The 72089-nt window shown below is 39.0% G+C and overlaps 3 protein-coding genes and 1 long non-coding RNA gene across 16 annotated transcripts in view; 1 reads left to right on the top strand and 3 right to left on the bottom strand.

Moving 5' to 3' along the window:
• The window catches only part of LOC116321859 (sensor for unfolded proteins in the ER ire1-like), a 12903-nt gene extending 6604 nt beyond the window's left edge, over nt 1–6299 (bottom strand). For 2 of the 6 annotated variants that reach the window (XM_031741800.2, XM_039609480.1), the window contains exon 1: nt 6054–6299. The gene's annotated coding sequence lies outside the window, so the exon portion shown is untranslated. Of the gene's footprint in view, nt 1–767; nt 857–2788; nt 2898–4368; nt 6032–6053 lie in introns of those variants that run through there. The other 4 variants (XM_039609475.1, XM_039609479.1, XM_039609478.1 and 1 more) reach the window with 4 other exon arrangements.
• A 12978-nt stretch (nt 6300–19277) lies between these two features.
• Nucleotides 19278–37826, bottom strand: LOC116321860 (sensor for unfolded proteins in the ER ire1-like). Of its 3 annotated transcripts, XR_005612523.1 has the most exons (9): nt 37757–37826; nt 34840–36805; nt 34564–34736; nt 34264–34484; nt 33809–33935; nt 33633–33733; nt 30733–30808; nt 19393–20020; nt 19278–19347 (listed from the first exon to the last, which is right to left on the bottom strand). XR_005612523.1 is itself a non-coding variant. In XM_039610101.1 (8 exons), exons 2-8 carry the CDS (start codon nt 36785–36787, stop codon nt 19982–19984), a joined length of 2685 nt encoding a protein of 894 aa, XP_039466035.1. In that variant the 5' UTR covers nt 36788–36805; nt 37757–37826; the 3' UTR covers nt 19361–19981. The 3 variants fall into 3 exon arrangements, 2 of the variants coding, with proteins under 2 accessions (XP_039466035.1, XP_031597661.2); XM_039610101.1 differs by lacking the exon at nt 19278–19347 and having other exon boundaries at nt 19361–20020; XM_031741801.2 differs by lacking the exons at nt 19278–19347; nt 19393–20020 and having other exon boundaries at nt 29795–30808.
• A 14918-nt stretch (nt 37827–52744) lies between these two features.
• Nucleotides 52745–58195, bottom strand: LOC120439293 (serine/threonine-protein kinase/endoribonuclease IRE1-like). Of its 6 annotated transcripts, none has more exons than XM_039610122.1 (7): nt 58036–58195; nt 55015–57566; nt 54737–54909; nt 54437–54657; nt 53822–53948; nt 53649–53746; nt 52745–53512 (listed from the first exon to the last, which is right to left on the bottom strand). In XM_039610122.1, the coding sequence occupies exons 2-7, from the start codon at nt 56948–56950 to the stop codon at nt 53299–53301; spliced, it is 2769 nt and encodes a 922-aa protein (XP_039466056.1). In that variant the 5' UTR covers nt 56951–57566; nt 58036–58195; the 3' UTR covers nt 52745–53298. The 6 variants fall into 6 exon arrangements, 5 of the variants coding, with proteins under 5 accessions (XP_039466056.1, XP_039466058.1, XP_039466057.1 ...); XM_039610124.1 differs by having other exon boundaries at nt 55015–57381; XM_039610123.1 differs by having other exon boundaries at nt 55015–56968.
• A 4432-nt stretch (nt 58196–62627) lies between these two features.
• LOC120439119 lies at nt 62628–64555 on the top strand. The gene is made up of 3 exons (XR_005612385.1): nt 62628–62747; nt 62913–63025; nt 63418–64555. It is a non-coding gene; the product is annotated as an uncharacterized LOC120439119 (long non-coding RNA).
• The last annotated feature ends 7534 nt before the right edge of the window (nt 64556–72089 follow it).

Below are 72089 nucleotides of genomic sequence, written 5' to 3'. Positions count from 1 at the left end.
TCATACCAGTCGACTGATGTACTGTGGTGTTATACGCATATGTGACTTGGGAGAGATGCGGGGCCACCGGCGCTTTTGTTCAGGAGGCAGGGCACGCAGCAAGTCATGAAGTGTACGATTAAATCGTTCACATTGACCATTACCTTGCGGATGATGATAGGGAGTCGTCCGACTCTTCTCTATCTTATAAATCTTACACAGCTGTTGCACCAAAGCACTTTCAAAATTTCGCCCCTGATCAGAATGTATGCGACTTGGAGGCCCAAATAAATGAAACCAATGCTTCACTAAAGCTTCTGCCACTGTGCTGGCTCGCTGATCTTTCGTAGGGACAGTCTGAGTATATTTAGAAAAGATGTCAGTCATTACCAAAATATTCTCTTTACCATCAGTTGAGGGTTCAAGTACTGTAAAATCAATTGCCAAAATTTCATGAGGCCGAGATGCAGAAATACTGCCCATAAAGGTTTTAATCTTTGGCACAACAGCCTTAGAAAGAACACACCTTTCACAATCTCTGCACCATCTCTCAATATCTACATACATATGTGGCCAATAATATCGTGAGCGCACCAACTGCAGTGTACGCTCAACTCCTTGATGGCCATGCTCATCGTGGAGTAAACGAAGGACGCGGCTCTGTAAACACTGTGGCAACACAAGCTGGTCAACCTCCCTCCCTCCATCAGGAGTATGAGTGCAGCGATATAACACAGACTCCTTTGTTTCATCCACCCCATTGACGGACCAATTCCTCGAACCCTTACCAAGACCATCTCTTTCCTTTGAATCGGGCAACCTGGCCACCTCCCAATACTTTAAGAAAGGGCCAATCACCGGGTCTTGCTTCTGTAACCTACAGAGATCAGAAAAAGAACAACCAGGTAAAACACTTATCTCTGCCTGAACACTGGGAATCATCTCACACTGCACTCCAATATCATTAGATAACGGACCATCCAATTCCATTACAGTACTATGTAGGCGGGACAGTGCGTCTGCATTAGCATTCTGAGCCCCAGGCCGGTATTTTATGGTCAAATCAAAAGCAGCCAGCTCTGATGCCCACCTCTGTTCTGTGGCACCTAGCTTTGCCGTGGACAAATGGCTTAGAGAGTTATTATCTGTAAATACAGTGCAACGATGACCCAAAAGATACTCCCTAAACTTTTCAATGACTGCCCACTTAAGAGCTACAAGCTCAAGCTTCATGGAACTATAATTTTTCATATTCCGCTCTGTAGGCTTCAAGCTCCGACTAGCAAAAGCTATTGGCCGCAACTTACCCTCATACTCCTGGGAGAGCACCGCCCCTAGACCGCCATAACTTGCATCTACTTCCAACGTAAATGGCTTCTGAAAATCAGCAAAAGCAAGCACTGGTGCAGAAACTAGGGCAGCCTTGAGCTGATGAAAACTTCGTTCACACTCTAAATCCCAGGAATCCAATAACGGTTTTGGGGGGGTCCTACCTTTTCTACCTGGAGGGAGGAGTGTCGAGACCAGTCTATGCAAGGGAGCAGCCATGCGTGAAAAACCCGCTATGAACCTCCTATAATAACTAGCAAATCCTAAAAAGGAACGCAGTTCTGCTAGATTGCTGGGCGTTTTCCAATCCCGCACTGCAGCTATTTTATCTGGATCAGTAGAAACTCCTTCGGCAGACACCACATGCCCCAAATACTTCACTTGCCTCTGGAAAAACTGGCACTTTGAGAGTTTCACTTTAAGCCCCTCTTTATCCAGACGAGAGAATATTTCTTCCAACCGCTCCAAATGCTGTTGCACAGAGGATGAAAAGACAATGACATCATCCAAATACAAAAGCACCGACTGATGTCTGCAATCTCCAAACAAACGCTCCATCAGTCGCTGAAATGTACTGGGTGCATTACACAAAACCAAAAGGCATGCGGTTGAACTCAAACAAACCAAATGGGGTACAAAATGCAGTTTTAATCTTATCCTTCTCAGCCATTTCCACCTGATTATAACCACTAGCCAGGTCCAAAGTGGAAAACCACTGAGCACCCGTCAAAGCATCCAAGGATTCTTCAATCCTTGGCAGAGGAAATGCATCCTTTCTGGTCTTGGCGTTTAACTGTCTATAATCGACACACATGCGTAAACTTCCATCCTTCTTTTGAACAAGAACTATTGGGGATGAATACGGACTACTACTTTCTCTGATGATGCGAGCTTGCAGCAGCTGTTTGATATGATCCTTGCCAGTTCATACTGAGACGGGGGATTCGCCTGTAAGGTTGTCGCACTGGTGTTTCATCTGTCAAAGGAATTTCATGAGTGATCAATTTACAACAACCAACATCCAACTCATTCTTGGCAAACATGCCGCTATACTTCTGCAATAAAACTTTAGCTTGCCGTTTCTCGCCCTCCTCAAGATTTTCAAATTCAGGTAGATCCAGTTCTGCTGAATTGTCTGCCATTGTATGACTGGAAATATAAGCTGTACAACACTGTGAATTTACAGAGACCTGTATTTCAGAATGACCCTCTGCTAGCACACTGGCCAGTTGAACTGTAGCAATCACCCGACGAGGTGTCAACCAGACATCAGCTTTACCCACATTAGTAACTGGAACAAAAGCCTCCCCCCGTTCTCCCTTTACTAGTGAGGGAGACACCAATAAGCCTTCCGGGAGAAAACCATCATCAGGCCCTAGGGGTTCAATCAAAAGGTCAATGGGTGTATTCACAGGCATCTTTGGACAGGTAACAGGAACATAACTTTGCGTTCCAGCTGGAACACAGAAAGACTTCTTACCCTGTACTCTAACACGATGGGGTTCGGGAGAATTTGCCATAGCCTCCATCATTTGGCAGTATCTCAGCGCTCTTCTCCACCCACGGGGCGCAGTCTTCAAAACTGGAGCCTCCCAGAGGTCAGAACCATATTGTTTACACAATTCAGAGTACAGAGGGTTTAATACATTCATTCCTAACACACCAGGTACAGATGTCTTTTTCTGTGCCATGTGGCTATCTGTTGGATCTCCCATAATCAACACCCCTCGACGAGGTAGGTGAATTCCCAGGATTGTAACATCCAACTCAATATACCCAGAATAAGGAATTTGTAACCCATTTGCTGCTTTAAGCCCCAACCAACCACAGTCTTTAAGCTTTTCGTCACTGAGATGAGAAAAGTTATTTCTAAAAGAGCTTTCTGTGATTGTTGTGACCATGGACCCTGTGTCCAGCAAACATGAAATAATAACCCCACCCAAATCAACCTCCCCTTCCAAGCATTCACCAACTAGATGACTGAGTTCTACGTTATTGGAGCCTTGCAACCCTCCCACCAGTGTGTGGCTCTGTGCACTGGTGGGTACTAGTTTTCCGCCGCCCTAGTAGTTTGGCCCTCAGCCCTAGCTGCTCTTTCATGCTGATTTCCGTCAGAATTGGGTAATGTCGGACAAAAACGGGCAATATGTCCAACTTGCTCACACCTAAAACAAATGGGTTTACCATTCACCGTTCTTCTACGTCGAGAAGTGTGATTGCTAGAAGCAGCCACCTCCTGTGGGTTTAATGCCTTAATGACCAACTCTAATTGTGTCTGTTGGGCTTTAAAAAGGGACACCAACTCAGCATATTCTGATGTTCTAGAATCTACACTTTCACAGGAAGCTTGCATATCTGAAGAGACTGAAATAGACTGATTATATCTAGACCTAAAAGGCTGATTCTCATACTGTGCCATCCACCTGGTCGCTTCAGCTCTCGCCTCACGAATCGTCCACTGTGGATTGGCATTAATTAAATCTCTCAGCCTAATCCTCAATGTCTGATCTCTAACACCATCACAAAATTGATCACGCAGATCTTTTGAAGCTTTTCTTGCGGCTTCCTCATCCGTTTTAATAATCTGGTCCATTAAGGCCATCAAAGAATGAGAAAAGTCAATTAGAGACTCACCTTCTAATTGTTTACGATTGAAAAATCTGCGTTGCAAAGAAATGTGGGAATCTAAGCAGCTGTAAGTTTCTTTCAGTGTATCAAAAATTTTCTCAACATTTTCTTTCTGTTCAGATATGCAAGCTTCCTGTGAAAGTGTAGATTCTAGAACATCAGAATATGCTGAGTTGGTGTCCCTTTTTAAAGCCCAACAGACACAATAACAAGTGTCACCTGGCAGTTTGTTGCAAATAATTTTTAACCATTTAGAGGGTACTGCACGCACTGAGATAAAGTTTTTATCAAAAGAACGAAAAAAAAGGACAGCAGAGACAGCGCCGCTGAAAAACAAACAACATTATCAATTAAAATATTACCCAATAAAATACCAATTTTATGAAACCATTTAAAATCATGAAGCTAAAAGCAAACACTCAATATACCTACAATATTGATCAGTTTCCCTGCGCGCAGTCGATCTAGGGCTTGATCAATTCTTCTGTTAAAATTGGTGGTCACACTAAAAAAGTCCGACACATTAAAAATAGGCACATACAACCAGCAAATGATCCAAACAAAACGGCAAAAGTCTCTTATCGACAATATACCCACTCGCACCCGAGTGAATTAATTGCCTCTGGTTTCTTCCACAGAAGTGCGCTGATTTCACCCCACACACCCACTACCTTTTCACAGCTCTTTCAGCCAATCACCTGGCAGAGAGCAACAAACTGCCAGGTGACACTTGTTACACACGGATTCTACATAAAGACGTAAACACAAAGCGCGGATCTTCACCCGACAGCATGTCCGGCTGCTGCTGAAAGCCGACATCCCGCAAATTCTAAAGCTGCAGTTTTGGACCTGCGACCAAAATTCACCAAATCAGCAGCAAAAGAAGATCAAAGCTACGCTTCACGTTTGAAAAACATCGTCATGATTTCCCTCTTACTTTGGCTGCTTTGCTCAGACCACAATAAATCAGACTTCCTGCACAGCTCTTTATCTCAGTGAACTTCAAGAACACTCCCCAATCTCACATCTCTTTTTTTCTGCATAATTCACTTGCATATTAGGCACCAGCCTGCCGTTGTGTACAGCGCTGTCTGTCGTCGTTTTTTTTAATTTTTAATTTTTACAAAAATGTCCTCTGAAGAGAAAGCCTCATTGTATTGAAAAGTAGAGTTCAATACCGAAAAATTAACTAAAAACTGCAAAATGCTTAGCTGTGTGTCTAATATAACCTCTGTAACTTTGCTCTGCTTCACTTCAGCAGCATCAGGTAATGTTCATATGTTTTCTTCAGTGTTTGATCTACTGCAGAATATTTTAAGGCAGGTATCTGCTGAGAAAACCCAGGCTGGGAAAATCTCCTTCATGTTTTTCTGTATTTTATCCTCAATTACTTTGACACAAAGGTATCTACTGTGATGCTCACCTCTGATGAAATCTCAGAGTGTCAGCTCTGTTTTTGTACATAGATATGAGGATAGGTACTGAGAAATGATCAGAATTAAATTTGCAAATTCATGATGATTCACCTCATTAACTATTTGCCACTTTCCCACAGCTAATTTTGAATAAATCACAAATGAACTGGAGATATAATAATGTAGGCCTGTGTAGATCTTAACATGCCATAAGTATACTATTTCTTTATGACTTTAGTTGGGTGGTTTGGTAATTAAACTCATTCTACCAGCCAGACAAAGCTTGCATCATAGCTTGCAAGAAAAGTAAAAAAAGAAAAAAAAAGAGAGAAAACTTTGGCGTAGACATATAGATTATGGTTACTACACAGCCTATGTATGTTCCGCATACAGGAACTCTAACAATTGTAAATAGATTTGCACATACATGCACTGTGGAGAAGGAAAGGCAGCAGTAAAGCTCTTTTCCTGAGTAACTCTGATCAGCTGATATTATGGCTGACATGAAGACATTTATCTCCGCAACAAAACGCAGCCCTCAACACCCATGATCATTGGGTGTGACCACAGAGTTGAAAATATTCCGAAGAGGGCTCAAAGCGCACGCTTTTACATGGGTGATTTTATAAAGAAAGGAAAAAAGATTATTTTACGATGAAGTTTTAAGATAACTGATGGCGGATTGTCAGAAAATTTACTTACAGTTTCCAAGATGTGTGCCTGTTGTTCTGATTAGGCCTTCAGTCTACTTCAGAGGAAACTGAATTCTGTGGCGTCTCATGACAGTTATCCCCTGCGTCGGGAGCGCGCACTGGGCGCGTTTGTCCAAATAATGAACAAACAGTATCCCTCGTTGTAGATTTTTAGTTCAGAAACACTTCTTATGGTGACTTAATACTGAAATTTCGAGAAGTAGTTTTGCCAGCCTCCACCACGTCGAAACCTGATTTCAAAATAAAAGCCTTCGAAATCTGATTTCAAAATAAAAGCCAACATCAAGTGAATTTAGCTTTAAAGTTAACAGACACGTTAAGTCCATAATAACAAATATCATTAAGTGTTGTTTTCACACTCTAACATTAGATCCAGTTGACACACCCTCGTACTCTAGTAGTGCCCTGTCATTATCAAGGGGGGCTTCTTTTGGATTTCAAAGTAAAAGCCCTCTGAATTTTCGTTTTGAACTACTCTTTCAGTGACTTCAGAACGCTCTTAAAAGGAAATTTTCTGTTTCCACAGTGAAATAGTCTATATCGACAGTATACACCGTCACAGGGATACCATCTCTCAATGTCAAGTCAGTTTGATTTTGCCTTTCATAGTAATAGCCCTTTGAAATTGCCATATATAACCTACTCTTTCAATGACGTCAGAATGCTCTTAAAAGGAAAATTCTGTTTCCACAGGGCAATTGTAGTCTATATCAACAGCATACACCCTTATACAAAAGAGTACATCTTCATAGTTAAGGACGTAAACTTCATACATGATTGAGTTTAAAAGCACAGGACACACTTCCATACTTCTTCCTTTGTTTTTATAAAGTCATTATTGTTCATGTCAAGGCTCTGTTCGTGGTACCACCTTTTACATGTGTCACATTGTATCTATTAAAAAACAAACAAAGGACAAACCCAAAACAACAGTTATACTCAAACACTGATGCACAATTTTCCAAACTTCAAGTAGTGTTCAACTCACCTGATTTGTCATTGAAAGTCCTGATCCTGGTGGCTCTGGAAACAAACACATGGCACAGTTGCTGTTCATAAATAATATTGTTCCAAATTGTAGATATTGTAGATAAATATCTGATAATGTCTGATAGGGCTCATCATTTTTTGAAACTGGTGTAACTATGTTGCCATTATCTATTGAGTTTCATTCTGTTAATACAAGACCCCTTGAAGTAAAATTTATCATTCACTTCTGTAGAACTTCATTTTTGGTTTGCAGGATGAAACTCGACCCACCAACACCTTTTCCAAATTGCTATTGTGTACTGCCATTTAACCCTGTCAGTCACTCAGATAATTTAATCATTGTAACTAACAATACTTTCAACTGAATATTCTCCTTTTGGATATAAAGTAATACCTTAGTTTTCTGGAGCAGTACAGTTTATTCTTCAATCAGTCTCATTAATGATGGATGTTATCTCACTGTTAAAACAATGCACTGTGCAGTGCTGTATTTTTGTACACCTTTGTCTTATGTCAGTTCATCTGCCTGTTTAAGGATTTTGTCTCTCATTCATCTGCATAACAACCTGATGCTTGCAGTATCTCCACAGCCATTGATTTTTTTCATCTGCCATTTCTTTTTTTGAATTTCATCATAGGAATAGCTGAAAATGCTTCCAATACTGCCCTTGCGATCTACAGACAAATACTCAAGATTAAAATTGTGAAATTATGGAATCTCTCATCAAAGAACAAAGACCAAGAAATTGATTGTGCACTTTAGGAGCAGTAGGAAACCTGTGACCCCTGTTTCAATACAGGACTATAAATACCTCGGAGTACACATAGACAATAAACTGGACTGGGTTAAACACTGCACTCTACAGAAAGGGTTAGAGGAGGTAGAGGTTGTTCAAGACAATACCTCCCACCCACTCCATGTCGTGCTGGCCAGTCACGGGAGCACGTTCAGTGAGAGACTCAGATTATCCAAATGCATGAACAGCACAGGAAATCATTCCTTCCTGTGACTTGCTTGCTTTACTTTCAGCATAAGTGTACTCTGCAATAGTTGTTAATATTTGCAAATCCTCTAAAGAGGAAAAAAAATCTGTATCTGTATGATAAAAGGGCACACCAGTGTTAACCATATATATTTATTTTTGTGTAATATATTGGGATACTTATGTTTTGAATTATATGTATTCATTAGAACTTTTTTGTTTTATATCTATCTATCTATCTATCTATCTATCTATCTATCTATCTATCTATCTATCTATCTATCTATCTATCTATCTATCTATCTATCTATCTATCTATCTATCTATCTATCTATCTATCTATCATTCTAAAGACTGCAACAAGCTGAATACTGGATGATCTTCTGACCCCCTGTGACATGCGATTAAAATTGCGACAATGACTTCTGTATCTGTAAATATGTAAACTCAAAGCTGGAATGACAACACTTGCAAAGTTACTTTGTTCCAATACTCTGACAATGCTCCTGAATACTTGTTCCAGTTCGGTTTCTAGTGAGGACAGCATAGCTGCATTTGTTGTTTTTGTTTCTTTGGTTTTCCAAACTTTGTTATGTAATCACTGCATTCATTTTAAAATTGGGGGCCTCCTGCTTTACTTAAGGCTAGAGCCAGTCCTGTTATTACTCAGCAACTGCATGGAAAATACTAAGATTTGCCCTTCATACACATGTCCATCATGACCGATGACAGGGTCATGGAAAGGATCTTTTCTTCATGAGAACTCTGAGCCATTGAGGAATCAACCTGTTAAAATACTGGGTACAAGCAAAGCACAAATGTTTTGTAAAATGTCTTTAAACATGAACTATCAATTTGCAATACATTTTATACCTTCTTGGACAATCTCCTGAAAGGGGATGGCTTGTGGAGTGCCGTTACATATCTCGCCTTCTTTTTTTGGCAATGTTCCTTCCATTTTTCTTCCTTCAATCTGAATTTCTGCATAAAATATAGGACGCATTGAATATTACTGAGGAATCAATACAGTGGTGCCATCCCAATATTTTCCTTCATTAACAATTTGTGGATGAGCTGTCTGCACAATAAGCAAAACACTAATCCCAATATGGAACTTTATTTGATTCCACTTTGGGCTAAGCTGAATATTTTACAGCTATTTATAAAGTATTAAGTATAGCTTAAAACTTTAAAAAGAACAAACAGAATACAATACTATTCTATACATTTTAATACAATAGCCCTTTATTGTCATTTGACTTGTACAACAAAATTGTGGGTGCTCCACACTGACTGTGCATGAATAAAATATAAGTCCGTGAGTGACCATGGCTTAGTTTGGTGAAGTGGGTGGGCAGGGCTGGGCTAAGGAGGGGGAATAGTGTTTGTTAATAGTCTGAATGACCCAGGGGAAGAAGCTTTTAGTGTGTTTGGAAGTGTGGGACCTGGTTGACCTGAGTGATTGGCCAGAGTGTAGCAGATTATTAAATCTGGTTCTTTTGATTCTTTACGGCCAAAAAAGGACACGGCTCAAAAGTGGTCTTATTACTTTAAAATGATCTTTATTTTACATATCCGGATATGGAGACCTAGATATGACACACACAAGCCCAGGTCTAAAACACAAACAGGAAGCCTAGTTATATTTATATACTCCATCTTGACGTCACAGATGTCACACACAGTTTCATTACAAACAAACTCCTTCTACTCAGTTCCTCTTTTCTGTGTCTGATTCATTAATATGCACTAAAACTTCCTGTGCAGCTTGCAATAACTTTCCCTTTCTAAGGTCTGTTGCCAGGGCAACCTGTCTGAACTTTGTTTCACTCTGTCTGTTGCCCATACTTCTGCAAAAACCTGCAGTTTCCTGTCAGCCTGTGACCTTGTCTCAACGCTGGCCTTCTTTTATACCTAAAACAATATAATCAGCAAAATAAGCCTTAAAATATATATTAATTTCATGACAAGATCAAACAGATGGTGCGTGGTGCGCAAGAGGTCACCTGTGAGGGCCCTGGTTTTCCTGACACAATGACACAAGAGAACCTGGCGATGGCCTCCAGGGTTGGCACGGGGCAGCCAATGACTTTTTTGGGCGGTGTTAATTACTCTTTGCGCAGCCTTCCTGTTCTTAGTAGTGGCCCCTGATAGGTTTGTAGCTTGAACCTATCCGCTGGAACGTTGAAGGCAAAGTAATTACACAGCAAAGCAAGACACGAGTAGGCAACATTCTTTATGTTTCACGTGCACGGGAGAGAACTGGACAGGCGCCGTTCCTTCGCTTGACCCCAGTTGCTCTCGTCCGCTCCCCCGTAACACTGCTCTTTTATTGAGGTTACATGAATATGCATAGGTTCATTAACATATGACCTCTTATATAGGTATGCATGTGAACAAAGAATACCCTGTGTGTGTGTGTTTGTGTATGTGTGTGTGTGTGTGTGACTCCCCAAAGCTGAAGAGGAGTGAACACACTCCCCTCTTCATGCTACACAGAGTTGTTACAGACTATTAAGGATCAACCCTCCTATCACTACACAATCGATTATAAAACTCTAAGCATATATAAGTAGATATTTCTAAGCATAAATGGCAATAAACAATACAAATCTAACAGCTCCTGCATAACCTTTGACTGTACACCTCCACTCACCATCAAAGGTGTGCAGGGTGTACAGTAGGTTTCTGAGAACACAGCCACGCAAGGCTGGGTTATGCCCCACCTAGTCAAATGATCTGACCTGTTTTTGTAGTTTTGTTCTGTGAGGTTTTCACTCAGTGTTATGTGACAATGGGGGGGATGATACAATCCATTGCCATGTGGTTGGTTTGCTGGAGCAGACAGGGGTTGAAGGCCAGATTTCTGAAAGATAAGAGAAGAAAGCAGAAGAATTTGGGGAGGGGCACAAAAAGAGAAAAGAATGGGTGAAAAAGTAGAGAATGACGTAAACAGAAGAGAAGACTTTGTGATGAATTTTCCACTTTGAAACTACACAAACTTGATGGACATCAGTCATTCATTTGGCAAACCTTTCTTTCAAGGGTTCTTTTACAGTCTTCATGCTCTTTCAGCAGAGCAGTGTGAGTGATCTCATACTGGACAACAAAGTCATCCAGTCTGGTGACCTTTCCAGAATTTACAGGGATGTGTTTCATATCCCACTGGCTCTTCTCCATTATTCTCTGGGTGTTATTATTCTCAGTAATATTTTGAAAAACAAAGTATGAAATACTTTGATGTGGATGTTTAATAAACCCTTATGTAAACTTACTAAGAAAAAAAGTGTTTTACTTGTCTTTTGATAATTTTTAAGACATTGTATTTGTTTTGGTACTGACAATACGGTTTCCCGGTGCCATGTCGTCCAAGGTCATCTTTAGATTTGAAAGATTAGCATAATACGGACATGTGCAAGAACATTTCATTAAAAAATACTGTCTACTTAAAAATGATTACCTAGCTTTATTGCAGACCACAATCCAGAATATGGAAGTAGAAATTTGGTGATGTGCTTGCTATCATGTTTGTTTATCCACCTTGAGGAATCACCAGTTGAAACTCTTCGTTTATTATTATAATTTATTAAAGGATTGATCAAAATGATCAAAAATAATGTTTAAAACTTAGCATGTACATGTATCCCCATTTATTCAGGAAACTGCAGTCTGCGAGCAATCAGTTGCGGCCAACTTCAAGACAGGCGTCCTCTCTTAGCTGTTCATAGTTTTATATGAGAATATGCATCTATCCGACTGGTTAAAACTGGTGGGGAGAAACTGCTTGTTTTGCAGGTTACTGATCTGAGATGTGGCCATGAACTTGTAGAAAAGAGTTTAGTGTGGAAGAAGTGGCAAAAATGTGGAGAAAAAGAAATTATAAATAAATCAATGTGTCAAATTAACCGTAACGTTAGCTGTCAGGGCTCCTGCTGCATTATATATATATATATATGTGTGTATGTATGTATGTATGTATCTATATGTCATGTCTTTTTAATAATAAATAATCAAAACCTTTATTTATCCTCACTGTATGAACATTCTTGGGGTCCTTGAAGTCTCGTCATGTTGAAGTTTCTCATGTGATGCGATGTTATTATAATGGTCCAGCTGGTGTGCAGCGTCTTCTCTTTTTCAGATTTAATAAACTTTTTCTGTGATGGTGTCACATTTACAGCAACATTTTCACCTAAAGGACCCCGAAAAACTGGTGCACATTATTGTGGAGGTTTCAAATAAACTGCAAACACCTGGTGAGCGTTTTTGTGGTGAAGTTTATTAACACTGCAGTCCAGAGAGCACTCAGGTTATGCACCAAAATGGTCTCTGAAAACAACCGCAGTCCGCTCATGTCTTATAAATGCCTCGACCCAACTCACAGACAAAGAGAATTCATCAATACAGGATGTGAGTCTATATTTTCAGTTCAGCTCATCTTTAAACCCCCTCACCCAGAGACAAAGTTATCCTCTATTTAACTGTCACTCGTGATGATCACATTCCCAATTCTCCAAGAGAGGCCTCTTCTTTCTTCTAGGGATCAGAGAGAGGTCTCGCTGTCTGCCTAGCCCTGCATGAGTCCGTCTAACTTACAATGCCTCACTATGTGAAAAATAACAAATGACACACGTGATGCTATCCCATGATATCCCAGTTATGCACCACAGAGGTAATATTGTTAAGACATGTGATCAGTACATAAAATAAAGAAATTTGTCACCACAGCAGCATCTCTAGTATCAACTGAGGTTTGCTGGAGCCACGGCTGTAAAAGCTGCTGGTCATGATATCCATGTGGATATTTGGTGAGAGGGAAACATGAAGATGAAACCAGGAGATGTCCTTACTGAATCATCAGAGCTGAACAGGTGATGGAGAAACAGGTTTACCTTTTAGGTGACATGAATGAGTTGAAGGGAAGTTATGAACTGTTTCTGAGAGTCAAATAACACCAAGAACCTTTTCTAGGTAGCTGATGGCTGGTTACTGTGCAGGGGGGGGGTCTAGCAAAGTGTTGTGGGCGGCCAGGTAGGACATTAACAGGGAAAGGGGGGCACAAAGAAATATTTTTCTTTATGTCATTTAAAAACTTTGAATAAATAATTATCTGAATCTTACAACAAAAGTGGTCATCTGATTAAATGTATAGAAATCCATTATTGTATATAGTAACTAATAAGTCTAATATACAACCTACTAAGCTATAGTACTTTTTCCTTTGGGAAGGTACCATCTGTGCAGTCTGCAATTCTGTTGAAGAAAGATGTTGAATCTATTTAATTATTGTAGAAAAATAATTGATTTCTGTGCATTTGTTTTACACCTGCATTAAATTAAAGTTGATTACATCGATTAAGGGCGGGGGGTGGTTCCCTAATATTTTTGCTGGGAGTTGGCAACCCTATTAGTTAGGTAGGTAAGTACTCTTTAAAATACCAGAATAGGGAGGATGGTGTAGGTTTAAATTTATTAGATTGATCAGTGTTGCTGAACTATAAAATGTTTTGGGTGGAATGTATTTTTTGCATACAGGTATAACAGAATAGCTACAGTCTCTTGTTTTTTAAAACTTGAGTATGAACTTATACAAAATGCAGCAAGATATTTATAAAAAAAACAGTTTTATTGATTTACGGGGTGGCTGTAGCTCAGGTGGCAGAGCAGGTCAGCCACTAATCAGAAGGTCGGTGGTTCGATCCCAGGCTGCCTCCTGGCTGCATGCCAAATATCCTTGGGCAACATACTAACCCCATGTTTACCTACTGGTGGTGGTCAGAAGGCCCGGTGGCGCCAGTGTCTGTCAGTGCGCCCAAGGGCAGCTGTGGCTACAATGTAGCTTGCCATTGCCTGTGTGTGAATGGGTGAATGACTGAATGTAGTGTAAAGCGCTTTGGGGTCCTTAGGAACTGAGTAAAGCGCTATACAAATGCAGGCCATTTACCATTACAAAATGCGCTATATCGGATTCATATCGGTATCGGCAGATATCCAATTTTATGATATCGGTATCGGACATTAAAAAGTGGTATTGTGCCATCTCTATCTACAATCAGCCATTCCTTAAACGAAATCCTAACTTTGTCATCAAGAAGATTAAAAGAACAAATACAGGTTTGTAGTGTTTATTCACTTGAAGCTCCACAATTAAAAAAAGCATCAAGACTTTGGCTGTTTCTTATGAACAAGTGACGTGTGTAATAATTTTATTATGATAATAATAATAATAATAATAATAATATAACTATTACTAATACTACTAATAATAATGATATTAACAATAATAATAAAAACCAAACCATTACTACTACTACTAATAATAAAACAATAAAAGTGTTGCTGCAGATCTGAGTCCAGACTCTGCAGCCTTTTTTAGTGCTGCAAAGAAAATACAAATAAACTGAGTGTGAGTGTTTTTCTACAAGTTACACTGAGTATTTGCACAGACATGCTGACTGTTTGCTGGGAGACGTCACCTGTTTCTCATAGAATAGCAGGTAAGCTGTTCTCTGCCGGTGCTCACACACAGACTCACACGTGGTCTGGCAGACGAACTCATCATCGTACATGAGCCAGCTGTCTGTTACGCCGTATCTTTGATCTGGTGAACGCCATCGCAAACGTAATGTCCTGAGAGGAGAGCACATGTGTAATAAACTAATTTATTAAAATTAGTTTATTGATTTAAATGTTGAAATTTTAAAAACATTGAAATTCATGTTTAAATCTGAAATAATAACAGTTACAATATTTAGGAAAAAATTAAGTCAATTTAAAAGGATAGCAATGTGTTTTATAAGTTTAAAAGAGCAGAGTTTAAAAAAGAAGTGAATGTGGCTGTAATCAGTAGCAGGATTGACAGAAGTTGAGACGAAAAGTAAGAAAAGTTTTTACAAGTGTGTATGTATGAACTGGACCATCTGCTTGGTGGTCTTTGGCGATGCGCAGACAAACTGACTGTGAGAAGCTGGGGACACGTCAGCTCGAAATCCACCATACAGCTGCTCACTTTTGTTTTATCTCACCAGCTCACCATTTTGGAGATGTTGGCTGATCACTCTGCATTCCTTCACGCATAACTGTTTCTGTGCAGAAAACATACCCTCTACCCTCTGGAAACATGTGACTATAGAGCCTTTACATGTAGAATCACTATAAAAACAATGTCCAAAATGAGTCTAAGTTTGGCATTGAAAACACGTCCACAACATCATTTAGAATATAAATAACGCATACACCGAGGTCCTACGGACGTTAGCTCTAGGAGTTCAATAGAAGTTAGAAGCAGTGGGAATCAGAATCAGCATCTGCAAATCTTTTACCTCGTGACAGCTGACATAGTCTTCAGCCCCCTCTCCAGCAACCCTAAAATGCTTAAGACGAAGGAAGAAGGAAAGGAAGAAAGGATAACTACAGTTTATGATGTCACCTATGATAATGAAAGGTTTGTGCTTTCTAGACATTTCCTGTAATCGAAAGAGCAGAGGGGTGTGATACCTCATCACAACCAGAGGGAGGCACTGTGGAACCATCAAACAAAAGACCCCAGTGCTGACAAGGTAACATGCTGTCCATTACCACCAGGTATGTGGACACAAGGTAGGTGGCAAACTCATCTGATCCATCCTCAGTCGCCCCAAATAAGAGTACATTTTTTTACTTTCCCATTGTAATTATCAAGGAAGTCAAGAAGTGGAAAGAAAATCCTGAGCGAAATAAACGGATGAAAAAGAAGAAGTAATTTCAATGGAGGTAACATAAAAACACTGACACTAGATTTAAAAGAAAAAAGAAAAAGGAAAAACAAAGATCAGTAGATAGAGTACAATATAAAAGAATAGAATAATCCCCTTAAAATGAGAGAAATATCATGCATAATGCATAAGTTTGAGAATTAAATCTAACATGTTAAATGTTAGAATTAATTTTGAAACAAATACTGGAGCTAGTGGAACTTGCAAAAAATCCTCCTTTACAATAACGGAAGAAAGTGTGTCACTAAATATACTAGTGACCTTTATACTGCAAAAAACAAAGAAACAAAAAAGCCCCAAAGAAACTAAAATACAAAAAAGATAAATATGCTTCACGAGTTCAAAAAGTAAAAATTAGACATAAGAAAAGAAGCATTCATTTATCATTTAAATTAATTGTTTAGAAACATTAGATAAAAAATGTAAGAAAAGATTTTGGTATTAGCAGCAAACGTTAGCATGAATGTTGAACTCGGTTGGATGATCAAGTGTGAACATCTCTATCCCTGTTTTACAGTGAGCTAAAGTGAAACCAGGGAACATAAATGTTGTTCTGGTAGTGAGAAAACCAGTTCATCATCAATCAGCATGACTTTCTTATTCTTTCAAACTCCAGAAGAAGGGATGATTTAAGCATTTTTCTACTTTGGGTCTGTCCTTTGGCTCTTTGTTGATCATCCACTCAATGAGAGCTTTTCCAGCACATCTCGAACATGATTCAAACTGTACTTCCCATTATAATTATCGGACTCACATTTAAAAGATATGTCACCAAATGGATGGTGGCCTCCAGAGAGGATATAATAAATCAGCAGGCCTGCCACCTTAATAACAACACATATTATCAGTTTGGTGTTTTTTTTCCTTTGTTTTTTTTACCAAGGCATTTTTCAGTTAATCAAGTTTGTGTTCAGACTTTACCTGTATGTCAATGCTTGACTTGTATGATATGACAGATTCTTCTGCTAAAGTCTCTCGGGCCATCCAGCATCTGGTTCCTGCACTGCATGTACGTAAAGTTGTTTGGCCTTTGAGTAAGCGTCTGCTTATGCCAAAATCAGCTAATCTTGCCCTCCTAGTAACATCTGCAGGAGGCATAACATACAAAAACCCATGAAACTAAATCATATCTTTTACTTATATATAAATATGTTTTTTTTTTTCTGAATTTCAAACATATCTTACCAATCAAAACAGGGTTTGACATCTCGGTGAAGAATTTTAGGGTTTCCACAGTGAAGCACCTTTAGACTTCCTTTAGACTTCCAAGAATTTGTAGTTTCAGTAATTGTGGAACTATAGCTACTGCATGCTCATTTGTTATGTCTTCCATTGTGCAGAAAACTGCATTCGAACCTTCAACTGCCCTCCCTACATGTGTCTTAGGGATGTTTGGAAAGCGACTCGCTGCTCCTGCAATGTAAGTATTCACATTTCCAGTTTCCTTTAGCCATTTAATGCAAGCCTGGCAGTATTTATCTTTCCATCTCCCAGTAACAGTAAAAAGGATTTCAATCATGGTCAGATGGAGCCGAGGATCCTCTGACAACATGTGACTGTTGAACATTTTAAACACTTCGTCAGGTGTTTTTTCAAAAACAGCAATTTCCATATCCAAAAAATGTCTAATTTGGGAACACACTTCATCTCCATTTGATGCAAGGTGATCAATCATCTGAGATATTTTTTTACTGTCAATAAGCCATTGAGGATTATTCATGGGCGGCAGTGTCACCAAAGCACCAGCAGAGATGAGCCTTTTCATGATATCCTCCCTGTCTTTAATGGCTTCAGTTTACAGTGGTGTGAGTATGTGTGTAAGACTCCATCGGTCTGGATTAGCTTTTGCCTCAAGCAACAGATCCACAAAATAAAGTGATGCTTTGGACAGTGAGACATAATGCAAAGGTGTCCAGCGGAGTTGATAAGGTATATTTGGGTCTGCACCCTGACGCAAAAGGTAAGAACTTATATCTCTGTTGTTATTAATAACAGCATCAATCAATGGGGTTATGTAATCCCTACACTCTCTACAGGGGTAAACTCCATTAATATTGTTGTTCTTCAGTAATTTCTTGAGGTTTTTGAGGTCATTCTTAGTGATGCACTGGACTATAGGATGTGTTGCTGTTGGTGGGGGGACTGCTGCCAGTTGTAGCTGAGCGAAAATATTCATGTTTTTGCTTCAGATTGGTAGACAAAATTTGCTTCCATTTTAACTGTCAGAACCCCACCCGCACCAAAATGAGAAGTTTAAAGGATACGGTCATTTCAGTTTATATAGTAGCTTGTAGAGCTACTGAGAAGAGACACATTCATTTCAGGATATCGCACTGAAAGATTTATACATGGAAAAATAACAACTTGGAAATATTGGTTTGCAAATGCGCCTTGAGGAAAAATGGGCCCTGTTACACTTCAAATAAATGAAATTTAGCAAAAGTGTAGACAAAGATATCTGAAGTTCTCATCATCTGCAGTGTCAACATATTGCAGATTTATCAGCTGATTTATCTGTGATACCAATCTGCAGTTCCAACACATCCCAAAGGTTTTCTATTGGATTGAGATCTGGTTACTGTGGAGGCAATTTGGGTAAAGTGAAGCTGACTACAAATGAACCTACACTGTTAAACAATGCTTGGTCTTGTTTATATCCTGCATTTTTACCATACAAGTTCTTCGCAAATAAAGACAGTCCATCTTAATTATCAGCAAATATGTTGAGGCTGTGGCTCTGGAGGTCCTGTGAATCCACATAGTCTGCTTATAACAAGAAATAGTTGTCCCTAGTGGTGATTTACAGATAATGAGCAGTGAGAATGTGAACAAGTTTAATAATGAAACGTCGGAAATACTCCTTTCCGTTTGCAGTTGTTTAAGCTGAGCAATGAGAATGGACAAATTAAAGAACTTCAAGACTGTGTCTGGTGCTAAGGGAAGCACTGTTCCCTTCATTATGTAAAGAAATTACATTAGCTCTTATTATGGCTGACATGAAGTTATGTATAGATCTCTTACTTGGCAAAAAGCGCACAATCCCATCCTGCCATACAGGAAATAAGGGCAAAAATATCTTAAGTGGACAAAACCTCGACAGAACACCCACTGTTACATGGGTGCTTTTGTAAAGCATGCACAAAAACGATTTATTATTTATAATTTTTGAGAGAACTCGTGGAAAATTGTAAGGAATTGTAGCATACTTACAGTGCTGAAAATAGGTGTCTGCTCTTTAAATTAGACCTACATCCATCAAGATCTCAGGCTGCTATGCTTTTTTTCCAGTTTGTCACTCTGTCACACTCTCTTTAGCTCCGCCCATTCACAGGAATACATTCTGTTGCTTATCTTTCATGGTCATCTGAAGTTTGCTGGAGCAAACACAGCTTCTCATATTCTACTTTTCACTCCTGTTCCCTCTCTGTCTTTCTCTCTCTCTCTCTCTCTCTCTCTCTCTCTCTCACACACACACACACACACACACAACCCCGTTCAGCTATCTTAGTGAGGACCCTCATTGACATAATGGTTTCCCTAGCCCCTTACCCTAACCCTAACCATTAAAAATGAATGCCTAACCCTAACCCTTACCCTAAACCTAACCATAACCTAATTGTAACCCTGACACTAAAACCACGTTTTGAGCCTCAAAAATGGCTTTAAATGCCTTCAAAAATGTGAGGACCGGGTTGTGTGTCTTCACAAGTGACTGCTGGTTCTCACAAGTATAGTAGAATGCAGATTTCGGTCCTCACAAAGATAGCTAGACAAGAACACACACACACACACACACACACACACACGATAACATCATAGATGAATAAACAATAATATTGATAGCAATTTTCATCCTTCCCACCTTTGATGCTCACCAATTTGTGTACATGGCTAACAGGTCTGTAACACACTCACAAAAAGATTGTAGGTCTGACCGTGGGCAAAAACATGACAGTCGACAGTAAAATTTTAAAAGGTAATGTATTAACACAATGATCAAAAAATAAAAGATAAAGCAGTCCAGTGTCCCATTTGCATACAAAGTAAAAACACACAGTCCAAGGCCAGAGCCAGCTATGCCACAAAGCCAGTTGCACTCCACACGTTGTTCACTTCAACAGGGGTAGCAGTTGTCCTCTGAGACCCACCACCCCGTAAGTAGATAGCCAGTGATCACTGACCTCTGCAACTCAGCTGTCTTCATCCTGTGGCATATTATAGGCCCTGGCCTGCACAGAGAGACAAAATAACACAGCAGTGTTTGTAGTGTGGGCTATAAGTAGACTACTAGCGTATCAGTGCAGTCAGTTACACCTGCCTCCAATTCGTCCAACCTCATTACAGCCATTGGCTCACCGCAAATGTGACACACACAACCACTCCCAACCCAGTGCAACTTCACACAATAGGAGGACATGACATGAAAGAAACTGTTAGGCCGACACCAACTGAACTGTGGTGGTTTGAGGCCTTTGGGGACCGGCCTGAGGTTCAAGAACGAGAGCTCCCCAGCCAAGGCAGATGCTCTTCTACATGGCTAAGCAGGATTTTGCAGCTTTACTTCCCTTTCAGCTGTTCTTTTTCTGAACTACAATTGAGTTATCCTACTGGCTTTTCCTTTAATACACATATGGTTCACTACTAAGTAACGGCTCCCTGAACCATACTTTAAAGAACTCTAGTTTGTTTGCAGAGCGATAGCTCAGCTACAGTGGTTCCCAAACTTTTTTGCTAGGCTCCCCTTTGTTTTACAAGAAAATCTTCATGCCCCCCTCCCCCCCCAGCACAAACATATCCTCCAACCACACACAGACCTATTTATTCTTTTCAAACTCCATTGCAGTTTATTTCACACCTCAAACCTTTTGTAAACAATTAAACAAATAAAGGTAAACTGCAATAAATTACAGCTAGCAATAAAATAAACTACCACCTCTTTTACTCCACATCCACACCTACACAGGTATTTTGGAAAATGCAGCTTTTTCTATACGTTTGGGCGTTTCGTTCATACGTAAACTGTTTTGAATCTCCGAAAACTGAGATTTTTAAAAACTCCTGCCAGCGTGGATGTTTTGGTCCGTTTATTGCCAAGCTGCAACAACACACACAAGGCGCCACCACCAGAGGGTGCTGCATGAACCATTGAATTAGTCACTACCATAACATCCCCCCTTCTGAGTATATTATAAACAATAATGTGATAACTATGAATTCACTTTTATGTCAATACCAAAACCATTGCAGCTTAACTAATTGCTGGATATTTCAAGGCTGTTACGTCTAAATCAAATCTGTAACAAAGCATTCATTGCCTTTATTTATAACTATTATTTTATTTAACTGTGTGAACTTATTCTAACTATGAAGGTGGGGGAGACAACTGTTTGCGGGGATTATTCTGCCCTTGCTCGAGAGTACCCTTAAGGCAGTGGTTCCCAAAGTGTGGGGCCCGCCCCCTAGGGGGGGCGCAGAGCTATTGCAGGGGGGGCGTGGCATGAAAAGGGAAAAAAAACAAAAACAAAAACAACGCTTGGACAATGCTAGCACGGGCGCCCACACAAAGCATAAAGCAGGAGATGAAGCATTGCTGAATATGTTTCCAAACCAACTTCATTCTAAGCCAAAGACTAGAAAATATGGTGAAGCATATCTTCCCTTTGGTTTCACCTGCACAAGTGCCGAGGTAGGTCTCCCTGCAGAATTAGTTTTCCCTGCGTCGGGAGCAGTGCTGGGCTGTTCAAATCACGGACAAACAGTATCCCACAGTTGTTTATGTTTTTGAACCCATTTTGTAGAGGGTTTTTTTGAAAAATGTATTGATAGCAATGTTGAACATTATTACACAGGAAAAAAAACAACTACATGTAAAATAATTACACCGTGACGCCTCTGCCTTTCTAAATGCAGGGACAGTAATGGCCTGTATATGTAAGCGTGTAAAACCTGCAGAGTCAGATTAACAGTATTTTGTCTCTATCTGCCATTCTGCAATTCATCTCATGTTAACAATAACGTGGCGCACAGTGTGACGTGAAAAAGGCACATACCTTTGACATTGCATGACAAAAAAAGAGTTTTAAAAAATCTCCGTTCTCGGTGATTCGATACGCTGTTTACATGTGCCCGAAACAGCTGCGTGTTCAAAAATACCCGTGTAGGTGCGGACGGAGCGTAAAAGAGTTGGTTTTTTATTTTACTACCTGTAATTTATTGCAGATTATTTGTATTTGCTTAATTGTTTAATAAATGTTTGAGGTGTGAAATAAACCACAATGGAGCAAAATATGGGTGTGTGTGGTTGAAGGATGTGTTTGTGCGTGTGCGTGTGCACGCGCGGGGGTCGGGGGGCACGAACATTTTTCTTGTTAAACAAGGGGGGCCCAGCAAAAAAAGTTTGGGAACCACTGCCTTAAGGTAACTTGGTGGGTTTCTGTCTTTTCTCAGTAGTTTGGTTACGTGGTGGTAGAGGAGACTGCTGAGCCTGGTTTGGAGCAGGGTTGATGTTCTCTGGCAGGACAGGGTTTTGGTGTTCAGTCGGTTCAGTCTTGGTCCCTTGAAGTGTGATGAGATGGCTCCTGTTTCGACATAGCACCCCCTTGGGGGTCTCAACAAGGTAAGACCTTGGTGTATCTGCTCAGCCTGATATAGTCCCATTTTCTTTCATGTCTGTGATCCAAACTTGATCTCCCAGGTGTAGTCCAGCAAGGTCTTGTGCTCTGTGTCTGTTGTTGAACCATTTCCACTGTTTCTCTCTCGCCTTCTTTTCTCTCTCTCTCTCTCAGTGTATTGATGTTTATCCAGCTTGGGTTGAGGCAGGATGGAAGTATGGGGACTGTGGTACGAAGTTTCCTCCCCATCAGAGGCTCTGCAGGCCTATGTCCATTGGCAAGTGGTGTGGTGCGATATGCCATGAGAGTGAGATATGGGTCTCCTTTCTGTAGAAGGCTCTTTACTGTTGTAATGTTGTGTTTGTCCGGCCAGCCATTTTTGCATTTTTGTTGTAGTCTCTCTTCTGTTGCAGGAAGGCCTGAAATCTGGTGTGCATACAAGTTTATGTCATCTCTTAATGTCTCATCACAAACCGTCCTTTCTGGCGCTCTGGACAGCACGTCTGCAGTTGCTATGTGTTTGCCTGGGATATGTGAGATAGTGAAAGAGTACCTCATTAATCTCATTCTCAGTCTTTGCACTTGTGGCGGCAGTTCATCTAAGTTCGTGGAGCCTAACAGGCTTGTGATCTGTCTCAACATGAAACTCAGTGTTTGGTGGTTTACTCAGTTCTGACTCAATGCTGTCAAACGCTGTTTGTAGAGCCTCACTCCAACACCATGTTTTTGGTACTGAGTAGTTCTCTCAGGGGCTGTGTTTTCCCTGCTAGGTGGGGAAGGTACTTGCCTAGATGATTAACCATTCCCAGGAATCGTCTCACTCCACTTACATCGGTTGGTGCCTCCATGTTGCTGACCGCTTTCACTTTTTCTGGGTCTGCTTTGACTTCTGTGCTGTCAATGATCTGTCCGAGGAACTTGATTGAGGTTTTTGCAAACTCACATTTCTCACTTTTCAATGTCACACCTGCTTTTGTGAGCCGCTCCAGGACTGCGACTAGTCTCTTGTCTTGCTGGGCCTGTGTGTCAGCGTAAACCAAAATGTCATCCATTTGACAGACAACTCCATCCAACCCCTCCAAAAGCTGAGACATTCGTTTTTGAAAATGCTCAGGAGCTGAGGATATGCCAAAACAGAGTCTATTGAAACAATACCTTCCAAATGCCCTGATGAAGGTTGTGAAAAGAGCTGACTGCTTGGACAAAGGTATTTGCCAAAATCCTGAGTTAGCATCAAGTTTTGAGAACAACTTTGCGCCCTCTAGCTGTCCTAGGGTGTGCTCTACTGATGGCAACATGTCTCTTTCTCTTGTTCAGTTTGGTCAAGTCAACTCACACACACACTTCTTCTCTGTTTTGGTTTACGTACTGGAACCATTCCTGCGTACAAGTCCGTAGGCTGCTCTACTCTGGAGATTACCCCTAACTCTTCAATACGAGCTAGCTCCTTTTTGACTTTGGGTAACAGGGGAAGCAGAACCCGTCTTGGGGTTGACAGCGTTTGCTTTAAGCTCAATTTTGTATTCTCCCTCCATTCGGCCTAAACTGCTGAATAGCTTTGGAAACTGCTGCTTTACTGCCTCTACTGAAGTGAGCGACACTGCTTCTACTCTGGCCACTAACCCAAGTGCTACACTTGCTGGGCGGCTAAGTAACCCAAGTGTCAGGTCTGTTACTACATACACAGGTTGTACTGTAGTTTTGCTCGGAGTGCTCAGGTTAGCTGTAAATTTCCCTCTAACTGCTAGTGAAGACATTCCTGCACCATACAGTTTCAGATCTGTGGGTTGCAGCTGTGGTTTTTGTGCTATGGTGTTGTACTCGTTTTCAGGCAAGACCGTGACATCCGCTCCTGTGTCAATTTTAAGCTAACAGTCTATATTGTTAACTTTTAGTTTAGTCCCCCACTCATCCTCAGTTCTACCTGATGCTACTGTTCCCAAAAATGCTACTTTTCTCTCTTCACTGTCACCACCTGCTGCTACACTTGTAGTCAATACTGCCTAAACCAAGACCCAGACAATACCAAGACCAGAGGGTATCGAGACCAAGATAAGACCAAGACCAAGACAAAGTAGAGACGAGACCAAGACCGAGACCGAGACAAAAAAGTCTTTAAACTGCAGCCAGATGCTGCTTCGTTTACGGCTGTCAGGCATATTTATGTGTTTTTGCGATGCACTCGCACAGCCCTCCTCACCGCTGTCTACTGTCTCCCTCACTTACTGAGAGGACAGACGCATGCTCCACTTGACTGTCCCGTCTCTCACCCTCTCTGTTTTTCACATAATAATATTATCCTATATCTTCGCATGTGACTGGCCACAATATGGAGGGATTGGAGCATAGCTGAGCCACTGTGTGAGAGCTGAGCATCGAAAGGAAATTAAGTGAGGAGCCGGCTCTCGCTCAATGGGAGTTGACTCTTCTGATTCACTACAAAGCACTCTCTAAGCACGGCTCTTAGAGCTGATGCTTTTGCGCATGACACATTATCCAACGTTACGTTGTGTCATGGATACTGTTTACTCCAAATCTCCCGACCACTATGTCGATCTGAGACAGCAAGGCCAAGACAAGACCAAGGGATCCGAGACCAAGACAAGACCAAGACCAAAGTCCGTCGAGACCAAGACAAGACCAAGACCACGTAAAAGTGGTCTCGAGACCGGTCTCGAGACATCCAACTCTACCTGCTACCCATATTTCTCCCACTGCCCCAGACCTGGGGCACACTCTTGCATAGTGATTTTTACACTGATTGCAGAATACCTCTTTGGCTGGGAACCTTGCCATTTATTTGCACCTTTATTTTTCATTTTCAGCCTTATTAAAAGGCCAAACTTCAGTCAGGAGAACAGCTGATATAATCCATCCACAATACGAGGTTAGTCATTAATATACTGCTGCATGGGCTGGGCTGTAGTTACATCGTAAGGTTTCAAAAACTGAGCTTTAAAATGAACAGTGGTAATAAAAACTGAGAGAGGCCGACAGTAATCACTGACTTTTTTAGGGGCTTGTTCAGATTAAATAGAACAAAATACAAAGCATTAAAACATGTTAAAAATACAACAGCCTTAATAAATGCAGCGTAGCTTGGACCTGAAAGCAGGGTTCATACGTCATCACTTAACACCTGAGAGCAGCTCCTATCATGCAGCACAGTGTGCTGTAGTAGTTTTCTGAAGTTAAATGCTTGTCTTGTCTTTCAGTTACAGTAAAAAGGGTGGGGGGGGGGGGGGTTTCCTGTGTGCTCCCTGTTTTTTTTCGTCTATAGCCTCTCGTTTCCAGGTTTCCCAGGGTTTAGTTACTAGTTTCCAGTTTCTAGTTTATGTTTGTCTTTTGCAAATTTATTTTTATTGAGTTTCTGCAACAGCAATAAAGCAGCCTCTTTGAGTTCATGTCCTGCGTTTGGATCTTCATCCTGCCTGCTGCACACTCGAACCTTGACACATGCCTACATTCATATATATACACATAGATTACTCAGTAATACTGTTAACATGTAAAATGCGAGCCCACATGTGGGTCTACCCTACCCATTAGGGCTGGGCTATATCATACCATTCACGGTAATACCAGTGTAATTTTGGGCAACGATAGGAAAATGAAATATCGCGATAGAATGTGGGTAAAACGCGCATGCGCAGTGCCTATGTTTACATACGCACATGGCGGCGACGCAGAATGAGAAGAGCGAAAGTGGATCGTTAAATGAAACGGATGAACCAGAATTGGTTTGTAAAAATGCTGCAACTTCAGTGGTGTGGAACTGGTTTAGCTTTCGTACAGATACACAACAAAGCACTATTTTTGGTAGCGCATGTTAGCGGGCCGTCGTTATTACCGTGTTGTTTGGAAAATACGGCACACTTAAAATCAATCCTTTGATTTTTCTGAAAATCAGCAATGTCCCTTATAATCCCGTGTGCCTTATGTATGAATTCTGGTTGTGTTTACTGACCTCGAAACGATTTTATGTGGTACACGGCGCTCGAAAATCTGTCAAATGTGGGTTCGTAGCTTAGTACGACTTTGCTAAGCTACGAACCCGCACCGCTTGATGGATTGTCGGAGCATTACGGCTATCGTAGGCAGGAGCCTCGCGGAGTGATACGTACTGTGCTTCAACATAATATTACCGTATTGTGTGTGTATAACCTCTTTTTAAGTTTTGTGGATATTATACATGGTTATGCTGAGGATATGTCGGCCAATTTCTACTGGAAATGCCTTTTGGTTAAACTGTTCGCAAGGAATTTGCAGTGTTACATTTTTATATAACTTTAATGCACATAAAAAACAGCTGCTTGTTTAAGTGAAAATACATTGATGGGTTTCCTTTTGCACTAATAAAGTTGTGGAGTTGTAAAGTATTTTGTCTAGTGTCAATTATATCGTCAGTTATATCATTATCGCAAATGATTAACGCAAAAAAAAATGCAGTATTTACTTTATCTCTATAGACTCTGTCCAGTTTGTAAACAGTGATGACGTAGGCAATATAAAGGTCTGTAGTGGTCATTTCCAGGGGAGGACATGTGATGTGCATAATTTGTAAGAAATTGAGTGTTATTAATATCGTTTCCAGAAGCTGTTGCTACTCCAAGTACCCTAGGCAGTTCAAACTCGAGATATCAGCTGTCATGCTATCTCATAATGCCTGGTGCTTGTTGAGAGCCAAGCTGTTATGGAAATCTTGTTGTGAACTCTCAAGTCAGGCGTTTTCACTGTAAAATATTGGAGGATATGCCTGAAAAAACAAACAAGGGCCACTGCACATTCAGTGTTAATAACACAGTATACACTGTTTTTTCTCCAATTCTGTCTTTTGATTCTAATGTAAATGTAATGCATTCACACTATATAGCCACCATTACAGTTTAAGCACATCTTTCACCTTTTTTTTTTTTATAAAAGAAATTTATTTAGCCACTAAACATTAAATTTGCAGGTTTTTACAATATGAAAATGAGAAGAAAATCTTTAATCAAACATATAAACTCTAATATATTTGGTAAATTTGTAATGACATTCACTTTAATTCAAAATACATGTTTAGGAAAGTTGGAATAGTACATATTACTAGTATACAGTTGGCATGTTATGTACAGTGGCTTGCAAAAGTATTCGGCCCCCTTGAACTTTTCCACATTTTGTCACATTACAGCCACAAACATGAATCAATTTTATTGGAGTTCCACAAAGTATTGACTCAGGGGGCTGAATAATTACGCACACCCCTCTTTTCAGTTATTTATTTGTAAAAAATGTTTGGAATCATGTATGATTTTCGTTCCACTTCTCACGTGTACACCACTTTGTATTGGTCTTTCACGTGGAATTCCAATAAAATTGATTCATGTTTGTGGCTGTACAGTGACAAAATGTGGAAAAGTTCAAGGGGGCCGAATACTTTTGCAAGCCACTGTATACATTTTCAAAAATCAAAATGCATACTTAAGCTATGTATTTTATTCACACAACAAAATTAAAATAAATCAAAAAAGGAAAAAGTAGGTTTATCATTTTCCTATTTGGTATAACACTGAAAAAAATGTCTGTCTATATGTAATTAAAAAAACTCAAGTGAAAGAATTTATCCTTAAGTACTGCCAGTGTTCCCATTTTTTAGGTTCAAATTTTTTTTACTAACATTTGCAAATACAACCACCATATTAGCACATTTTAGATTAACTACTAAATATAAAACCATACAAATAACATTACTCAAGTCTAGTACTAGTAGGGCCCTAAAATAACATCTCTCCTTCTATCAGGTTTTGGAAAGTGGTCACAATGAACAACAGGTGCAAAACTTTGGCTTATTGTGCAGAACACATTTTGATTTTGCTAGTATGGTTTTCCATGGTGTGCTTATATATACACATGCTTGAACAAAATAAAGCATCCTTCAAAGCTTTCATTAACATCTGTACTTCTACTAACAGTAGTTGCTTATATCCATTTTCTGGTTTCGATCCATTTTTCTGGAATGGCTGTTATACTCTACATTCCAGGGGCGTCACTAGGTTTTAAGGACAGGGGGGCTTAGCCCCCAAGAGATGCACACGATATGAACGAACGTAGCGCATGAGCACAAAATTTAACAAACAGAAAACAAAGACTGAGAAACTGCTTTTCAACTGTTTTGGACAGATCAAACATCTTAGGCCACAAATAGATTTTCAGTGCGTGAATCCACAGTTGCCTCGAGCACAAAATCCTCCATTTTCCTCTGTTTGTGCCTTGTCTTGGCACATAGTTCAGGGATACTGTGGGTGTTGCACAGTTTTCTCATACAGCTCCGTGGCAAATGCATCTGAGTGTTTGCCCTTAAGTGTGTCACACAACTTGTTTGAAGACAAAAGCTTCTGCCAGGTCTAAAGTCTCTTTCTGACTCACCTCTCCAGTAGAGGTCTCTCCCTCTCACTCTCTGTGCTCCTCTGCCCTGACTCCTACAGCTTAATGGGGATGAAGGAGTGATTATTATTATTTCCACTGATGATAACCAGAGATGGGCAGTAACGCGTTACTGTAATCCGATTACTTTTTCAAGTAACGAGTAAAGTAAGGGATTACTATTGCAAAAAAGGTAATTAGATTACTGTTACTTTCCCATAAGCACGCTGCGTTACTGCGTTACTACTACTGTGATTTTTTTGTGAGAGCGTCTCGTGACAATGACGTAAGTGTGCAGATCAGCTGTGTGCAGATCAACAATGGATAATATATCGAGTGCGGGAGAGAGTATGACCATGCAGCGTTCAAAGCGCGGAAGTACTGACCTTACTTTGAGTTTGATTCCGTAAAAAGTGACAAAAACATTAGTGTCCGCTGTTCACTGCGTGGGAAGAAAACGTCTTTTTACAGCAAAAAACCTAAACTTCCGAGCAAGCACCGAGTACCACGTTAATGTGAAATTCACAGAGAAACTGCCGGATCCTTCCACTGACATGACGGCTGCGACACGCCTGCACCAGGGCAAACCTCCGCCTGCCCCACTCCTGCTAAACAGGTGAAAATAGAGCAACAGGACCGCTGAGTCTTTGATTTTATTTATTTTCTGCTGTGTTTTACTAGCATCTATTTGAAAGAGTGAGTGTAAACACACAAAAAACTATTTTATTTTATGTGCTGGAATGTGCAGAAAATAGGTTTAAATGTTAAACAAATTTCTTCCAGTCAGAGAATGTTGCATATGATTTAATTTTTGCTTGATGCATAAAGTTAAAAGATTAAAACTAATAAACCAAATTTAAAAAGAGACTTTTTCCATTTGATTACATTTGATATGATGGATTATGCAGAAAAAGTAGAACTGGGCTGAAAGATCTATTGCTCTATTACCCTATTCAGGTTGTAAATAATGTTTTAAAAAAGTAACTAAGTAACTAATTACTTTTGAAAATAAGTAATCAGTAAAGTAACGGGATTACTTTTTCGTGAAGTAATCAGTAATTAGTTGCTGATTACTTTTTTCAAGTAACTTGACCAACACTGATGAGAACAATACCTGAATGAGCTCAGCTCAATTTTTCAGAGCTAAAACAAGTGACAGAAATTAGCACTATGCTAACAATTTAACTTAGTGTGCTAGCCAGGTTTTTATTTATCAAAATGGGGAGCACCTGGTTCATTAATTACATGGGACTCTCTGCTGTTAGCTGGGGCTAACTAATTGTTACTACCAGCAGTGATGTAGACTTACTTTCTTGAAAAACTTGCGTATATCCATGTTGTCTTGCTGTGTGCAGCATGTATGTTAGTGTGTCCGCAGGTGTAGATGCAGCAGAGTGTAAAGTAGCAGTGAAAACGTGGACTTGATTTTCAGTAATGTGGGCGTGTGAACAAGTGGAATGGATTGGATAACGAAGCACTGATGCTACCTTAACAGTGTAAAGTGAAAGGGACCAACAGTATTATGATCATATTTAAGTAACAGGTTTTCTATTTATTTAAACTCTTATTCCTGCGTCTTTATATTGAATTTGTCTGCAATTTCTGTTAAAAACAAAAAATATATAGAATAAGTAAAAAAAAAAACTTTAAAAAAAACACCAAATTATTTAGGGGGGCTTAAGAATATTTTAGGGAGGCTTCAGCACCCCTAAAATAAGCCTAACAATGCCATTGCTACATTCCTTAATGACATCCTTCGTCCTTATTGAATTCAACTTTGTTTAAAGTCACTATTGAGACTCCTGAACTGGGAAACTCAGAGGGTCATCCGTACTTGTAGACATCATTGCAAAGGCAGCACTAATGTCCTTTGTTTGTTCTTTTTGCAACATTTCCTTCTTTCCTTCTAAATTCCAGCCGTGTACCTTGGTAAACTTGTAAACACACCCAAGGAGATCAGGAAATAACTCCAATACGTCAATTTGAGCAGCGTCCTCTTCACTGTGAACAAAGAAAGTTTTATTAATGAGTATTAACAAAGGACGTAAGCTTCCAAATTTGAAATAATATCAGAAATATTTGTGATTTGTGCATATAGTTACAAGAAATTAATATATATATACACATATAAATATTAGGGGTGCAACGATACACAAAATTCACGGTTCGGTTCAGTTCGATACTTTGGTGTCACGGTTCGATATTTTTTCGATACAAAAAAAATGTTCATGCCTTTTTAATTTGTCATTTATTAAAATTATAAATATATATTTTAACTCAAAATTACAGTTTTTAAATTTAATGTTGCTGAAACAACAAAATAATAAAAATAAATAAATCTATCTGATCGAGGAATCACTCATCTTTGGAAAAGAGAGTTTATTACAGAGAAATGGCTCTTTCCAAAATAAAAGCTATACTATACGCTTCTTCTGGGCTATATTCTCAGCAGCATATTAAACATATCAGGTCCCCATAAGGCAGGGGTGTCCAAAGTCCGGCCATTGGCCCTCAAGTAATTTTATAAATAGAATAGAATATGGCCCGCACTTCAACTTTTGCTTGAGTGTATTGCACTTCTTAGTTTTAACACCAGGGGGAGCTACTGTTGATCAAGGCAGTTGCTCCACCAAAAAGGACAATCACAGAAGAAATTTACCCCCAAGTTACCAAACATGGCAGAAGAACCAAAGAAGCGAAAGGTCGAAAGTGAATGCAGAAAATTTCAGACACGGTGGGAGAGTGAATATTTCTTCAAAGAATTAAAGGGGAAGTGTGTCTGTTTGATCTGCACTGAAACTGTGGCAGTTATGAAAGAGTATAATGTACGACCTCATTATGAAACCAAACATCAGACCTATGCATCCTACACTGGTGCTGAGCGAGAGCAGAAATTAAAGCAAAGGGTAGCTGTCCTGCGGGGTCAGCAACAGTATTTTTTTCGTGCTCAAATTGTCCAGGAAAAGGCTCCAATAGCCAGCTATGAGGTCGCCCAACTCATCGCAAGACATGGCAAGCCTTTTTCAGATGGAGACCTCATAAAACGCTGCCTCGTTAAAGTCACCGAAATAATGTGCCCGGAAAAAGTGCAGGACTTCAACAACGTCAGCATGTCCAGAAATACAGTTGTGCCACGCACTGAAGACTCGTCAGCCAACATTAAACTGCAGCTGTCTGATAAAGCTGTGCTTTTGATTTTTACTCCATCGCATGCGATGAGAGCACCGATGCCACAGACACCGCACAGCTGCTAATTTTTTTTTTGCGGGGTGGGACGAGAGCACGCAGCGCTTTAGGTGAGTAAAATATATTCCACAGTACCCGTGTGTTAATAAGGATGCATGTGCAGGTACACATGCTTCAAATATCAATAATGCGCATCAATTCTGTCACTACCCTGCTTTTGCGCACCACTTTCTTATATGTGTTTTTCTTGTTAACACACAGAGTACACACCGCTGTGCACAGCGCACGCAAAGTCAGCTGATCTCATCTGATGCAGATCTGCTCCTTGATCAAGTGACATTTGTCCGGATTTTTGGCACGAGTGGCGTACGATCAGCACCGCGGCTGGATGGCCCGATTTATATACCCAGCGCAGCTGATACTCACCAGAATAATTTACTAAAATTATATGCACTCCTGTTATTAAGTCCAGTTCAGTCTGTTAATGTTGATATCCGTTTCAAACGAACGTTAATAGGTGTGTTGCTAAGTCTAAGAACTTAAATAACAAGCTTGAAATGTACCCGTCCCATTTTCCCCTTTATTGTTTTTTCTCTGTGCTGTAAATCTTCTGTCCAAGAAGAAATCTGCTGCTGTTCTGAGAATGAGCTACAAAAGCTTTTTCTGAATAAATCAATAAAGATCCATCTATGGAAAGCTGTGATGAAGGCAGTTTTGTCTTTAATTATATTCAACAATATAACACATTTGACCACTTTTAAATGATTTTTCTAACTTTAATACGCTACAGTTAAGGTTATATACCTAATTTCTAGTAAGTTGCCCAGCCCCTCCTATATTTGTATGTATGTGGCCCTCAGTGAAAAAAGTTTAGACACCCCTGCCAGAAGGAGAATCATGTGCTAACGGCTGTCTAAATGACTCGGGTAAAGTTTGTAGCATGCGTGCTTGTTGTTTTTGTCTGCTTCCACTTGTCTTTGCACTAGGATGATGTTGGCGTAAATGTGCAGTCATATTCATTGTGTTCCCACTAGTGCTGTCAGCGTTAATCTCATTAAAATGACATTAACGCCATAACACGGCAAATCTCCCTTAATGAGTTACCGCGGATCGCCCCGTGCGTGGGGCTGGACGGCGTCAACACGTTAACAAGCTAACTGCGCTAACGCACTAGTTCCCACCAATTGAGCATTGCGTGGCACATCCGACATACTGTTTTACTTTTGTCCATGACGTGCTTACCATCAGGGTCATGATTCACATGAAAACCAAGATAGTTCCAAACGCCAGATCTGAATGAGGGTGGGGGAGGTTCAATTTCGGGTAGCGTCGAGGCAGTTGCCATGTTGCAACGAGCTTAGCTTCTGTCTTGCTAGCTTGCGCTGCGCTCAGTGGATCTGCACTCGACAGTGCAGCCTAGGCGGAGTAGTCGAACGCAGATTCACTGAGCGCTCAACACAGACAGCATCATCAGAAGAAAAGTTGATAAAATAAATGAAAATTTTTGTATTGTTCGATACATATGCGTACCGAACTGAAAGCACTGTATCGAACGGTTCAATATCGATACAAGTATTGTTGCACCCCTAATAAATATGTGTGTTCATGAATTAATCAGTTTTCATTTAGTTTAACTTACTAATGCACATGGAGATTGCGTATAAAGCGCAGTAACCCCAGTGTGGTTTCAGGGTACGGCGGTTTTTTCCCTTCCATCTTTAGAACCAGCTCTTGGGGAAACTGCATCAACAAAACATAGTGGTCATGAACTGGACTTTAGGAATACATAAGTTTGACCTCTCATCTGTAACTCACCTTATTTTTCCACAGTTTGAAGGATCCATTAGCACATGCTTCTAGTAAACCAATCAGCTTTTCATCAGCCTTTCGACAGTTTACCACCTCCTTCTTGTTACCGGTGTCTTTCAAAAATTCTAACTGCCTGGAAATAAAGTTGAAATGATGATTTATAAGTATGAAAAAAAAACCTAGGAGGAAAATCTTGAATGATAACAGGAGCAGCACAAAAGAGTATTGCTTAAGAAGACAAGAACAGAAGTGTAGGAAGAGAATTTAGTATTTGCCTCCAGTGTTGACATGCCTGTCTGAGTACAAGACAGTTTGACCTCATTTTCCCAACATATGGATTAAGCCAAGTAACAAACTGAAGAGTTTCCCCCCACAGTTTAGGCTCTCATTAGCAAATCTATTCCTACTTTATTAAAGTGAAACTAGAAATCACAGATTCTGTTACAGCATGACTTCCTTACTTTTCAGAAGTCCAGAAGAAGGGATGGTTTAAGCATTCTTCTACTTTGGGTCTGTCCTTTGGCTCTTTGTTGATCATCGATTCGATGAGATCCTTTGCCACCACATCTTGAACATGATCCAAACTGTACTTCCCATCATAAATGTTAGACTCACATTTAAAGGATTTGCCAAATGGATGGTGGCCTCCAGAGAGGATATAATAGATCAGCATGCCTGCCACCTTAACAGTAACACATCAGTTTAGGTATTTTTACCAAGGCATCTTTCAGTTAATCAAATTTTTTATGGACCTGTATTACCTGGATGTCAGTGCTTGACTTGTATGATATGACAGATTCTTCTGCTTCTTCTGCTAAAGTCTCTCGGGCCATCCAGCATCTGGTTCCTGCACTGCGTGTACGTAGAGTTGTTTGGCCTTTGAGTAAGCGTCTGCTTATGCCAAAATCAGCTAATCTCGCCCTTCCAGTCACATCTGGAGGAGGAACAACATACAAAACTCATGAAACTAAATCATTAATTTATATTTACCAGACAGGTTTTGTTTAGTTTTTCCCTGAATTTCAAACATGTCTTACCAATCAAAACGTTCTGGGGTTTGAGATCTCGGTGGAGAATTTTAGGATTTCCACAGTGAAGCACCTTTAGACTTTCAAGAATTTGTTTGATAAGCTCCTTTAACATCTGTGGGTCATGGTCATTCTTGATATATTCTTCCAAGGTGTATTCACAAAGTTGCAGACAAAGATATCCAAAGTTCTCGTCCTCTGCAGCATCAACATATCGTACGATAGAAGGATGATCGAGTTCAGGAAGTCGTAGGATTCCTTCTTCATTCTTCAGCACATCGTAGTTGCTTTTAGACATTCTCTTAATGGCAACTTCTGTGCCGTCCTCTCTCAGCCCCAAGAAGACTTCAGTACCATCGCTTCCCTTCGCTATTCTGAATTCTGCATCATTCACATAAATAATGCTTCTGATTCTGGATATTTTACTGTCATCTGTGCCAGCAAGCATCTCCAGTTTTCTCCTCCACCTGTTGCTGATTGAAAGCCAGTTTTGTTTTTCTGATTTTTCATTGGTGCTGTAGTCAAAAGGCTTTAGATTTGAAGTTGATTCTAAAACAGAAACTTTTGTTGTTGGATCAGTTGCTGCAGTGGAAACTTCATCATTTGGGTCTTCTTGCTTTTCTGTCTTTTCCTTCTTTTTCTTCTTCTTTTTCTTCTTCTTGACTAAAGTTGAGGCTGTGTTTCCCTCACATTTGGAGTTTGGTTTACTCAGATATTCTTTCAGACTTCTCAGCACCTCTTTCAGTTTTTCATTCATTTCCATTTCTACAGATGTCAGTATGTCCTCGGGCACTGAAGTTATGCCCACTGATGTAAAAATATTAGCTGTCTGTTTAACTGACAGCAGGTTTGCAAATATACCGTACGTGCAGATCCTGATCATAGTGCACTGTGGCTCATTTACAAAAGGGGCAACTGTTCTGCATAAGTTCTCTAAAAAGTCTAAGTCCCAGTCCTTTGTGCCTTTTGTTTTCTGTGTTATCACATACAGTGTTTGTAGCACTGATTCACAGATGTCCGGTCTCTCTTTTAAGCAAAGCAGTTTCAGTAGTCGTGGAATTATAGCTACTGCATGCTCATTTGATATTTGATCCATTGTGCAGAAAACTGCACTCAAACTTTCAACTGCCCTCCCTACATGTGTCTGAGGGATGTTTGGAAAGCGACTGGCTGCACCTTCAATGTAAGTATTCACATTTCCAGTTTCCTTTAGCCATTTAATGCAAGCCGGGCAGTATTTATCTTTCCCTTTCCCAGTAACAGTAAAAAGGATTTCAGTCATGGTCAGATGAGTCTGAGGATGCTCTAACAACATGTGACTGTTGAACATTTTAAACACTTCGTCAGGTGTTTTTTCAACAACAGCAATTTCCACATCCAAAAAATGTCTAATTTGGGAAAACACTTCATCTCCATTTGATGCAAATTGATTAATCATCTGAGATATTTTTTTACTGTGAATAAGCCACTGAGGCTCATTCATGGGCACATCAATGGGCGGCAGTGTCACCAAAGCACCCGCAGAGAGGAGCCTTTTCATGATCTCCTCCCTGTCTTCAATGGCTGCAACTTGCAGTGGTGTGTATATCTCTTGTTGCAGTGGACCACTCCATCCATCTGGATTAGCTTTTGCCTCAAGCAACAGATCCACAAAATAAAGAGGTGCTTTGGACAGTGAGACATAATGCAAAGGTGTCCGCTGGAATTGAGAAGGTATATTTGGGTCTGCACCCTGACTCAAAAGGTAAGAACAGATATCTGTGTTGTGATTTACAACAGCAGAGATCAATGGGGTTATATAATCACCCCATTTGCTACAAAAGTAATCTCCATTAACATTATTGTCCTTCAGTAATTTCTTGAGCTTTCTGAGGTCATTGTTATTTATGCACTGGATTATAGGATGTGTCTCTATTAGTGAGGATACTGCCAGATGTAGCTGAGAGATGATATTCATGTTTTTGCTTCACATTACCTGCAAACAAGAAAGTAATTAACCAAGTAATATAAAACCAGCTTTACCTAAAATACCTAAAACCTAAAATCCTTAAAAGTGGATTTTAAAGGATGTTTATTTTGATTTTTTAATAGTTGTTTATAAATGTCTACAGAAGCCTAAGATCCTATTTAGACTACAAATGGAGGATTTGTGCATGCAAAAACTAATAATTTGAAAGCATTTAACTGTGTTTTAAAGCATTTTGCATGTATAACAGGACCTTTTCTTCTCTCCATTCGTTTGTGACTATGGATTTTTGTATTATGACATACAGTACCTGGAGAGAAGGGCTTTGCACAACATCTTGTTACAGTGCAAAACAGTTGCATTTAAAACAAACTGCATCTAAATTATTAAATGGCACACTCTTTACACGTGCCTGAAGTATGTATGGGTGGTGCAGTCAATAAGTTCTCTTTCAGTTATCCATAGGCTACATGACAAATTTTAAGAAAACTGTTGCAGGATTGTAAGAAACTTTACTTTTGGTGTCAGTGCCGGGTGTCTGCTGTTTAAGTAATGATCTGTCAATACAGAATGAGACTAGAGAAATTTACTGTTGGGATTCAGAGACGTTATTGTTCCTTCACATTTCCTGTTGAATGTTTTTTTTTTTTTTCAAATGTAAAGACAAATATGTGTATGGTTATACACTAGGCATATGCACACTTGCCACAACATCCGGCTCAATATGACTGAATAGGAATCTTAACTTTAAATCTCAGGAGGATGCGCAACAGGAAATACAGGCTGGCTGAGAACACTGAAGGCGGTAAAACTTCGGAGCAACACGTACACTTTGAAGAATTCAAACTTATCCGAGACTTAAGTAAACTTGAAATCCTTTGACGTTGAGTTAAAACAGTAGGTCTACAATGTGTGCTGTTTTTACGCGAACATAAGAAAACTGTAAGAGAAATAACTTACCGTGAGGAATTCAAACGCGGCATCTGAGCGATATCTTCCTGCTTCTCAAAGCGGTTCTTCCTCTTTTACGGGTCTTCCGGTTTCAGCAGTGCAATGAAGTCTGTAGTTACTGTGAAGTTTTTGGAGAGATTGCTACTCTTGAATGTTTTTGGGGTGGGGGAGCTATCAGGTCTCTCGGTTTAATAAAAACATACAAAAAATAACTTTGGATAAAAAAACAGATATATTATCAAAGAAAATGACGGTAACAGCTTTAAGATTTAGATAGATGTGGTTTAGATGTGGTTTATGAAAAAACCCAACAATCACTAGGTATGGCTGTAAAAGAAAATAAAAATCAGTCTCAGTGTTTCATGTTGAACGATGTCCTTATTTCTAAAATGCATCAGGACTGCAGAAGGAGCTGTAATCGAGGATGCACAGCTGTGTCCTTGTATTAGGTTGGCTGTAGCTTGGATTGTTATTGTTACCATGCAGAGCTCTTTGTTCGTTTTCTTCTTTTTCTCCTGCTGTTAGATTCTGAGGAGATCAGCATGACATGGTGTCTGACCTTACACAGTCCTGTTAGGGACTACTGTTAGTGTGTCAGCAGTAGTTGCAATTCTCTCACGGTGAGGGAGAAACTGCAACCTTCTTGCCTGAGTCTCTGAGTTTGGCAGTTGAATCAGACTCCTCTTAATCTGAATTTGGGATTAGGTTAGGAAGACTAATTGGGGCAGTCAGCTTCTACTCACTAATTCAACCAAAAACAGAGAAAAGTAGAATATCTTAAAAAATAAATCAAGACAAAATAAAATCAGGATTTACAATATTACCAAAACATCCTCGTGATACTGTTTAAATGACACGAATAGACTTGAAATTTCAAAATGAAATGTAGTAGGCAAAGAGTCTGTGTTTTTTTTTCTTTTATAAATTATAAACATAATACATAATATTATTATGTTACAATATATAATAATCACAACTCTGAAATAGCCAAAAATGTGTGATACCTTAAGGAACTGGGGAAAATTCGAAGTACTTTACAAAACATTCATTAAACTAAACAGATCACCAGAGGAAGCTAAAGTACTGACCATTAAAAACATGGTGGCTCTCGAAAAATATCAATGAGCAAAATGATCTGGACTATAAACAACGTAACAAACTACCACACACTCATGATGCACACTCAAAGGATAAACTCAGCTACATCTGGAATAAACAGTTGCATCAGTCAGACAGTTGCAGAATATGATCAACTAGAACGGAAAACATTTAACGATATGGATCAGCATACACAGGACTTGGAATATGAAATAGATCCAGACAACAACTTCTTCTCATCTTCCAATGACGATGCTGCTATTATACAAATGAAGAGTACAATCATAGGATTAAAACTGAGAATAAATGAGCAATTATCCACTTTAACTGTAGAAGTCTATATGCTCATTTTAATCATATCAAAGAATATCTTAACCAGTTTTCACATCCATTCAGTGTCATTGCCTTATCGGAAACTTGGATTCATATGGACAAAGGAACAGACTTTGAACTGGAGGGTTATGATTTCACATTTATAACTTGGCGAAACAAAGGTGCAGGAGGAGTGGCCTTGTAGGTGGACAAATTCTTGAAATTTAATGTGGTGGATAAGATGATGACAGTGATTAATAATATACTGGAATGTACAGAAAAAAGTAAAAATGTAATCATTAGCTGTATATACAGAGGTCCAGGTACCTTTAAAGACCGGAAGAAACATTCACAGAAATAGCTCACAAAAACTTTTCATTTGTGGAGATCTCACTATTGATTTGCTAAACCCAAATAAACATAAAATCACAGAGGAATTTATCAACACAATGTACTGTATGAACCTGCTCCCCAGAATTACTAGACCTACCAGGATCACATCACATTGTGCAATGACACAGAAAAATTGAATAAATTAAATAAGTGTGTACTTCTTCCCACTCCTTTTCGATATGTAAATGAATCAGAACAGAACAGAAATTTTAAAGACAAAACAGACTCCTTTATATCAGCAAACAAACAAACACATATAACAGTCCAGCAGCTGGGGAAGCAGAAAAAAAAAGAGTCTTGTAAAGAAAAAAAGAGAAATGGTCTGTGACTAAAATACAGAAAATTTCAGTATTTGTATGAGACAATAAATTAAGATAAAGTTTGTAGATTTAAATTTACATTAAATCTTATGTACCTTTTTATACTTTTTATGTTAAATAAAAGTGATTTACATATGTGAAAACAATGAATTGCCTAATAATACGGTGAAACAGTGCTGTAATACGATTAATCATGGTTAAAATTGTAAAAAAGAAAAAGAAAAAGAAAAAAAAAGGTGCTGTTATTAATATTTATTAAAAATAAAGTCCCTACACAGCAAAATCTCCAGTGTTAAATTAACACTACAGAGTGTCTATATGTGTCCACACTGTTGAGTGTTAAATGAACACTTTTGACAGTGTTGTACTTTTAAAAGTAACCTAGTCAGTTTTCAAGATGTACAATGACTAACACAGAGCAGTGCTGATTTTCTAACACTGGAATATTTCTAACATTTTGAGTTATTTTCCAGTGTTCAGAAAATCAGCACTGCTCAGTTTTATTCATTGTAAATCTTGAAAACTGACTAGGTTACTTTTAAAAATACAACACTGTCAAAAGTGTTCATTTAACACTCAACAGTGTGGACACATATAGACACTCTGTAGTGTTAATTTAACACTGGAGATTTTGCTGTGTACTACTACAAACTCCCTGAAAATAATATATCTCATCCTACCAGCCTTTGGAAAATGATTACTATAAACAAAAGCAAAACTTTTCAAACAACTATTCAAACAGTACAAAGAGTCCCTTAATGCTTTCAATAACATGTCTAATGCTATGAATTGCTTGTGTCTTTTGTTTCCCCTCTGACTGCTTGTTAGACTCTATCAGTAATAGAAAGAGCAGAGGGGTGTGGTACTTCATCACAGCCAGAGGGAGGCACTGTGGAACCATCAAACAACAGACCCCAGTGCTGATAAGGCAAGAGTTGGGGAATGGCTGCCATCACAGCATTGTAAGATGTTGAAGGAATAGAAATACTTAACTAAAAATGATAAATCCAAATAGATTAAATCACAGTACTCTTTTTTTTTTTCACTTTTATGAATGCTAGCTATACTTTCAGGAGAATAGAAGTAGTACTTGTGTAACGGAAGTGCCTGAGATGACTGAGAACCCATGATTGCAAGGTGACTGAGAAATGTTTCTAATTTAAGAAAACTATGAAGGAGTTGATATTCAACAGGTCATAAAGTCAAGAGGTGGAATGACTATCCTGAGCTGAATCAACGGGTGGAAAAGAAGAAATAATTTCAATGGAGGTAACATAAAAACACTGACACTAGATCTGAGAGAAACAGAGAGAAAAAAAAGATCACTATATAAAATAAAATGTTAAACAAAGTAATAACCCCCTTAAAATGAGATAAATACCATGCATAATGCATAAGTTTGAGAATGAAATTAACATGTTAGATGTTAGAATGAATTACGAAACAAATACTGGAGCAGGTCTAATGGGCACGGATACAAATTTGTCTGTCATTAAATATGTTACCTTTTATATATAATAATACGATAAATAATTTAAATGAAATAAAAACAATTAAAATTACAATTAAAGTGTAGTTTATATTTTCAAGTGTGAACATCTCTATTCCTGCTTTACAGTGAGCTGAAGTAAAACCAGGAATCATAAATGTTGTTCTAGTAGTGAGAAAACCAATTCATCATCAATCAGCATGACTTCTTTACTCTTTCAAATTCCAGAAGAAGGGATGGTTTAAGCATTCTTCTGCTTTGGGTCTGTCCTTTGGCTCTTTGCTGATCATCCACTTGATGAGATCCTTTGCCACCACATCTTGAACATGATCCAAACAGTACATATTAAATTTTGGACTCCCATTCAAAGGATTTTGACAATGAAGCACCTTTAGACTTTCAAGAATCTGTTTGACAAGTTTCTTTAACATAAGTGGGTCATGGTCATTATTATTGATATATTCTTCCAGAGTGTATTCACAAAGTTGCAGACAAAGATATCTCATCTTCCTGAAAATCAACATATTGTACGATATAAGGATGATTAATTTCAGGGTGTCGTAGGATTTCTTCTTTGTTCTTCAGCACTTCGTAGTTGCTTTAGACATTGGCCGTTTCTCTGTTCTTAAGTACACAAGTCCGTACTCATATTCTCACTTCTTTGCAACTTCGTAAGTTCACATGGGAACGTAGAGCGATTTGTGTACAATTGGAACACCAGTGCACTTGATGATGTCACAGGTCAGCCTAACATGGCTGGCTCAGCCCGCTCAAATATCAATAAATAATACAATAAAATTATATATGAACGTTACTGTGTGTTTTTCTTGAAAAATAATGCATGAAAAATATTTCATCAATTACTTTATCTGTACTATAGCAAGATGTGCGCCTATATAAAGGCCACTGGTGGGAAACAATCGTGGGAATAGTTTGTGGTAGCTATGGTTCATCTGCTGAGTAAAAAGATAAGGAAAGAAAAGAAAAATGGATCAGGTGGTTGTCGCCGGCATTCTTTGCCTTTAGGCTGAGGAAGAAGCAGCACAACTAAGAAGATGGAGCTGGGAGAGAAGAGCCAGGAGGAAGAAGAGGGAGAGGAGACAGGCTTTGACAGCGTGCCTTCTTGACTCGGTACATTTTTTTTAAAATTTATGGCCTGATGTTTCTATGTATGTACTCCACAAACTAGAGAAAAGGTCGCATTTGCTGCGTATAATGTCATACGGTGGTAGATCAATACTATATAAAGCCTGTACGGTTTAGCAAAAGTACCACTGTGCATTACTGAAACACAAGCTTTACTCTCTAAAGACAAATGTATTGCCAAGTAACTTAATAAAACAAACAGGACATTTGTATGTCATGCAAATGGTCAGAAATACACACTTAAGAAAGCCATCAAAGTTCATATTGTCTTTTAATCACAAATTTAAGTAAACGTGTCATGAAGTATACTAAAAAATAACAATTAATAATTCAGTAACTGTTCAATAAATGTATAAAAAAACAAATTCATATATGTTTGAATACTTTAAGTGTGTCTTTTTTCTTTTTTTAAACAGAAAAAAAAAGCCCAGCAAAAATATACACACAAATAAATAATTGCCCCCATCATTTCAATGTTCTTTGCTGGAGCTGACCTCAAACCAGCCTTCAGACTTTCAAGAACCAGCATCAACATGCTTGTGTAAATGCTCCCCCGGCAAAAACCACACAGTTGGAACGATGAAACTGAGGTGCTTGTAACCATTTACTGGCTGGCCTGCGGAGCCTCATATAGAGTGACGGCAGACATCTTTGCCATGGCAGTAGCAACAGTGTGCAGGATTGTCCAGTGTCATTGAGGAAATGATGAGCATTCTGCACCAAGTGATTCATTTCCCTAAGACAGAAGAGATGGAGGAGGTTGGGACAGGCTTTGCGTGCCTCGCTGGCATTCTGTTTCACAGCTGGTGCAATTGATGGTTGCCACATCTGGATTCTTCCACCTGGGAAACCACATAAAGGTCCTACATCAATAGGAAACTGTTCCCCTCTATTGTGCTGCAGGGCATCTGTGATGCCAGAGGTACATTCCTAGATGTGTACATTGGTAATTCAGGATCTGTGCATGATGCACTTGTACTGCGAAGATCACCAATGTACAAACAGGCCCTGTATCCACCAGCAGACTTCTTCCTCTTGGGAGACGGAGGATACCCATGCCTTCAGCACCCAGTTGCAATAATGACCCCATATTGTCAGTCTGTGTCAAGTAATTACATAATTCCCTTCTCATTACACCTACAAACACAGAGTAGTGCTACATCTGTTACTGTGAACCATGCTGAGCTTTAACAGAAGAAATGCAATATTCTACCAATTATTTAAAAAAAAAGTTTGCTAAGCACTGAACAAAAGTATGCAATGTTTTTTTCTTTTAAAGCTCAAGTTGAAGAAATCCAGCTCTTCAAAATCCTGTATTGATTTTGGGTTAGTCCCTGATTGTTTAAATAAGAATAATATAGTTTCACAGTACTGGGTCTCTGACTCATTATTTGTGATTCAGTTCTTAGTTTAATAGTATTTGATAATTGTTATTCCTGGTTTTGGTTATCTTTCATTGTTGCCTAGTGATCTTATCTCTTCCTTCCTTTGTATTTCTTAGCCTGTGTTCGGTCTCTGTCCCCATGTTTTCTCTGTGCCTGTCCTGGTCCCACCTCTCCTGTCTAGTTACCCTTCTCCCCATGTCCTTTTTTACTTTGATAGTCTTGCGTGCTATGCCAGTGTGTCTAGTTTTGCTTTCCTTGTGTCGTTCTGCCTAATTAATCCCAGCTGTGTTTCCCTCCTGTCTCCCGTTCCCTGATTACTCCAGTGTGTATTTAAGCCCCGTGTTTTCCTTGCTATGTGTTGTGTTGCACCCTCACTGTGCTGTGTGTTTCCCTCTGTCTTTCTGGTAGCATTCTAGTTCTCTGTTCCCAGTTTCTCTAGTTAGTGCTATGTGCTTTGAGTTTTCTAGTTTTAGTTTCCTATTGTTCACGTTCAAGTTCTCCAGCCAATATAGCTGTGCTTTGAGTTGACATGACAAAGAGTCAATATAATGCCAACTCCACTTACAGACCACAAAGCGGTATCAATTTCTTTAAGTCCTAATGCTGCCCAAGCGCTTAGGAGCTGCTATTGTAAACTTAATAATTCCCTTCTAAAACATGAGAGAGTGATTGAAGATATTTTGTTATTAATTTTTTTTATTTTATTTTATTTTTTTCTCTTTGGCTCTCGGAGGAGGTGGACGCATCTTTCACCCTCTCCCTCCCTTATCTTCCCTGCTGCTGCTTCTATGTCTTTGTCTAGTCTCGTCTAACTCTAACCCTCAAAGAGTTTCTCAGACTTGTTCTCTAAAACCTAAAGAATTATGGATTTGATCAATTGGTCCCGTAACGAAACTGACACCTTCCTGGGCTTAGGTGAGAGCTGGATTGTCCTGTGGAGACGTTTGCTGCCGGATACTCGATGGTTGGTTGCGTTGTGTGTCTGGCGACACTCTCCATGGAGGACATTGAACGACATCTACCAATTTGGAACCACGATAACAGAGTTCGGGCTGATTGGAGCTGGCTCGGACGTGGCTTATCGAAGAACAAGAAGCAGCTACAGCTGTTCAAAATCCCACAAGGCTGGCTGACATGATAGACGATGGGCAGGGCTGTGAGTACTCAGACTGTGTTTTGAACGCAATATGGATAAGATCTTGGAGAAGCTCATGGCTCTGCAATATGGACAACATCTTGGAGAAGAAGAACGGGAATTGAGAGAATTGGTGACCAGTCATGGACATTAGACCAACTGTAAAAATTGGATGCAGTTGTTCGCACTAAACCCAAACATTCACCATCTTCACTCATGCGGCTATCCCACTGGCACCAGCTGAAGGCCTGCCAACGTCAAAGCTGACTGGAACAACAAAAATTCTCCATGATAACAGGATTGTTGTCAGAACTCTTTGTCCCTCCTTCAAGGCCACCTGGGTCCACTGGAGACTGTTGTCCTTCGCTTAACTGGGCGTGGTGACACTTTCTCTCAGCTGAACACGGGATACACACACACACAAACACACACACACACACACACGCACAAAACATGTACACTGATACTGATACACCCTCTCTATCACCCTACCTCCACCGAATCCAAGGCCTCCTCCCATGCTTACCTCCCTTCCGATGTGGACAGCGGATCAGCTGGAGGCGCAATCGAAGATTGCAGCGGTCCCAGATCCAGCTGTACACACTGGAATACTCTCCCATGTTGCTTGTCTGCGTTTTATTGTGTTATGATGTGTTGATATCTGTGCATTCCTGGATTATCCTTTTGTGTTACACATTTCAATGTTTTTTTCCTTTGCTACCTAGCCTGACCTGTCTCCCCAATGTGATGTTTGTGTATTGTATGTATGGTCGGCCAGGTTGTGGGCAACTGCAACTGACAAATGAAGGCTATCTCATCTCATCATCTCATAATTAAACATTTCTGAGATAAAGCCTGTCATCTTTACTGTCAAAACTAGGAGCTTTTCAGATTTGGAGCTGGAGTATGGCCCATCAACAGCAAAACAAAGGAAAACTGAATGTAATTACAGGGATAACTGCTCTCACTCAGATCTCACCGGAAAACCTATCCGAAGATGATAAGATTGATTTGGTTTTGCAACATAATAAACTAAATAACTTTACAAATTGAAAGCAGAAGGAGCCTTTGTGAGGTCAAGGAGAAGGTGGCAAATAACATTTGATTTTTTTTTTAAACTAGAGAAATCTCATTCTAACTTCAGCTCCGTTTGAAGACTTATATCATAACTGATGTCCCCCAAAAGGTTTATATTTATTGCTCCAAATTTTATAAAGATTTATACCAGTCAGACTATGATGAGAGTTCTGCTCAGAACTTTTCGGGGCAACTCTCTGATAATATCAATAAAGGAAGCTCAGACAAGCTGCTGCGATGGGCTGATATCTGTTGGTGAAGTTCTACCTGCCATTCGATGTCTTAAACTTAAACTTTGTTTTACAAGAAAATCTTCATGCCCCTCCCCAGCACAAACATATCCTCCAACCACACACAGACCTATTTATTCTTTTCAAACTCCAGTGCAGTTTATTTCACACATCAAACCTTTTGTAAATTACAGCTAGCAATAAAATAAACTACCACCTCTTTTACTCTACATCCACACCTACACAGGTATTTTTGAAAATGCAGCTTTTTCTATACGTTTGGGTGTTTCATTCATACGTAAACTGTTTTGAATCACTGAAAACTGAGATTTTTTAAAACTCCTGCCAGCGTGGATGTTTTGGTCCGTTTATTGCCAAGCTGCAACAACACACACAAGGCGCCACCAGCAGAGGGTGCTGCATGAACCATTGAATCAGTCACTACCATAACATCCGCCCTTCTGAGTACATTATAAACAATAATGTGATAACTATGAATTCACTTTTATGTCAATACCGAAACCATTGCAGCTTAACTAATTGCTGGATATTTCAAGGCTGTTACGTCTAAATCAAATCTGTAATAAAGCATTCATTGCCTTTATTTATAACTATTATTTTATTTAACTGTGTGAAATCATTCTAACTATGAAGGTGGGGTAGACAACTGTTTGAGGGGATTATTCTGCCCCTGGCTGGTCACTCAGATGCTCGAGAGTACCCTTAAGGTACCTCAATAGGTTTCTGTCTTTTTTCAGTAGTTTGGTTACGTGGTGGTACAGGAGACTGCTGAGCCTGGTTTGGAACAGGGTTGATGTTCTCTGGCAGGACAGGGTTTTGGTGTTCAGTCGGTTCAGTCTTGGTCCCTTGAAGTGTGATGAGATGGCTCCTGTTTCGACATAAGACCTTGGTGTATCTGCTCTGCCTGATATAGTCCCATTTTCTTTCATGTCTGTGATCCAAACTTGATCTCCCGGGTGTAGTCCAGCAAGGTCTTGTGCTCTGTGTCTGTTGTTGAACCAATTCCACTGTTTCTCTCTCTCCTTCTTTTCTCTCTCTCTCTCAGTGTATTGATGTTTATCCAGCTTGGGTTGAGGCAGGATGGAAGTATGGGGACTGTGGTATGAAGTTTCCTCCCCATCAGAAGCTCTGCATGCCTATGTCCATTGGCAAGTGGTGTGGTGCGATATGCCATGAGAGTGAGATATGGGTCTCCTTCTTTCTGTAGAAGGCTCTTTACTGTTGCCGTTATCTGATCTGAACTCCGTTGGTATGCCGTGGCGTGCGAATATGGATTTCAAGTGTGCAATCACTGCTGCTGATGTGGTAGCGGACTGCTTAGTTATTTCTATGTATCTTGAGAAATAGTCCACTACAACCAAATACTGGCTGTTACTCCAGTCAAAAAAATCAGCATCAACTAACTCCAACGGCCGTGTAGGAAACTCGGTTTGCATGAGTGTTTCTCTGGGTTGCTGTCTCACCTTTGCACATGTCTCACATTCTGCTACCAGCTGTTGTACTTGAGAGCTCAGTCCTGGCCACCGTACCGACTGCTTGGCTCATTCCCTGGACTTTGCAATCGCCTGGTGACCTGTGTGCAGTCGTGTCAAAACATCTTTTTCTAATGTCTTTGTAATAACTATGTGCATACCTTTTAGGAGAAGTTCATTTTTAACTGTCAGGTCCCCTGCATGCTGGTGGTATGGGAAACATGGACCTGGTATGTTGTGTTTGTCTGGCCAGCCATTTTTGCAGTAGAGTTTGATTTGTTTTAGTGTTTCATCTTTGTCCTGCTGCTCTCTTATTTGTTGTAGTCTCTCTTCTGTTGCAGGAACGCCTGAAATCATATGATGTGCATACAAGTTTATGTCATCTCTTAATGTCTCATCACAAACACAAATATCGTTCTTTCTGGCACTCTGGACAGCACGTCTGCAGTTGCTATGTGTTTGCCTGGGATATGTGAGATAGTGAAAGAGTACCTCATTAATCTGATTCTCAGTCTTTGCACTTGTGGCGGCAGTTCATCTAAGTTCGTGGAGCCTAAAAGGCTTGTGATCTGTCTCAACATGAAACTCAGTGTTTGGTGGTTTACTCAGTTCTGACTCAATGCTGTCAAACGCTTTTTGTAGAGCCTCACTCCAACACCACGTTTTTGGCACTGAGTAGTTCTCTCAGTGGCTGTGTTTTCCCTGCTAGGTGGGGAAGGTACTTGCCTAGATGATTAACCATTCCCAGGAATAGTCTCACTCCACTTACATCGGTTGGTGCCTCCATGTTGCTGACCACTTTCACTTTTTCTGGGTCTGCTTTGACTCCTGTGCTGTCAATGATCTGTCCGAGGAACTTGATTGAGGTTTTTGCAAACTCACATTTCTCACTTTTCAATGTCACACCTGCTTTTGTGAGCCGCTCCAGGACTGCGACTAGTCTCTTGTCGTGCTGGGCCTGTGTGTCAACGTAAACCAAAATGTCATCCATTTGGCAGACAACTCCATCCAGCCCCTCCAAAAGCTGAGACATTCATTTCTGAAAATGCTCAGGAGCTGAGGATATGCCAAAACAGCGTCTGCTTTAAGCTCAATTTTGTATTCTCCCTCCATTCGGCCTAAACCGCTGAATAGCTTTGGAAACTGCTGCTTTACTGCCTCTACTGAAATGAGCGACACTGCTTCTACTCTGGCCACTAACCCAAGTGCTACACTTGCTGGGCGGCTAAGTAACCCAAGTGTCAGGTCTGCTACTACAAACACAGGTTGTACAGTAGTTTTGCTCGGAGTGCTCAGGTTAGCTGTAAATTTCCCTCTAACTGCTAGTGAAGACATTCCTGCACCATACAGTTTCAGATCTGTGGGCTGCAGCTGTGGTTTTCGTGCTATGGTGTTGTACTCTTTTTCAGGCAAGACCGTGACATCCGCTCCTGTGTCAATTTTAAACCAACAGTCTATATTGTTAACTTTTATTTTAGTCATCCCCGCATCCTGAGTTCTATCTGATGCCACTGTTCTCAAAAATGCTACTTTTCTCTCTTCACTGTCACCACCTGCTGCCCGTATTTCTCCCACTGCCCCAGACCTGCACACTCTTGCATAGTGACCTTTCTCTTTACACTGATTGCAGAATACCTCTTTGGCTGGAAACCTTGCCATTTGTTTGCATCTTTATTTTTTATTTTCAGCCTTATTAAAAGGCTCACCTTTTGTTAATATCAAGTTTTGTTCCACGTTCTTTTGTGTCCGCATTTAGGTCTACTATTCACAATTCATACAGTCTGCTTCTGCATACTGTGACAATGATTATGAATCACTCAGACTAATGTAATATTTTAAGTTTCTTTCTTTATTGAATTAACTCTGGCCAAGGGAGCCAGTGAGAAAAAATCCAAAATACTGTCTTAAGTTATTAACATTTGAAATGATAATGGCACTTGAAAAGCAACACAAAATTAGCTGCCTTTCCAGAAAAACACAAACACTTCTCAGAAGTACTTAAGGTTTTGTGACTATAAAAAACCTTGTTTTCTCTTTGCCTCCCAGGCATCTAGACTTCTGATTGGCCAACATCTCTACATGGTTACATTTTGGCATGTTCTTGACAGTGTTTGACTTCGTTTTCTTGCATTTACATGTGGACGGAGATATTTTTTCAAAACTGCACGTGTGGATGGGATTAATTTATTTATTCTTAATGAAAACGTAAAGTCTTTAACCCCCCCCCCCCCAAAAAAAGCCTCTCTGTGCAAAATGGGTTTAAAAACATAAACAATTGTGGGATTTCGACAGGGGGAACAAACCGTGACAGGATCAACCTGATATCATTTGTATCCCACTATAACTTTACGGTATAAAGAGCTAAAATCTCCAAAATTTCAGGAGTAGTTAGTCATTATAAGAAGTGTTTGCGAACTAAAAATCAAGAATGCGGGATACTGTTTGTCCATGATTTGGACAGCGCAGCACGTGGGGAAACTGATTCTGCCGGGGATACCTACCTTGGCACCACCGTTGTGCAGTTGAAGCCAAAAGCAAGATATGCTTCATCATATTTTGGAGTCTTAACCCTCACGTTAAGTGAGGGTTCCCGATGGTTAGGGACAAATGCAATCAAATGGCAGGATCCTGCAAATGGACCAAACTTCAGTCAGGAGAACGACTAAGATAATCCATCCACAATATGAGGTTAGTAATTAACATACTGCTTCATGGGCTGGGCTGCAGTTACATCGTAAGGTTTCAAAAACTGAGCTTTAAAATGAACAGTGGTAATAAAAACCGAGAGAGGCCGACAGTGATCACTGACTTTTTTAGGGGCTTGTTCAGATTAAATAGAACAATATACAAAGCATTAAAACATACAGCAGCCTTAATAAATGCAGAGTAGCTTGGACCCGAAAGCAGGGTTCATACGTCATCACTTAACACCCGCTAGCAGCTCCTATCGCACGGTGTGCTGTAGTAGTTTTGTGATGTTCAGTGCTTGTCTTGTCTTTCAGTTACAGTGAAAAACAAAACAAAAAACAAACAAATGTAAAACATATTATATTCATTACTGCGTGAAATGGTAATTATTTTTTCTCTGTGGTCTTTCAAATGTTAAAAAATATCAGGTTACTTGATATTTTCAGCATATGCTTAAATTGCCGTGTTAGCGCCAAAATACACACGTGCTGTCATGGTCCGGAGTTGGATGCCTCAGTGTTTAAGTTTTGTTTATTCAATGTTCTGGGATTGTGTGAGTATTTTCATAGTTTTGTCTTTTGTATTTTTCTTCTTTAGTTATTTCTTAGCACTACTGCGATCCCCCCCCCCGCAGCCTTTAGGCTTTGTCTCTGTGCCTCCCTTGTCAGTCCTATGTCCTACATCAGTGTGTCAAGTTTTGCATCCCCTTGGTCTCGTCATGTTTGATAAGTTTGATGATGCTGTGTGTGTGTGTGTGTGTGTGTGTGTGTGTGTGTGTGTGTGTGTGTGTGTGTTTCCTCCGTGCTCCCTGTTATCTTCGTCCCTAGCCTCTCGTTTCCAGGTTTCCCAGGGTTTATTTAGTAGTTTCCAGCTTCTAGTTTAGGTTTGTTTTTTGCAAGTTTATTTTTATTGAGTTTCTGCAACAGCAATAAAGCAGCCTCTTTGAGTTCATCTTTTGAGTTTGAGCCCTGCGTTTGGATCTACATCCTGCCTGCCACACACCCGAACCTTGACACATGCCCACATTCATATATACACATAGATTACTCGGTAATACTCTTAACATGTAAAATGCGAGCCCACAGGTGGGTCTACCCTATCTGTACACAGTAGCATCATCATATAGGGGTGGGTTGGTGTATTTGCACCAGCACAGTCGTATGCTATCAGCTTAACGGAATAGCTAGCAGACGCCATCAATGAAGAGCCCACCGGTGTCAAAAAACGTTGAGCTCGTGCGTCTTTTAATGAACGTCCAGGTGTATGAAAGCTAAGAGACCAAGGCTCGTTTCCATATGGATACCGGGAAACATCTATAAAACCGGTGCATGTCTCGCAGACTAGCCCCTGCCAGTCAGTCTCACGCCTCTTGGAAGACTACATTATTTGTAATATTTTACAAAAATGTCACAACACGCCAGCCCTGCTCTCCTCATCACTTTCTTTATCTTGCAGCGTATCCGGTGTGTGTGTGTGTGTGTGTGTACATATACGATTCTATTTATATATGAAGATTTTGGAGATAAGTACTGAGGCACCAGTAAAGTTGACAATAACAAAACAGAAATGGTTTTTTTTATATTAAAAGCAGAGTGTCTGTCACTAAAAATGTCCGTTTTAGCACTTTTTGGAGAAAAATGAGTAAAACGCTTAAATAATATAAATTATATGGGGAAAATGCACTATTTACTTTATCTCTATAGACCCTGTACAGTTTGTAAACGGTGATGACTGTGGTAATATAAGGGTCTGTAGTCGTCATTTTCAGGGGAGGACATGTGATGTGCATAATTTTTAAGCAACTCAGTGTTATAAAAGTCATTTCCAGAAGCTGTTGCTACTCCAAGTAGCCTAGGCAGTTTACATAATAAATTTAGTCCAGACTGATTAAGATGTTTAGCCCTGCCCCCCCTTTAACCAACTTTATACTGATCAGCTACCCCTTGCAAACGTGAGATATCAGCTCTCATCCTATCTTATAAAGCCAGGCGCTTGTTGAAGGGCAAACTGTTGTGGAAATCTTGTTGTGAACTTTCAAACCGGGCATTTTCACTGTAAAAAGTGGAGGATATGCCTGAGAAAATAAACAAACAAGGGCCACTGCACATTCAGTGTTAATAACATAGTAAAGTATACACTGTTCTCTGATTCTCTGTCTTTTGATTCTAATGTAAATGTAGTGTATTGACATAACATAGACACCATTACAGATTAAGCACATCTTTCAACTTTTTTAAAGAAATTTATTTAGCCACTAAACATCAAATTTGCAGTTTTTTACAATATGAAAATGAGAAGAAAATCTTTAATAAAACATACAAATTCTAATATTTTTAGTAAATTTGCAATGACATTGACTTTAATTCAAAATACATGTTTAGGAAAGTCGGCATGGTACATAATACTAGTATACAGCTGGCATGTTATGTATAAATTTTCAAAAATCAAAATGCATGCTTAAGCTATTTTATTCACACAACAAAACTAAAATAAATTTAAAAAAGGAAAAAGTAAGTTAATCCCATCCGGAATAACACTGAAAAAAATGTTTGTCTGTATGTAATTAAAAAAACTTAAGTGGAAGAATTTATCCTTAAGTACTGTCAGTGTTCCCATTTTTTTTTTTTTTTTGAGGTTCAAATTTTTTTTTACTAACATTTGCAAATGCAGCCACCATAATAGCACATTTTAGATTCACTACTAAATATAAAACCATACAAAAAACTACTGTACAGTCCTTAATGACATCCTTCGTCCTGATTGAATTCAACTTTGTTTAAAGTCACTATTGAGACTCCTTTACTGCGACACTCAGAGGGTTGTCTGTACTTGTAGACATCATTGCAAAGGCGGTATTAATGTCCTTTGTTTCTTCTCTTTGAAGCATTTCCTTCAAGGGTGTCTCTAAATTCCAGCCGTGTATCTTGGTAAACTTGTAAACACACCCAAAGAGATCAGGAAATAACACTAATACGTCAGTTTCAGGAGCTTCTTTGCGACTGTGAAGAAGGAAACTTTTATTAACGAGAGGTAACAAGAAAAGTAAACTTCCAACTTTGTCATAATATCATGTGTGTGTGTGTTTGTATATATGTTTGTTCATGAATTAATAATTTTTCATTTAGTTTAACTTACTTATGCTCATGGAGATTGCGTATAAAGCGCAGTAATCCCAGTGTGGTTTCAGGGTACGGCTTTCTGCCATCCATCTTTAGAACCAGCTCTTGGGGAAACTGCAACAACAAAACATGGTGGTCATGAACTGGACTTTAAGAATACATAAGCTTGCACTCTCATCTTTAAGTCACCTTATTTTTCCACAGTTTGAAGGATCCATTAGCACATGCTTCTAGTGAACCAATGAGCTTTTCATCAGCCTTTCGACAGTTTGCCACCTCCTCCCTGTTGCCAGTTTCCCTCAAATATTCAAACTGCCTGGAAATAAGTAAACACACACACACACACACACACACACACACACACACACACACACACACACACACACACACACACACACACACACACACACACACAAAGTAGAATCACAACGGGAGCAGTACAAAAGAGTAGAAGTGTAGGAGAATAGTTTAGTATTTGCTGCCAATGTTAACATGCCTGTCTGAGTACAAGACAGTTTGACCTCATTTTCCCAACATATGGATTAAGCCCAGCAATAGACTGAAAACTTTTCCCCCATGTGTGGGAAAATGATTGAAAATACTTTACAGTTTAGGCTATCATTAGCAAATCTATTCTTGCTTTACTAAAGTGAAACTAGTAATCACAGACTCTGTTACAGCATGAGTTCCTTACTCACCTAACATGGACATCTTTATTCCTGTTTTACAGTGTCAAACCAGGAATCGTACATCATGTTCCAGTAATCAGGAAAAATGATTTATCACTCAGCATGACTTCCTTACTTTTCAGAAGTCCAGAAGAAGGGATGGTTTAAGCATTCTTCTATTTTGGGTCTGTCCTTTGGCTCTTTGTTGATCATCCACTCGATCAGATCCTTTGCCACCTCATCTTGAACATGATCCAAACTGTACTTCCCATCATAAATGTTAGACTCACATTTAAAGGATTTGCCAAATGGATGGTGGCCTCCAGAGAGGATATAATAGATCAGCATGCCTGCCACCTTAACAGTAACACATCAGTTTAGGTATTTTTACCAAGGCATCTTTCAGTTAATCAAATTTTTTATGGAGTTGTATTACCTGGATGTCAGTGCTTGACTTGTATGATATCACAGATTCTTCTGCTTCTTCTGCTAAAGTCTCTCGGGCCATCCAGCATCTGGTTCCTGCACTGCATGTACGTAAAGTTGTTTGGCCTTTGAGTAAGCGTCTGCTTATGCCAAAATCAGCTAATCTCGCCCTCCCAGTAACATCTGCAGGAGGCATAAGATACAAAACTGATGAAACTAAATCATTAATTTATATTTACCTGACATCTGTTTTGTTTCGTTTTCCCCTGAATTTCAAACATGTCTCACCAATCAGAACGTTCTGGGGTTTGAGATCTCGGTGGAGAATTTTAGGATTTCCACAGTGAAGCACCTTTAAACTTTCAAGAATTTGTTTCACAAGTTTCTTTAACATCTGTGGGTCAGGGTCATTGTTGCTGATATATTCTTCCAAGGTGTATTCACAAAGTTGCAGACAAAGATATCCAAAGTTCTCGTCCTCTGCAGCATCAACATATCGTACGATATAAGGATGATCGAGTTCTGGGAGTCGTAGGATTCCTTCTTCGTTCTTCAGCACGTCATAGTTGCTTTTAGACATTCTCTTAATGGCAACTTCTGTGCCGTCCTCTCTCAGCCCCAAGAAGACTTCAGTACCATCGCTTCCCTTTGCTATTCTGAATTCTGCATCATTCACATAAATAATGCTTCTGATTCTGGATATTTTACTGTCATCTGTGCCAACAAGTTTCTCCAGTTTCTCCTTCCACCTGTTGCTGATTTGAAGCCATTTATGTTTTTCTGCATTTTTATTGTTGCTGTAGTCAAAAGGCTTCACATCTGAAGTTGATTCTACAACAGGAACTTTTGATGTTAGTTCAGTTGCTGCAGTGGAAACTTCAGCATGTGGGTCTTCTTGTTTTTCCTTCTTTTCCATATTTTTCTTCTTTGTTTTCTTCTTCCTGACTAAAGGTGAGGCTATGTTTCCCTCACAGTTTTGAATCCTTAAATAATTGTTTAGACTTTTCAGCACCTCTTTCATCTTTTCATTCATTTCCATTTCTACAGATGTCAGTATGTCCTCGGGCACTGAAGTTATCACTGATTTAAAAATATTAGCTGTCTGTTCAACTGACAGCAGGTTTCCAAATATACCGTATGTGTAGACCCTGATCTCAGTGGAGTGTTGCTCATTTACAAAAGGGGCAACTGTTCTGCATAAGTTCTCTAAAAAGCTGACGTGCCAGTCCTTTGTGCCTTTTGTTTTCTGTGTTATCACATACAGTGTTTGTAGCACTGCTGCACAGATGTCAGGTCTCTCTTTTAAGCAAAGCAGTTTCAGTAGTTGTGGAATTATAGCTACTGCATGCTCATTTGTTATGTCTTCCATTGTGCAGAAAACTGCATTCAAACATTCAACTGCCCTCCCTACTTGTGTCTTAGGGATGTTTGGAAAGCGACTGGCTGCACCTGCAATGTAAGTATTTACATTTCCAGTTTCCTTTAGCCATTTAATGCAAGCCTGGCAGTATTTTTCTTTCCCTCTCCCAGTAACAGTAAAAAGGATTTCAATCATGGTCAGATGAGTCTGAGGATCCTCTGACAACATGTGACTGTTGAACATTTTAAACACTTCGTCAGGTGTTTTTTCAAAAACTGCAATTTCCACTTTCAAAAAATGTCTAATTTGGGAACACACTCTATCTCCATTTGATGCAAGTTGATTAATCATCTGAGATATTTTTTTACTGTCAATAAGCCACTGAGGCTTATTCATGGACACATTAATGGGCGGCAGTGTCACCATTGCACCAGCAGAGATGAGCCTTTTCATGATATCCTCCCTGTCTTTAATGGCTGCAACTTGCAGTGGTGTGAATATCTGTTGTTGCAGAGGAGGAATGCTCCATCCATCTGGATTAGCTTTTGCCTCAAGCAACAGATCCACAAAATAAAGTGATGTTTTGTAATGTGAGACATAATGCAAAGGTGTCCAGCGGAGTCGAGAAGGTTCATTTGGGTCTGCACCCTGATGCAAAAGGTAAGAACTTATATCTCTTTTGTTATTAATAACAGCAGCAATCAATGGGGTTATATAATCCCTACACTTACTACAGGGGTAAACTCCATTAATATTGTTGTCCTTCAGTAATTTCTTGAGGTTTTTGAGGTCATTCTTAGTGATGCACTGGATTATAGGATGTGTTTCTGGTGGTAGGGGGACTGCTGCCATGAAAATATTCATGTTTTTGCTTCAGATTGCCTATGAAAGAAAGCACTGACATTAGCCAAGGTAGACAAAATTTGCTTCCATTTTAACTGCCAGAACCCCACCGACAACAAAATGAGAAGTTTAAAGGATACGGTCATTTCATTTTATATAGTAGCTTGTAGAGGTACTGAGAAGAGACACATACATTACAGGATATCACACTGAAAGATTTATACATGGAAAAATAACAACTTGGAAATATTGGTTTGCAAATGCGCCTTGAGGAAAAAAGGGCCCTGTTACACTTGAAATAAATGAAATTTAGCAAAAGTGTAGACAAAGATATCTGAAGTTCTCATCATCTGCAGTGTCAACATATCGCAGATTTATCAGCTGATTTATCTGATACCAATCTGCAGTTCCAACACATCCCAAAGGTTTTCTGTTGGATCGAGATCTGGTTCCTGTGGAGGCAATTTGAGTAAAGTGAAGCTGACCAGAAATGAACCTGCACTGTTAAAGAATGCTCGGCCTTGTTTATATCCTGCACTTTTACCATACAAGTTCTTCACCAATAAAAACAGTCCATTTTAATTATCAGCAAATATGTTGAGGCTGTGGCTGTGGAGGTCCTGTGAATCCACATAGTCTGCTTAAAACAAGAAATAGTTGTCCTTAGTGGTGATTTACAGATAATGAGCAGTGAGAATGTGAACAAGTTTAACAATGAAATGTAGGAAATACTCCTTTCCGTTTGCAGTTGTTTAAGCTGAGTAATGAGAATGGACAAATTAAAGAACTTCAAGACTGTCTTGTGCTAAGGGAGGTAATAAAGAAAACATTGAAGCACTGTTCCCTTCATTATGCAGAGAAATTACCAGCTCTTATTATGGCTGACGTGAAGTTATGTACAGATCTCTTACTTGGCAAAAAACGCACAATCCCATCACAAGATGCCATACAGGAAATAAGGGCAAAAATATCTTAAGTGGATACAAACTTCGACAGAACACCCACTGTTACATGGGTGCTTTTGTAAAGCATGCACAAAAATGATTTATTCTTTATAATTTTTGAGAGAAGTCGTGGAAAATTATAAGGAATTGTAGCATACTTACAGTGCTGAAAATAGGTGTCTGCTCTTTAAATTAGACCTACATCCGTCAAGATCTCAGGCTACAGTGCTTTTTTCCCAGTTTGTCACGCTGTCACACTCTCTTTAGCTCCGCCCATTCACAGGAATACATTCTGTTGCTTATCTTTCATGGTCCCAAGCTCAGTGTGCTCCTCCACTCTCTCTCTTTAGCGCTGTCATTCTCTCCTCTACTCTAATGTAGGTCTCTGTCATTGGCTGGGTTTGTTGAGAGGCGTGCACCTCAGCTGTTGATTACAGACACCTGACTATTATCTTGTTACTATGAGCATAGCATGTAGGAGGGGCTGCCAGATCTTTAATGTCAGGAAATAGGTGTAACAACTGCATTATGTTCCTGTTACATGCCATTGAGAAGCTATTTTTTATGCCTTTACTGTCATGTTGTGCTGGAGCAAACACAGCTTCTCATATTCTACTTTTCACTCTTGTTCTCTCTCTCTCTCTCTCTCTCTCTCACACACACACACACACACACACACGATAACATCATAGATGAATAAACAGTAATATCATAGCAATTTTCATCCTTCCCACCTTTGGTGCTCACCAATTTGTCTACAGGGCCCTACATGTAACACACTCACAAAAAGATTCTAGGTCTGACCGTGGGCAAAAACATGACAGTCAACAGTAAAATTCTAAAAGGTAATGTATTAACACAATGATCAAAAATTAAAAGATAAAAAAGTCCAGTGTCCTATTTGCGTACAAAGTAAAAACACACAGTCCAAGGTCAGAGCCAGCTATGCCACAAAGCCAGCTGCACTCCACACGTTGTTCACTTCAGCAGGGGTAGCAGTTGTCCTCTGAGACCCGCCACCCCGTAAGTAGATAGCCAGTGATCACTCAGGTCTCTGCAACTCAGCTGCCTTTAGGCTGCGGCATATAATAGGCCCTGGCCTGCACAGAGAGACAAAATAACACGGTTCACTATATAATGGGCGCACAACCTGCCCATCCCAAACATATCGGGTCATCCGAGGTTTCGTCACATTACATACCTGCACAGAGAGACAAAATAACACAGCAGTGTTTGTAGTGTGGGCTATAAGTAGACTACTAGCGTATCAGTGCAGTCAGTTACACCTGCCTCCAATTCGTCCAACCCCATTACAGCCATTGGCTCACCGCAAATGTGACACACACAACCACTCCCAACCCAGTGCAACTTCACACAATAGGAGGACATGACATGAAAGAAACTGTTAGGCTGACACCGACTGAACCTTGGTGGTTTGAGGCCTTTGGGGACCGATTTGAGGTTACTCACTTGGGCAGGTTCAAGAATGACAGCTCCTCTTTGATCTTCTTAGCTCCACATTGGCACTCATAGTCCAACTATGAGTCTAACAATGAGCAACTGCAGCAGGGAGCAGGAGGAACAGGTGCATTAGAGTTGAACTCTTTCACAGATGAATTACATATTTGTGGAAGCCTGCTTACAGAATGGAGCCTCACTGAGCCTCGATGTACCAGGTCCATGGAGAGGTGGAGGTAGTCCTCCCGCCCAAAGAACTGCACACCACATCTGCTGAATCACATCATTTCAAAGATTACAGACTCACAGTGAAGAAATATCAGCAGCATCATGAAAACATTCAAAGTTTACTGTGTTCCTACTTTTTGCAGCTCTTTGTGCTCAACATCGTGAAGCCAATGTGAGCTCTAACTGGACAGATGGAAGGTTTGTCCAAGGCAGCTGCTTCTGCCTGCAGCTTAGAGAACTCACACTGGAGCACGTCCAGAGCACAGACGAGGAACTCGTGGGCATCCTGCACACAGACACACAGAACAAAACACAGTTTCAGGTGCAAATGTACAAACTATAGCAGAGATGAGTGTTCTGCGTAGTGCAAAAACATTTAAATTAAATAACAATTTAAAATCAAATTACACTGAAAATGTAGTTATTTTAACATTTTAGTTCACACACATTTAAAGTGAAAACAACAAACAAACAAAAAAACTGGATTTCACTTGTTGCTTTGTATTTTTAACATTCATCTGAAAATAATGAAGGGACATGTCCTACAGTCACAGTTTTGTACATTTATTTACACAGGAAAGAATCAATCTGCAGTTTACTTTGTGTTTAGCTTTGTGAATAAGAAATAATGTTTATTAAATATGTGTAATTTATATGTTTTACAAGTTTACAATACCATTCACTAGAAAAAAAAAGCTGTGTATGGTTGTAGAAATGTAGAACTAAATGGTCGGGACTTTGGCATTCTTCAGATCTTTGGAAGATGTCAACTACAAATAAAAGCGGTTTAATCTCTGAGTGCATCATTGACCAGAGTTTGGAAAGTGAGTTTCTTAAACCCCCCAAAAAAGAGTCACACTGCAAAATTCCTTCTTAAATCTTTAATTTTACTTTATCTTCTGTTTTGTTTTGTTTTTTGTAAGAGTTATGGCATCAGTGGGTTTGTCCAGAATATATACAACTCATGACTCAATGTGGACTAAACATTGTCTTACACCGGGCACGTCCAAAGTCCAGCCATGCAGCCAAACATGGTCCTAGGTCAGGCCCTTCACTCCTACCTTAAAATGTATTATTCATGGCTCACCACCATAAACAGAATTATTAAAGTGTAATTTCTCTTTTCACCTCATGGTGGCAACACCATCTGATCTATGTTGCAACCAATGAGTGTATAAACGTTTTATACACTCACACAATACACACAATAGTAAGTCATGTTTAAAATGAACCTGACATAATGATATTCAGCAGCTACACTGAACTTTCAGGTATTCTAAATCTGGGGTGTCACTGTTATTATAAATATTTATAAATCTATTAAACAGCCACAGCCAAATATTCAGTTTTAATTTCTCCTCCAGGCCAATCTCAAGATAGACAGATCCTGTTTTGCAGCATTTTATGATGATATTTCACACTTAATGGAGCATTTGTCTGAAATTCTAAATGCAACAATGGGAGATTTTTCATCACTGCTGGATTTAATGGATGACATTCCTGCAGACATTCCTGAAAGCCAGCAAGAAGTACATAGACAAATAGAGACATCAGCTGCAGAAATTAAGGACTATGAAGAAAAACTATTTGGTGTGATGAAATGGCCTACACACCTATTGAAACAGAAGAGTTGTAGCATAATAGCCTGCATCTGTCTCTTATATTATGTGTGTTGTGTTTGGAAAACATGTCTTTTATACCAAGCAGTTTCAGTTTGAAGTTTTTGCCTTGAGAATTTTAATGTAAACTTGGGTTTAAGCTGAAAAAAATTGTCATGTTTTTCCTCTTTATAAGAGAGCTCTGATGTAAATACAAATCAATACAAATCATGGAATTTTTGTGTTTAACTAGTTGACAGTTATTAATGAATTATATGAAAAAAACATTTTAATGTGAATAAAAACTTAATAAAACTGTAATCATTGCCCCTATTTCTTGAACATTGTGAAATTTACACAAAAGTAGAACAGATGGCTGATTGTTGTCAAGTGTTTGCTCACTGCCAAAAATTTAAATTCAATAACTGTCATGGTACCTGGGTATCTATTCTGCCCTCAATTGGGTGCGAAGCTGATTTCTAGCTTGGCAGATCGCTAAAAGATCCACAATAAACATCCAGGAGTCAGCAGGTACATTTTAGATGTTTATTGTTGGAAGCTGTAAAACTGTGGTACAGAAACAAAAATAAAATGTTACATTTCTGCTGTAATTGACCTTTCTTTACAATATCAAACACTGAGCCATGAACTACCATGTACATCACACATCAACATATCCTGACATCTTCACTGATTAATTTGCTCCAAGTAATTAGCGATTAGCTTAATGCTATGTTACATAGGAAATCCCCTAGACGGGCTAACGTGTTAGCATCTTAGCCGTTTTTCACACAAAACTCTAAACTCTTACACAAAATTATCGCGGGAAAGCTTAAAACAAAGGATAGCAACTACTTACAGGCATGTGCTTGCTTACGCTCAGGAAGAAAAAATGACCAAAAAGTGGAAAAGACAACAGTTTATTGCGTATATTGATCAGTCCTCTGTAATGTCCATATTATTGTTAAGATATAGTACTTATCTGAAAAATATTAAATGAATATTAAATTAAAAATCTAAAATTTGAATTATTACAAAAGTGGACTATGGACTGGTGTCATGTTTAACAAACTTGGTGCTGGCTCTAACACTGGATTGACTTCTGCTTCATTTCTATATTCTATTCCAGTGTCCTAAAAACTGAGTTTTTAGGAACTTTGTCTTTAAAGGTAGTTAATGTGTTAACCAAGCCCAGTCTCAGGGCAGTTTGTGAAATAGTCCCAGAAAAGCTATTTATTAAAGCTATCTATTTTATCCTGTTCATATACACAAATGGTCAAGACTTTGTCTTGAAATGACACTGGGTTGCAGTCCTTAACTGCATTCACGTGCTTTTTCTGCCACCTGCTGCCATGGATCTTGATAAAGCTTAAATATGTGGAATGATCTTGGACTGTTTAAAGTCATAGGGATGGGCCTCAGTTCCTGTAAAGTAGATCATATCACACCTGTGAAATAAAAGTGAAAGAGCAGCTCACAGACCAGAGGGAAGTCACACCAGGACAACATTAAGTATGTAGCGTGTGATTCCCTTGTGTTTTCAGTCTACACCTGTACAGTGAAACGGCTCTTTGTCCTTTCAGCAGACAGGTAAGATCAGCAAATCTACACCATATGATAGTTTGTACTTAAGAGATTTTCTATAATATATTAATAACATAACAAGAGGAAACATAGATTTGATTCTTTATTTGTTCATTTCTTTTATTTTCTTTCATTTTCTCTCAAGCTCAAAGGCTGTTTTTATTTCAACAGTGATGGCAGCAGCAGCGTTCAGGAGCAGAGGACTGGCTGGTGTCAGAAACAGCAACGTTTTAATCCTCATCTTTCTGCTGTCCCTGGTTTATGTCACAAATTCACTGACGAAAGTAAGAACAAAGTCACTGCTGAATTAATTGTTGCTGAAGGTACTTCTATGAAACATTTATTTGCAAATGTAAAACTACAGACACTATGTAAGTCATTATAAGCATGTTTGAACTGACGCATCCTGTTTTTGCAAATTTCCAAAAATTCAGAAGCGTTTCTTAGATCAAATTAGGAAATCAGAAAAAGCAAAAGCAGCCAGAAGGAAGTTTGTTTGATCAGTTTCATGTCTATTGCATGTTATCAGTCAAATTTGGTGATGCAGGAAACAACAACTGCGTATCAGTGCATTTGCAGTGATGTGATACAATGCACACTAAGAGAACTGTGACTCGGTCTGACTGTAGAGGTAAATTAGACTTTTTCTAAAAATAAATGTTGTTTTCTTCTTCAGGCAGAATACAAGAAGAAACAAGCAAGTGAACTTGATGAAGAACTACAGTTTCTTCAATCTTTGGAAGAACTAATAAAGACATCGTCATTTTTTGAGGATTTTCCTGCAATGATGGACTTAGTAAATAGTTGGAGACGCTTTATTGAGAGAACCAGCATCCCAATAGGTGGAGAGGAAGAAGAAAAATGGTGAAAATGGGGAAACAAAAGTGGAAAACATGAAAATCATCCTAAAAGTCAATGGAATAAACTTTAAAACTTTCTGTATAATGTCTTTAAAATAAATAATAATATGAAACAAATAATAAGAATAAGAATTATTAAATATGAAAGGACTGAGTGGTTTTCTGTAAGAGAAATGACAGCCATATGTTATCTATGCCGTTCTCATTGGGAAGCAGCCATTTTTGCAGTTTGCATATTAGACTGGTAATCTAGGTGGTATTAAACTCAAACTTAGAAAAAAGTACTTTTTACTAACTTGTGTTAAAAAAACAAAATAGAAACTTGTATTCACATATTGTTATCTTACTGTGCTCCCTTTTATTTGTGTCATGGATCGTCTGTTATTTTCCCCCTTCTATTAAACTTCTAATTCTGAACAACAACAATGAGGGCTAGCCCTAAATAATTGTCCCAGTTGAAATAAATTATATCATTGCTCTGTGTGTACTTTTTTTTTTTTTGCTCTTTCCTCATCTTCTATCATTCGAATGCATATAGCAGACATACTTTATGAAAGCATACTATATATTATTTTCTTTCTTCCCTTAAACTGAAAGATTTAGAAGTATGTAACTAGTATAGCAAGTTGAGAGTTACTGTACCAAAAGAAAACAAATATAAGTAGGCACCACACAGTTCTCCCTGTCTGCTTACAGAAACATGATACTAACAAGATAGTAATCATTGAAACATTCCAAAACTTGTCAGATCTGCTTTTTCTATGTATTACTGCTATAACTGTGCAATTGTTTTTATGTGTATCATACTCGGTATTTGTTATGTAGTACCGATTACCAATATATTCATGCATACAAAGATGTTGGTTTCAAATGGTGATTTGATAAAAATCTGTTATGTGCATCAAACCCATTTGTCTAAAAGTAACAGTGGAAAATGACCAGCTGTTGATAAAGAAAGTTTTGCGGATCTGCACTCCCCTGTGTAGTTGCTAAAATACATGAAGTCACAATTTTAAACTGACTGCACTAGTTATCATTTCACCAGAGAACAGACTCAGTTATCAGTACTGACACCTCTATAACAAAAATAAGATTGATATTTGTTAATCATTAAAAACTAAGTAATATTGTCTGATCCAAGTGCCATCAGATTATATTCATTATAGCTTTTTATCTGCTTGGATTTTAATTTTAATTTTTAATTAAAGGAAATCGCTCAAATAAGTAATATAATCCAAACTTTACTGGTACTTATTCAACACTCAAGGGAAGAACTTGAAGTAGAAAAACGTGTTCTGTCATGTTATGTCCTAACAATAAATGATGGGCTTCTATTCCTATAAAGCTGACTAGACAAAAACAAAAGACGAAAACAAAAGTGAAAGGACTGCTCACACGTGTGAGATGTGGGCTGAGTTAAGTCACATTGCATACAAAGCATTTGCAGCATGTTATCTCATTATGTTTTCATTCTTTGCCTGTACAGTACAGCAGCTTTTCCTAGATTCACACAGCAGGTAAGAAGAAAAAAAAATATTTCATTAGCACAAACATCAATTGTTCCTTATTTACTCCAAATTTGTCTCTTTTCTCAACCTTTTCTCAAGCTGAACATTTGTTCCACTTTTACAAGAGATGGCAGCAGCAGATTTTTCCAGAACCAGGGGACCAGCTAGTGCCAGAGGCTTATTTCTCATCTTCTCTCTGCTGTGTCTCGTTTCAGTCGCAACTTCCCTGTATCCTCAGGGCCAACTGGTGAATTCATTCTTGCTGAATTCCCTTTTATGATACAACAATTACACACTTCTGTGTACATTTACAATTACAAGCTCATTAACTGCTGTTATTTTTTTCTTTATTTGCAATGGACTATAGATGCTTGAGCAGATGAAAACAGCGATAAAAGACGCAGAAAGTTGGAAGGTGGGTTACTCAGGCTCCAAATTAGTTTTTAAAATCTGCTGTGTGTATTTACTTAATAAGTGCATTTCATATTGGACTGTCTATAGTGATAAACGGAAAGTATAGTAACTGCGGAATAATCTAGTAAATTTAAATGTGCTATTTTTTCCATCAGGCAGAAGACAAATATAGACAGGAAACAATCACAAAACTGTTTGATCTCTCAAGTTCACTGAATGACAAGGAGCAACTGGTAAATGCTCATGTTTCCTTAACCTTTGTGGTTTTCAATGTGTTCTTAAACCAGCTGTCACACTCACTATGCTCTGCTTCTTTCTGGAAAATTTTCAGAAACTATTCAAGGAAACCCTGCACAAAGCAATAAAAGAAGAACAAAGGCTAAAGGTGAGTCAGTCTCCAAGTTACTCACACTTTGGCTGAGAAAGTGTTTAATTCATCACATTACTAACAAAAGACTCCAATAACATCAGCATACCTTTAGTGATCTGATAATTAGTGATTTGATTTGGCGATTCTGCTAAAACTTTTATTTTTCTCATTCAGGCAAAATACATGTACAGAATAGCAACATCAGGTTTTGAGGAAATGTATGACAAAAGCACTCGTCAGCTGGAAATGGTGAAGATATTATCGCCTGATAACCCAACCGTTAACATCTGTTCGCACATGTTGAAGAATGTGAGAACTTACATAGACAAGAAGATGAGTTTGCTGCAAAAATAGAGAACTCAGAAAAGAAACTGGGTGCGATGAGGAGCTTATGTCCCCACGAAGTTATACATATGTAACTTTATTAAATTCATTTGGCACAATGTTGTAGTAAACAGAGAATGTCTTTTGCTTTCCTGATATTGACCAGTGATTCATTACTGTTAATCAATCACATGTTTAAACATTATACATTTGTATGTTATCCAAATAAATGTATCATGTGAAAAAATGTTCTTGAGTTTTCTTTGTCAAACCCTAAAGTAAAAAAACAAGAAATCAGAGCTGATGCTGCTTGTAGAAACTGTACCATCCTGCCCACTTACAACAGAGATGATGGCAGTCATAATGTTTTTTCTAAGTATTTGGATAATTAATGTATTTCTTCATTTTATTTTTATCTATTTATTTACTCACTTCCCTGCTATTTTACCTCTGTACAGCCCCACAGTGTAATTTTGTTTGATTTAAAATTACACTGTGTTAAATCAAACAATCCAGATAAGATTCAAGGAAACTTCTCCACCGTGTCATCATTTTCTTTGTGTACAACAAAATCTAACTTTTCGGTTTCATTTGTACCTTTAATTAAAAAGTAGCATTAACTTTACATTTTGTTTTACTTCAGAGTTAAGTTTTAGTTTTAAACATATAAAGTGCAACTTTAAGAAGTTCTTGGATTTGTAAGCTGGGGGCTTATTCAGATACACAAACTCACATATGAGAGCTGAGTGTTAGACCTTGGTCATCGACCCAGAGTTTTGAGTTTACATTATTATTGAACTTTGATTTTGATATTATTTATCATTTCTAGTCTTTTGGTTTCTTTGTCAGAGTTCTGCCTTCTGGTTTCTGTTCTGTGTAGTTGCTCTTTTCCATTCTGCTGTATCCCCGTGTCAAGTCCACGTCTCTGTGTTATGTTATGTTTCCCATTCCCTGATTGCTCCCTCTGTGTATTTAAGCCCTGAGTTCTCCTTTGTCTGTGTTGTGATCTCCATCATCCCATGCCGTGTGTTCTGTCCATCTTCCTGCCAGTTTAGTTTCTATAGTCCAGTTTAGCCAGTTTTCTGTTTTTGTTCATTAGTAATAAATCTTTGTTTTGGGTCCTCCTTACCACTACTCCAGCCTGCACACAGCCCACACATGACACTGAGTCTGCTTTCTGCTTCTAGTGTGTAAAATAACTTCTTTTGCATTTCAATAATTTTAAAACTGGTTAGCACTTCTGTCTAAACATTACAGCTAAATTTGAATATAAAGGTAGATGCACTAACTGGATGAGCTTTGATACAATATTATGTTGTTTCTGTTGCTGTCCACATGTCATATCATAGTTGTCAAACTCAATGCTGACATCATTGCTCTGTTCTAATCAGCTTCTTATTCAACTTCTCCAAAGCAACCAGCCTCCACTCTGGGAACTTTAAATCTCTCTGTCTTATTCTACCTTTTAGACTCCCATTTATGTAACCCACCTCCTCCCCAACTTCACCACACGCTGGTCGTTCAGAGTCCATCCAAACCTCCACCTTCATCTGGGGGTTCCTGTCCAAATTCTTATCACTGCTGAGATTCCATTATGCTGTGATGGGGTTTAACTTAATGAAGCCAAGGTCTTATAATTTCTTGTTAGTGGTCATGATTGACCTCGTGTAGTAGTTTCGCCTCGCCAGCAGAAAGAAACTTTGTTTGACAACAGTAATTGGATTGAACAGTGCTTATAACAATCATAAAGTCAAAGAAACCCAGTAAAGATGTAAGAAGGAGAATTTTAGATTTACAAAAGTTGGGTAAGTCTCTTGAACCCATTTCCAAACATCTGCAGATTCAGTGAGCATCAGTTCAAACAACCATATGTAAGTAGAAGTTATTTGAATATGTCGCCGCCAGAATTATATGTTAGAATTGGATGTTTAAATTTATATTTGCCCAAATTTACTGTGTCTCAAGTCACATGACTTCTAGCTACTTTACACAAACATGTAAAGAATCAATTTATTTCTTTCATGCTTCACCAACAGACTGAATATTTGTTTATTTTCACATTTAAGAAGGAAAATGAATCCTGGATGTACTCCCAAAATGGCCTCAAATCTGGCACATAATTTTCATATTTTACAGATTTACAGACTGATCATCTTTTACCATTGCTCCATTAAATGCATGCTGACATCCTGCAACTCTGTATGGTTCTCCAGCTGCAGCATGGCACACAAAAAGCCACTTCAAAGGGTCATTAATATGGCTCAAAAAATCATCAGGCATCCTCTTCCCTCCATGAAGGACCTGTACAGCACTCGCTGTCTCAAGAGGGCTACAGGATTTCTCACACCCAGGACACTGGGTAATTAAGCTGCTGCACTCTGGCAGGAGATTCAGGCTGCTGAGGTCACGGACAAACAAACTCAAGTACAGATTTTACAAGAAGAGCAATAGCCCTAATCAATACTAACAGTTGACCTGATTGGCTACCTCCTTGGACTTTTTTTTGGCAATATTGTGCAATAAACATTCATTGTTTCATTTATTAAGCCATACCTTTTTTGCTCATAGCTTTCTTGGGAATTTTTAAAAATCCACTTCAAACTCTACTGTGTTGTGTTGTGTTGTGTTTAGTTTAGTTGTGCTTAGTGCCGATTTTGTTGTACAATTGTATGAAATATGACTGTGCGATGACAATAAAGAGTTATCCTTCCTTATATCTGATACTCTCCCTGTGGAAAGCAGTTGTCTCCGATTCTCAATGCAAAGGCCCATTAGTATTGGTGAGTATTCAAACTTTATTTATTGTAGCTGTTTGTCCCTAAAACAATTTGAAGTATTTGCACCAGTCTTTTTAAGACAGATCTTTTAATGAGATCAAAACATGCTGTAATGTCTGCAGTCTGAATGTCTGAACATACACTCACAGATACAAATGTTAAACCACTGATGTGTCAGTTTATACTGAAATAGAAGTTGTCTGTATTTGACCAATTTTTAATTTATTACATTTTAAACTAGGTGTTTGAGGCCTTTTCACAGTGATGAAATAGAAAATGAAGGAATTATGTGCGTAACTATGACTATGACAATATAAGCTATCTGTTACAGGATGACAGACAGCTAGTATGAACCCATCAACCCACATACATATTCTGAATATTTCTGCAAGTTTCTGTTTCGTTTCATTCTCTTTGGGATGTCTTTCAAGGTCACAGTAGTTCCTGTAAATGAAGTTGATATTTTCATGTAATGCACAACAGCAGAACGTGACTTTCTGGAATTCAAATGAAAGAAGTATTTTGACCCACCCACAGCTGAGCCGTGTCATAGAGGAGGGGCCACTCTGTGTGTGAGTTTGTGTGTGTCAGTCCTTCATGTCAGCATTCATCAGTTCGTTTGTCACTGGCAGGTAAGAACAGCAACATTGTACCATGAAAAAATATTGCAGGCAGATTTTCATGCAACATCTCTACTTAAACTTAGAAAGTTCTCTATGTACATTTCCTTACAAATCTTTATTTCCTTAAAACTTTATTGATACTTTTTAATGTGTTTCAGAAACTTTGATGGCAGCAGCACAGTTGACCATGAGTGGTGTCACAAATACCAAAGGCTTAGTTATGATTTTGACTCTGCTGTGTCTGCTCCATCTTTCAAGTGCACTGATAAACAAGGATGAACTGGTAAACTGTTTGTTAACTTTCTTTTTTGTTGTTGTTTTAATAGAGAATTTAATTTTTAATTAAACACTTTTACAATGAATTCATGACAGACCGATTAATGGTTAAGCTTTTCTCTTTACTTTTAAAATGATAATTTTGATGCATGTTTGTTGACGTTCTTTCTGGTTTTGCAGGCGGAGCTGAAGGGAAACGTTGAAAAATTACAAAAGGAAACAGCGAGAAGGAAGGTGAGTCTGTCAACGATGTTGTGGACATGGATATTGACAGACTGCTAACAGAAAAATATGCTTTGATATGACAACTAAAACCAAACATAATTTCCCATTATACAAGTCTTTTTGCACATAGTTACATACTTTTGTATATTTTGTTACATTAATTTGGTTTATTTTTGTCTTCCAGGCTGAAAATAATTTAGACAGAGCCTACGTTCCAGTTATCCTTGATGATGTTAAACATCTCATGGATCCTATGTTTGAACTTATGAAGTCATTGAAACTTTCTCCATCACTGCTTACACCATTGCTAGATTTAATGGATGACCTAAAGACTTTCTTCGGAGCCAGCATAGAATACATGAATAAGTACTTTGAGACAACAGCTGCAGAAATCAATGACAATGAAGAGAAACTACGCAGTGTGATGGCAACACTAACACAACTAGAAAAGAATAAAGATGAACTGTAGCATGTTAGTCAGCGTCTGTCTCTGGTATTAAATGTTCTGTATCTGTAAAACTTCTCTTTCATACTGTGCTGCCTCAAAATCAAAGCTAACTGTACACTTGACTTATAAACTTTGACAAGAAAATTTATGTCACACTTTTTCATTGTCTTTGTTATATCAGGTTTAATGCAAACACAAAACACTAAACTGAGATTTTTGCCTGTTTAGAAATCATATTAAATCTGACAGTTGTTAATGATAAAACTGGTATTATTGGGTGTTTCTGCAAATTGTGACATTTGTAATTAAAGACAGAAGCAGTTGCTAGTGTGTGTGTGTGCGTTTGTGTTTGTGTGTGGATGCTTTATACTGGTGTTAAAAGGTGAGTTTAGTGCAGTGTTATACTCAATCACATTACAGACCACAAAAAAACACCACATCTTATTTGACTTGTAAATACTGGAAAATCCTGGACATCCTGGAAAAGAGAACTAGCAAAATTCATAAACAAATATTTACTAATACATAAAATTTCATATGATCATAATAATAATTGTTATAGTTCTATTAGCTGCTCTGTTATTATGGGGCGATCGTGGCTCAAGAGTTGGCAGTTTTTTCTTGTAATCGGAAGGTTGCCGGTTCGAGCCCCGGCTCCGACAGTCTCGGTCGTTCTGTCCTTGGGCAAGACACTTCACCCGTTGCCTACTGGTGGTGGTCAGAGGGCCCGGTGGCGCCAGTGTCCGGCAGCCTCGCCTCTGTCAATGCGCCCCAGGGCGGCTGTGGCTACAATGTAGCTTGCCATCACCAGTGTGTGAATGGGTGGATGACTGGATGTAGTTTAAAGCACTTTGGGGTCCTTAGGGACTAAGTAAAGCGCTATACAAACACAGGCCATTTACCATTATAAATATATATGATGTAAAAATGATTAATTTTGCTGCTACAAAAACTCATATAAGTAGACATAAAATATACAATAATGTACAAACATTATGTACTTCAACTAAGAGTCAACAAAACTTATTGTTAGTGAGCTGCTGAAACTGGTTGACTGTGTGTAAAGACTGCTGTAATTAACAGTTACTGCAGTACTTCAGCTGAATTAAAGTAATATTCTGCACTTCAGTCACATCTTGATTGTTTAGTTTAAAGTTAACTGTTGTGGTGCAGTGAGGCAAAACTACAAAGAGTAAAAGAAATAATGTGTAATTCTGCATGACATGCTATAAAAACACTGTGTATATTATTTGCTCCCTTTCATATTATATAAATAATCAGTGACACTGACATTAGATGCATAATTTAATGTGCACAATACAATAGTACTATGTTTTGTACATATTCATTTTGTTATCTTTGTTTGTTTTAAAACATACTTTAAGAAGTTTGTAGTGGAATAAGATTCAGATAAGAGTATATTGACAGATTTTGTAGCACAGTCGCACAGTTCCTCCGAATTACTTTCAGAAATATGATACCAAAGAGATGGTTGCATCAAAGATGGGATCCAAAACTTGTCA

The sequence above is a fragment of the Oreochromis aureus genome, linkage group 3 (genome assembly GCF_013358895.1).
Source record: "Oreochromis aureus strain Israel breed Guangdong linkage group 3, ZZ_aureus, whole genome shotgun sequence".
Taxonomy (NCBI): Eukaryota; Metazoa; Chordata; class Actinopteri; order Cichliformes; family Cichlidae; genus Oreochromis; species Oreochromis aureus.
This window is presented reverse-complemented; position numbering and strand designations above follow the sequence as displayed.

Bases quoted from the DNA above. Each gene is read 5' to 3' on its own strand.
- LOC116321860 (XM_031741801.2), bottom strand. From the start codon at position 36,787: ATGAATATCATCTCTCAGCTACATCTGGCAGTATCCTCACTAATAGAG. The intron at 33,936-34,263 runs GTAAGGAAGTCA...CTTTATTTCCAG, and splicing joins TTCTTCTGGACTTCTGAAAA to GCAGTTAGAATTTTTGAAAG. The intron at 30,809-33,632 runs GTAAGTTAAACT...CTTTGTTCACAG, and splicing joins CGCAATCTCCATGTGCATTA to TGAAGAGGACGCTGCTCAAA.
- LOC120439293 (XM_039610122.1), bottom strand. From the start codon at position 56,950: ATGAATATTTTCATGGCAGCAGTCCCCCTACCACCAGAAACACATCCT. The intron at 54,658-54,736 runs GTAATACAACTC...GTTACTGTTAAG, and splicing joins AGTCAAGCACTGACATCCAG to GTGGCAGGCATGCTGATCTA. The intron at 53,513-53,648 runs GTAAGTTAAACT...CCTTCTTCACAG, and splicing joins CGCAATCTCCATGAGCATAA to TCGCAAAGAAGCTCCTGAAA.